Source organism: Pyrus communis, chromosome 1, assembly GCF_963583255.1.
Source record: "Pyrus communis chromosome 1, drPyrComm1.1, whole genome shotgun sequence".
NCBI classification, from domain to species: Eukaryota; Viridiplantae; Streptophyta; class Magnoliopsida; order Rosales; family Rosaceae; genus Pyrus; species Pyrus communis.
The window spans coordinates 26,633,172-26,705,260 of record NC_084803.1 but is presented as its reverse complement, the minus strand read 5'-3'; the positions used below and the strand labels follow the sequence as shown (position 1 = coordinate 26,705,260).

Sequence of the window (72,089 nt, the reverse complement as noted above, 5' to 3'; positions counted from 1 at the left end):
TGGTTTGGCTATCTCAGTAATGTCAAATCGAGGATCAAGACCCTTCCCAATGCCATCTAATACTGAAAAGAGAGAAAATAAAGAAGTCCATTTAGGAGGATATACACATATAAATATACGTGTCTTGGCCACTGAAACATTTACATTCATCCCAATTCGAATCCTAAGCGCGTGCACGAACTTCACCAATGCCAAATTTTTCATATCCAAACTTGCGCGAGTCAACCTTACAACTGTGGCAGTATCTGGCAGAATTCCATCAAACCTCATGTCACGGAACAAATCCAACACTTTATCAAGAAACTCGAATTACGCAAAACTGAGGACCATCACATTCCAGGAAGCCACGTCTCTCACGGGAATTCTGTCGAACCGAAGGCAGGCATCAATGAGTTGTTGGTACTTGACGTACATTTCAAGCATTGATGTTTGCACATAGAGGTTGGACCAGAATGACGACTTGAGGATATTGGAGTGAATGATTTGGGAGGATATGAGGCTGCAGAGATTGGCAGACGCTTTGGTAAGCAAGGGGAAGTTGAAGTTGTCAACTTCCAAACCATTTTGTTTCATTTGGTGAAAGAGGATGAGGGCTTTTTGGGAACGATCTTGCTTCACACATTCTCTTATGGCGGAGTTCCACTCAAACACACCACCAATATTCTTTGATGGTTTTGAAAGGAGGACCATTAAATCATTGCCCTTGCCCCTTCGCCCCTTGGTCGTCTGAATCGTGACCCTTTGACACCCAGAACTTTGTACTACGACCTATTGGTATTCCTCTTCGTTTGTAAGTGAGAGGTTTTAGGTTCGATTCTCAACAAAGACAAATTTAAACAATTGTTGCTAAACCTTTATGAGACTTAGCTCACTCATTCCTCTGTGTAGATAATATTGTTTGTTCAAAAACAAAAATACCAAACTAAACACATATACAAAAATCCCACATTCCAAAGGCAAACATTGCTAATTCAAGTTGAACTAAATCACATTGTTCAAGCATTCTGGTTTAGTTCGTTCAAGTTCAAGTAATAATGCAATCAGTGTAAGTATTCCGCATACTTGACTGAACAAGATGGACAATTGTTACTTCTTGTTTATTACCATGCTTTATAAATGAAAATACTATTATTTCACTTTCATCTAAAAAATTTCAACACTTTAGAGTTTAGACTTTAGACTATGACCCCTTGGTGTAATAACCCAAAATCCTCCTCTGGTTGATTACACACTTTTTAATTTATTTTAGCCCAACTTGAACATTGTGTTATTCTATTGTGCTCAACTCAGTTCATTAACACTCCCTACAGTAGGACAATGACTTACATTCCATGGGTTTATCACTACAATTAACACATTTCATCCCAAATATCCAAGTGGACACTAAAATCAAGGCGTGATGACCGACATCTGGAAGATGACGCAGCCATAATTACCAAATAAATTTTTAGTTTTTTTTTTTTTTTTTTAAAAAGGGTGAAAACAAAACTAAATGGTTATTAAGCAGCCTGTAAGTTGTAGTTCAAGAATGAAGAAGTATTTTCTAGAATTTTGTATTCAAAGTGAAGCTTCACTCAAACTATAGGGACTAAAATCATAATTTGGATGGTAAAAAAGCGAAGGTATTATTAGCACTCCAATAAAGTTATAACGAAAAGTTAAAGAAATGAAAGAGTGTTGGACAAAAGTGGTATTTTCTTTCATAAATCTATGGAGGGCAAGGCTCGTTGGCAGCAGAATGAGAGAATATTTGTGATCTCAGGTAAAATACCAAAAGTATATTCCAGCAAAGAATAATCATGCCAATTGGCTTTGGATGGGATTCTGAATCACAAAAGAAAAACCCTACACTTATAATAAATAAAAACAAGAAAGAAGCAAAGCAACCCAATTGTGGCGGATGGATCACAATGACAAAGATCCTTGTCAACAGCTCTGTCATCTTGTGAATACAATTAGCAACAAAAAAAAAAAAAAATTAAACACTACTAGCATGACTTATCTAGCTCAAGTACACTGTTACTGCTAATTTGGGTTAATTTTGGGAGTTTAAGTTTCTAATATTTTTCACTCTCAAAATATATAGGAAATACAAATACATGAATTAAATATAAATACACACCATTTACTCTTCATACACTGAACAAAAAGTAGAATAGCTAATGAACCTATGTATAAGATTCAATGAACCCAATTGTTCAATGAACCTAATTAACACACACCCCAAGTCGTGAAAGATGCCTCAACCCACTTTTGTAAGAGAATATTCAACTCACGCCAACACTCTCCCTCAAGTTGGTGCATAAATGTAGTTGATGCCAAGTCATGGAGTGAGTTGTAGAACGCTTGACTTGCAACTACTTTTATTAGAATGTATGCCAGTTGATCCTCGGACTTCATGAATGGAAATTGGATAATATTCGCATCTAACTTCTCCTTGATGAAATGTCTATCCACTTCAACATGTTTGGTCCGATCATGTTGAATTGGATAGAAATTTCAATGGTAGTTTGGTTATCACAAAACAAATTTGATGCAAACGCTGGTGGATACCCAAGTTCCAATAGTAACCTCCGAAGCCACAATAATTCACATACACTCTTTTCCATACTCTTGTATTTCGCTTCCGCACTAGACAACAAAACCACTTTTTGCTTATTGCTATGCCAAGTTACTAAATTTCCTCCCACGAAAGTGAAATATCTCGAAGTATACCATCGATAGTAATGTTCCCTACCCAATCCACATCAGTATAACCATCCACCTAAAAATGACCATTCTTTGAAAACATGATACCTCTACCTTATGCAGATTTCAGGTAGTGAAGGATTCATTCAACCACACCCATGTGAGCTTTACTCGGAGAATGCACAAACTGGCTTACAATACTTACAGCATAGGCAATGTCAGGTCTAGTGTGAGATAAGTAGATTAACCGCCCAACCAACCTCTGATGACGATCCTTATTAGTTAGGATTTGGTCAAGGTGCATGGCAAGATGATGGTTTTGAGCTATAGGAGTGTTAGCTGGTTTACAATCAAGCATTCTGGTTTCTACCAACAAATTCAGAATATATTTCCTTTGAGATAGAAACATGCCATGTTTCGATCGAGCCACTTCTATGGCCAAAAAATACTTAAGTCCACCAAGATCCTTCATCTTGAATTTGGTGGCCAAGTAATCTTTTAATCTTGAGATTTGCTCCTTGTCATCCCTTGTAACAGTCATATCGTCCACATAAATGATGAGTGTTGTTAACTTACCCATTCCACCTTTTAGGAAGGGTGTATGATTGGAATTGCTCTACCTGAGCCTATACTTTTTCATGGTCGTTCGAAACATCCCAAACCATGCCTGAGGTGATTGTTTCAATCCATACAACGCCTTGTTCAATTTACACACCACTCCTGGTTAACCGATATATACCCCAATGGAATATCCATGTATACTTCTCCCTTGAAATTGCCATGTAAGAAAGCATTCTTCACATCAAATTGTTGTAATAGCCAATTTAAATTGGCTGCCAAAAAAAGCAACACTCTTACCATATTAATCTTTGCTACAGGACAATGACAGAGCCACATGGAGACTAGGAGGGGCACGAGCCCATCCTGAAATGTTTCTTAGTTACATAACCTATATGTTGGTTTTATAACTAAAGAATATGCAGCTCGTTGGTTATTGGGGTTTTAGTGTTCCTACACGCCAGGGGTTCAAAACTTGCTGGTTAATCTCCTTTATGTGTTTAATAAGAACTACCCTCTTTATCAACAATTTTTGGTCGGTTGGTTGATACAAAACAAGGTTAATTTATGTTGAAGAAAAATCTCATAATAATAGTACTGAGTCATGATTTTAATTTTTGTTTGAAATTAATGTTAATTTTACGGTAAATTACAAAAAACTACCTCAACTATGCGTTGATCCACAATCTCATACCTCATGTTTTAAACATTGCAATGTCATACCTCAACTTATAAATTTGTTGCAATGTCAGACATCTGTTAACTTTTCTGTCAAATTGACTGTTAAATGATGACGTGACAAGAATAAGGCCCACTCATTCACCAACTTGAATAAAAATTAATTAAATAAAAAATTTTATTTAACAATTAAAATTATTAAAAAAAATAAAAATTAAATTAAAAAAAAACCTCATTGGCCCCTTTCACCCCCTTCATCTATCTCCAAAATCCCATCTCCCTCCTATTCCCAGAATCTCATCTCCCTCATCCCCTCCCACTGCCACCAACTTTACTCATCTTCTTGCTCCAATTCATCCCACCGCAACCATCTTCCGCCGTACCTGCATTTTGTTTGCAACCAATCAAGAACCTGCATCTCCTCTACAATGGGGACCCGATATGGGAAATAATGTAGAAGTTCCTGATATGCTTAATGTGGGCGATGACGGGCTCCTGGAGTGGGTTGGGTGCCAGTGGAGTGGGTAGAAGACTTGGTGAAGGCTGTGGTGGCGGAAGGTTTTGGAGAAACGGAGAAGGGTTTTGGAGTAAAAGTAGAGACAAGTGGTGGTTTTGCTGGGGGTGAGGGGGAAGCGTTGGGGGTGGTGACTGTGGCAAGTTGTGGGAACACAAGTGAATCGACGGGGGGATGGATGAAATCTTAACGAATTGAGCCAAGAACAGATCTGGTGATGCGAAATATATACACAAATTAAAACCCTCTTTTGACAATTGTAGTATATATATAAGTAGGGATCGTTCTAAACCGGGGATTAGGAGGGATTGCTAAATCACTTGAAAACTGACTCAAAAACGTAAAACAAAGGTTAAAACACTAAACTAGACTCAAAGAATGCAAAACTAAACACTAAAACACTAAAACAAACCAAAAGACTCAAAACAGCAACAAAACACTCAAAACTGCCTTAAAAACACAATCTCGGCAGTTTTGAACACCTAACACAAATTTGGACGAATTTGGGTTATAACTTGAATCAAATCAGAAACTAAAAGGAAATTGGCTAAAATATGCGGCTAGGGTTTTATTTGAAAGGGGAATGTGTTTAAGTGCAGAAAATAGGAAATAAGGACCCCCTTTGCACGGCAAGGGAAAAGGAAAGGTTAAGAGGTGCGGCTTAATGCTTTAGGAAAGGTGAAGTGTCCTAAAACTGAAGGGAAAAGGGGTCCCTTGCACGGCAAGGGATGGGGAGAAAGGGAAAGGTGCGGCATCCTAAGGGGTCTAGGGCCTTTGTTTTGTGTCCTAAAGTGCATACGAGGCCTTCAAAGTGGTTGGAAAATAAGGACTTTTAAGATTAGGAAAGGTTACCAAAATGGGAAACCTTGGCTTAACTTTCCTACTTCAAGTAGGAATCCTTGTTGGAGTAGGAATCCTTCTTCAATTAGGAATTCATATTTCTTCAAATCTTCAACTCATTCATTCCTCTTTTGCTCCAAAAGACTCCAATTTGCATCTTCTTGCACACTTTGGCTTTATAATCTGAAAACACACAAAAGTGACTTTAAACACTAAAATAACTAAGGAAACACAACATAAATGCACGAGAACAAGCCAATTAAGTCGCATAAATATGCTCCTATCAAATTCCCCCACACTTAGCTTTTGCTAGTCCTCGAGCGAAACAAAACAACTAAAGAAAACAAGACGAAACAAAACAAACAAAACATAACCTAAACCTTCCAACGTTTGCCTCAGGGATTTCCAATGAAACATGACATGTCAAAGATCATTACTCACATAGCTTTTAGTCTTCCTTCCCCTCGAGCACATACTTAATCATAGTCACCATTCACTAGCTCGCATTTAATCAATTAAAACAACATTTTGAATGTAGTAACATGCCTTAGAGAATTCCCTCAATTCCTCACTAGTTATGCACTCAATTTTCACTCAGATTTTCTGACTACACACCCTACAATAGTTATATGTGAGAAGATTGATGTAAACATGAAAGACTAGTACTCACATATGTTATAACAAAGAAAGCAATTTCTGGAGTAATTAAACATGTTTAGATATGATCTCATGAATGGAATGCTACTACTTAGATGCGAGAACCAGTGACACCATATGCTCATACCAAATTCAAACTCCACAAATTGAAATACACAACACTCAAGATAGAAGTCAAGGGTTGTAACGGGGCTTAGGGTATTGGCTAACAAGAAAAGATAGGGATAAACAAAAGTTCTTTAAGCAATAGCAAGCAAAGTAATGAAATTAAGACTTAGAATTCACTTAGAATGCAGTAATCAACTTTTAGACATACAGGGAAGATTCAAACAACTCTTAGGGCGTAATTCATTGTTTTGGACCCTTACTTCAACAAACAATACTTTGGAACTCTTTTCACTTCTTTTCAACTCTTTTTCACTTTTTTTTTTTTTTCACAACTTTTTTTTCTAGCCGTTCCTATGGCACATAAACTCACATCAATAATCCTTCCCCCACACTTATTTTCTGCAACACATTAATCAAAAGGAATTCATTTTTAGTCATGCTTACTATGCTTCAAGAACAAGGGTATGGATGGTCCTAATCTAGGCTAGGTGAGGATAATATGGGTTAACAAAGAACATGGGCTAACACGGCTCAATGGGGTTAAACTTAAACACATAATGAATTAAGGGCACAGGGCTATTTGGCTTTGATGGTGGTCACTACACAACTTCATCTTGAATATGTGTTATGCAAATCAATAACATGCTTTGAATGAAATGGGCATGAGTTCTAGCATTTGGAACTAAGTGATGAAACGCCTTCTAAGTAGTAACCAAGCAAAGAATAATGAGATCATGCAACGACTTTAGAAAACAATGATGCACAAATTATTACTCTCCAAATAAACGTTTAGGCTTAAGTCTCACAGGGATGTAGCGTTAGTTTGAGTTCATTCCTTCAAGCATGTTACAAAAACTAATTTTCCTTTGTGATTACATGTGAATTCGTAAACTATAACTACAACCAAGCATAAACCAAAGAGTATATCAAACATCCATCCATGTTTGTAACTTTCTTTAACCATCATGCAATTAAAAACCAAATCCTCATCATTGTGTTGGAAGGTAACCTACGACACAAACAAACACACAAAAACAACTCTTTTTGGGTTTTTCAAAACAATTTTTCAAATTTTTATGGGATTTTCGGATTTTTAAGTCAACACACACTAAAACACTCTAAAATAGCTTAAAAACACTTAAAAACAGCAAGGAACAACATTGGAGTTATGGGTGATAAAATCCCACGAATTTGCATCAACAACACTTATTACCCCCCCACACTTAAATCAAACATTGTCCTCAATGTTTCAAGCCTAAAATCACACCAAACAAAAGTAAACACACAAACAGCAACTAAACACACTAAGCATGGCAGAATGTAAATAACAAAGAGAAGAGGCTAGGGACGCAAATCTGGTTATGGAGTGTAAATGCCATCCTCTCCTTGGTGATTGCATGGGTTGCCTCCCACGAAGCGCTTGCTTTAACGTCTTGCAGCCGGACGATGGTATGCTCATTCCCCATTGGAGCCCACGGCATGCAATGAGATCTCCTCCACAACATGCTCAACAAAGTTCTCATAGTAGGGTTTCAACCTATGGCCATTCACCTTGAATTCTTGTCCAGTTTTCAAACTTTGTATTTGGACTGCACCATGCACAAAAACATTAGTGATAACAAATGGACCAACCCACTTAGAACGTAACTTACCGGGGAATAACCGAAGACGGGAATTAAATAACAACACTTTCTGCCCGATTGAGAAGGTTTTGCCTCTAATCATCTTGTCATGGAATGCCTTGGTCTTCTCTTTGTAAATCCGGGCATTCTCATAAGCCTCATGCCTAATCTCTTCAAGCTCGTTCAATTGTAGCTTCCTATGGTTTCCAGCCGTGTCCATATCCATATTGAAGGTCTTGACCGCCCAATGTGCCTTGTGTTCAAGGTCCACGGGTAGATGGCATGGCTTGCCATAGACTAGCCGAAATGGGGACATACCAATGGGCATTTTGTAAGCCGTTCGATATGCCCATAATGCATCCTCCAAACGCAAGCTCCAATCTTTTCTATTTGGCCCAACGGTCTTTTCCAAGATTTGCTTTATTTCTCGATTTGAAACTTCGGCTTGGCCGTTGGTTTGGGGGTGATAAGGTGTGGAAACCTTATGCATCACGTTGTACTTCTTGAGCAACGCCTCAATGGTGCGGTTGCAAAAATGAGACCCACCATCGCTTATGAGCACTCTAGGCATCCCAAATCTAGAGAAAATGTTAGATTTGACAAAATCTGCAACAACTCTAGAATCGTTAGTTCGGGTGGCTTTAGCTTCCACCCACTTTGACACATAATCAACCGCAAGTAAAATGTAAGTAAAACCAAAAGAGATAGGGAAATGACCCATAAAATCAATACCCCAAACATCAAAGATTTCAACAACAAGGATTGGGGTTTGCGGCATTTGGTCTCTTTGGCCTAAACTTCTTGTCCTTTGACAACGATCACATGTTAAGCAAAAAGCCATAGCATTTCTAAACAATGTAGGCCAATAAAAACCACTTTCAAGAACCTTAAACGCTGTGCGTTGTGTGCCAAAGTGTCCACCACATGCATATGTATGGCAATAACTCAAAATGGAATTAAACTCAGATTCATGAACACAACGACGCACAATCTAATCCGGGCAGATTTTCCACAAATAAGGGTCGTCCCAAACATAAAAACGTGCATCCTTTTTTAGTTTATCACGTTGAGCCTTGCTTAAGGTGTTAGGAACTTGCTTAGACACCAAAAAATTGACCAAATTGGCATACCAAGGGGTACTTACCTCAACGGACAGAAGTTGTTCATCCGGAAACGTTTCTGAAATGGGAAGGGCCTCTTCTTCACGCACCATTCGACTTAGGTGGTCAGCCACCACGTTTTCACATCCCTTCTTGTCCCTAATTTTAATGTCGAATTCTTGAAGTAGGAGCATCCAACGAATGGGCCTTGGTTTGGCCTCCTTTTTGGTGAGAAGATACTTCAAGGCTGCATGGTCAGTGAAAACAATTACTTTAGTACCAATTAGATATGATCTAAACTTATCTAATGCAAATACAACCGCCAAAAGTTCTTTTTCAGTTGTAGAATAATTCAATTGAGCATAATTTAAGGTGCGTGAAGCATAATAAATAACATGTGGCTGTTTGTTTTTCCTTTGGCCCAAAACAGCTCCAAGGGCATAATCCGATGCATCACACATCAATTCAAAGGGAACGGACCAATCTGGTAGAGTGATGATTGGTGCTGTGGTGAGGAGGTCCTTGAGATGGCTGAATGCTTTCTCACACGCCTCGTTGAACTCGAAAGATACTTCCTTTTGTAGGAGACGACATAGGGGTTGTGCAATCTTGGAAAAGTCCTTGATAAATCGTCGATAGAATCCTACATGACCAAGAAAAGAACGAACCTCTCTCACCGAAGTAAGAGAGGGTAAGTAGCGTACAAGATCTATTTTAGACTTATCAACTTCAATTCCTTTTTCATAAATTATATGACCCAAAACAATACCTTGTTTAACCATAAAGTGGCATTTCTCCCAATTTAACACAAGGTTTGTTTCAACACAACGTTTCAAGATTAAAGTGAGATTAGCCAAACAATTATCAAAGGAATCACCAAACACACTAAAGTCATCCATGAATATCTCAATAATCCTCTCAACATAATCAGAAAATATGCTAACCATACACCTTTGAAACGTGGCAGGAGCATTGCACAAACCGAATGGCATGCGTCGATATGCAAACGTTCCAAAGGGACAAGTAAAAGTGGTCTTTTCTTGATCATCCGGGGCAATAACAATTTGATTATAACCAGAATATCCGTCAAGAAAACAATAAAAGGAATGACCCGCTAACCTCTCAAGCATTTGATCTAGGAACGGCAATGGGAAGTGGTCTTTCCTTGTGGTGGCGTTTATCTTCCTATAATCAATGCATACGCGCCAACCGGTTTGGATTCGGGTGGGCACAAGCTCATTCTCCACAACCGTCACTCCAGATTTCTTGGGAACACATTGGATAGGTGAAACCCAACGGCTATCGGAGATGGGGTAAATCACTCCACAAGCAAGGAGTTTGATTATCTCCTTTTTCACCACTTCCATCATCGGAGGGTTGAGACGGCGTTGAGCCTCTCTAGTTGGTTTGGCCCCTTCCTTAAGAAATATGTGATGCATACATGTTGTGGGACTAATACCTTTGATATCGGCCAAGGTCCAACCTAGGGCAGATTTGAACTCCTTCAAAACACGCACTAGTTTCTCTTCTTCTTGTGCCGTGAGTGATGAAGAAATAATGGCAGGTAAGGTCTCCTTTTCCCCCAAGAAAATGTACTTCAAATGGCTAGGTAGTGGTTTGAGATCAAGGATAGGTGCCTGAATTATGGATGGAAGCAACTTGTTAGTCGAAATAGGAATTGAATCAAAGTTAGAAGACTTACCATCGTGCTTAGGCAATGACTCAAGGGCAGCAACCAACTCAATGAATTCCTCACTAGGAGGCATAGCATGGGATAGAGCATGTGTGCCGTGGGTTAGCAAAAGTTCCCCTCCCTTGGTTTTGAGTTCCATGCTTCTTGTAATGACATTTTCAAGTGCATTGGCGTTCAACTCTTCAAGGTATCCCTGTGCCAAAGAGTCAACTATATCAATGGAGAAACATGAATGATCCTCACTAGGATACTTAATAGAATCAGAGAGATTAAAATTAACAACTTCCCCATCAAATTCCATGGACAAAGTTCCATTAAACACATCAATCTTCGTCTGAGCCGTCTTCATAAATGGTCGTCCAAGGAGGATTGGCAACGAAGGGGTATGGTCAGATTCATCCATCTCGAGCACATAGAAATCCGCCGAAAAGATTAAATCATTGACCTGTACTAACACATCTTCCAAAACTCCCTTTGGATAGGCATTAGATCTATCGGCCAATTGTATGATCACACCATCATTTTTCAATACTCCTAGGTTCATAGATGCATAAATTGAATACGGCATGACATTTATAGAGGCACCTAGGTCTAGCATGGCAGATTCAAAACGAGGGTTACCTATGACACAAGGAATGGTAAAACTACCCGGATCTTTGCATTTGGGGGGTAGTTTGCATTGCAAGATGACAGAGACATTTTCACCTACCTTTACCACCTCTTTGGTTGAAATCCTCTTCCTAGTGGTGCAAAGCTCCTTTAAAAACTTGGTGTATCTCGGGACTTGCTTGATTGCATCCAAGAGGGGTATGTTAACTTGAACTTTCCTAAATGTCTCAAGGATGTCCTTCTCGGCTTCCTCTTTCTTTGTTTGCATGAACCTACTAGGAAAAGGCACATTCGAAGGAAAAACATTAGTAGGAACCGAATTTGACACATTCTTACCCTTTTTGGACAAATTGGACAGTTTGGGATCACTAGAAACTTGCGGCAAAGGTGTTTCCACCTTTGCCGTGGGTTGGCTTGCTTCCTCCTCTTCAATTTTCAGTTTTTCATCCTCTTTGGGACCTGATGGTGATGGTGTATGACCTGCCCCAACTTCTTTTCCACTTCTCAAGAGTATGGTCTTTGCACTTTCGAAGCCTCCCTTTGGGTTTGGAATGGTAGAACTAGGAAGTTGGCCTTGGTCACGAAACTTCCCTACAAAATCTGCAATCTGCCCAATTTGTTTCTCCAATTGATCCACCCTCTTGTCTTGGTTTTGCATGGCTTTGGCTTGATTCTCTTGCCCCTGAGACAAATTAGTTAGTAACTTAAGAAGTGTATCATTGTCTAGCGATGTACCTGAAGCATTTGGGGCAGATTGTTGTGGAGCATGTGTGTATGCGTATGGCTTAGTGAAGAAACCCGGGGGTTGTTGTCTAAAGCCTCCTTGTTGTGGTGGTTGTTGGGGCTCCCTCTACTTGAAGTTTGGGTGGTCTCTCCAACCTGGATTATATGTGTTAGAATATGGATCGTTCCTTGGTTGGTTTTGGCCTTGAAATCCAATTGCATTTGCGCTTTCCCATCCACCATTTTCAATTAGTTGTGGGCACTTCTCAGAAGCATGTCCTTGGATAGAACACACTCCACATACAATTGGTCTTTGCATCCTCATTCCTTCGGCCATCTGAGACACAATGGAAGTAAGATTAGCTAATTGTGAATGAATGTTGGGTGTGGAACTTACCTCATGAACTTGCTGCCGTGGGGGTCCTCTTTGGCCTACTCCTTCGTATTATTGAGCGTTCAACGCTCGATTAGCAATTAAGATCTGGGCAGTCATGGGTGTCTTGTCCACCAATGCTCCACCCGCCGAGGCATCGAGCATTTGACATTCAATTGGTAGGAGCCCCTCGTAGAAGTATTGTAGAAGTAACTCCTTCTTCATCTGATGTTGTGGACAAGAAGCAACAAGTGATTTAAAACGTTCATAATATGTAGGAAAAGACTCACCTTCATCTTGTTGAATTCCACTTATCCTTTTACGTAGAAGGATGATTCGAGAAGTTGGGAAAAACTTCTCCAGAAATGCCCTCTTCATACTCTCCCATGATGTGACGGTTCCGGGAGCCAATTCATACAACCAATCTTTGGCTTTGTCCATTAAAGAGAATGGAAAAGCCTTCATCTTCAAAATACTTCCATCGACGTTGACATGAGTCATGCTTGAACACACCACTTCGAATTCTTTCAGATGCTTGTTCGGATCCTCCATGGACAACCCATGGTATTTTGGAATGTGGTGGAGCAAACTCGACTTCAACTCGAACTCTTCGGTCTTACCTTAGGCAGGCGTGGGATATTGGATACACAAAGGTGCGGCATTATCCAATCCCGAAGCAGAAAGCCCGTTGAGTATCCAATTGTCCACGGCCATGCCTTGTGTTTCTTCAAAAATCTGATTCGTAGCCTCTTCTTCCTCTTCTAGGACTTGTTCTTCAAGGTCAGGTTCCGGGCTTGGTGGATTTGATTCGTGTTAATTCCTCTTTCGTCTCAAAGTCCTCTCGAAATCGTCGTCAAAGTCCAAGATATGCTCACGAATCGGTTGAGAACTCCGAGTCATAAACTAGTACCTAAAACAAGAAAAACAAAACAAGGTCAGAAACTTTAACAAAATAAAATAAACAGAAAGTAAACAATCCAAGGGATTAGCAAAGTTGCTAATCCCCGGCAACGGCGCCAAAAATTTGATGCGAAATATATAAGCACACAAATTAAAACCCTCTTTTGACAATTGTAGTATATGTATAAGTAGGGATCGTTCTAAACCGGGGATTAGGAGGGATTGCTAAATCACTTGAAAACTGACTCAAAAACGTAAAACAAAGGTTAAAACACTAAACTAGACTCAAAGAATGCAAAACTAAACACTAAAACACTAAAACAAACCAAAAGACTCAAAACAGCAACAAAACACTCAAAACTGCCTTAAAAACACAATCTCGGCAGTTTTGAACACCTAACACTAATTTGGACGAATTTGGCTTATAACTTGAATCAAAACACTTAGAAACACAAACTAAGACACTTTCTAACTAAATTGAAACACTAAAGTAAAGGGGGATTTAGTTTTGACGAAATTAAAACAAAGAAAACAGATTGTAAAAACGAATTTGATGAAAATATGGATGGAATGCTAGCTAGAAGGTTCTTCTCCACACATGTCACACTTGCATACAAGATGATTTTCAGTTGGTCTTTCGATGAATCATGAAACTCAACACCCCGGGTTAATTAGGTTCGCTTAAATTAACTTTCAAGTTCTCTTTAAGTTAATGAATTGGATGGGAAAGCGCATACAACAATTCAAAACATTCTCCAAAAGTCCTTTACGTGAAAAGCACAATAAAGATACAATCAAAGATCATTAAGCAACATGAAAACTATAAGTGTTGACGAGGCATTCGTTACTATGATGAGCATGAAACTAGTGCCAAGAATTCATTTAACGCGATCGTTTATAAGCGACCTCCACTACTTGTGAATATAAGTTTGTAACTATTAGGTGAACCTCCTTTATATTCTAGCATCATATTCATGCATGAAAACTAAGCGTGCACTCTCAATAAACATACACGAATAAGTTATCAATCAAGCAGTTAAACAAATTGAATCCACAACTCATGAAATTCCAACTGAAGGTAATCAATTTATATTGCAAGCATATACATGGTTTTGAATCACCCCCCTAGCTAACTAGGGGTTTAGCCTCTCATGTTCACAGAAAGAGAAACAAAATTGAAATTAAACATAGAGAACAAAAGATTGATTACACCTAGAACGCCCAACGATTCCACTTTGAATTTCTGCACGTTCAAGCTCCTCTTTCTTCTTCTCCTTGCTGCGGCACAGAGGTCTTAGGGTGATTTTGGATGTGATTTTGGTTTAGGAAGGGATTTAGGATGGTAAAGGGTTACGGCAGAGAGGTGGAAGGTGGTTGCAATGGTGTGTAAGTGTATGGAGGTGTAGAATGGTGGCTGGAATGGATGGAAGGTTACGGATTGAAGGTGGAAGAATGATGGTGGCTGCGGCAATGTATGGAATGATGAAAGAATGATCCTAGGGTGCGGCTTAAGTCCAAGTATTAAAAGGGTTTTTCAGAAATTAAAACCCTAACTTATTTTGGTTAACTAAAATTAAGTCAAAGGCTTCTAGAATTAGGAAATCAAATCAGAAACTAAAAGGAAATTGGCTAAAATATGCGGCTAGGGTTTTATTTGAAAGGGGAATGTGTTTAAGTGCAGAAAATAGGAAATACCCCTTTGCACGGCAAGGGAAAAGGAAAGGCTAAGAGGTGCGGCTTAATGCTTTAGGAAAGGTGAAGTGTCCTAAAACTGAAGGGAAAAGGGGTCCCTTGCACGGCAAGGGATGGGGAGAAAGGGAAAGGTGCGGCAAAGGTCCCTAAGGGGTCCAGGGCCTTTGTTTTGTGTCCTAAAGTGCATACGAGGCCTTCAAAGTGGCTGGAAAATAAGGACTTTTAAGATTATGAAAGGTTACCAAAATGGGAAACCTTGGCTTAACTTTCCTACTTCAAGTAGGAATCCTTGTTGGAGTAGGAATCCTTCTTCAATTAGGAATTCATATTTCTTCAAGTCTTCAACTCATTCATTCCTCTTTTGCTCCAAAATACTCCAATTTGCATCTTCTTGCACACTTTGGCTTTATAATTTGAAAACACACAAAAGTGACTTTAAACACTAAAATAACTAAGGAAACACAACATAAATGCACGAGAACAAGCCAATTAAGTCGCATAAATATGCTCCTATCATCATTAGTGAGTTCTAATGACTAGTTTAAGTACAATAATGACATTAGGGATTACTTGTAGGAGAATGTTGTTCTTTTATAGTTGAGGAGAGTCTCCAGCTTTTGTCTGCGGTCGATGTGGGACTCTGTGAGCTTTATTCTGACGTTGACATGTGTCGTGCTATGATTGGCCTCCTGTATGGAGGGAAACTCTTATGCTTCAGCAGGGGTACCTCAGCATGAACCCCTTAGTGGGTCCTTGAAGGTATGACGTTGACCGGTGCTTGATAGTTTCGAGATTGGTCAAGTATAGTACAAACAGTGCTCCCCTGAGTTCCCGAGTGAGGAAAGCTTCTTCGTTGGGGACTGAAAAAATCCAAGTCACTGAGTAATCACGAAACTTCTAAGTATCGGAGTATAGTAGCATATAGTGGGAGTCCCCCAAGTCTCCAGGCGAGGAGAGTTGCCGAAAGAGGTGCCTTACTTTTTGTCAATTTGTCAAAATAACGAAGCTTTCTTTGTGATATCACATATCTTCATATATGTCTCAACCTGAAAATATTTCAAACTAGTTTGAACTTCACAAAGGCCCAACATTTTTATATTTTAGAAGCCCAATTACTTCTTGCTTCATGTTGAGAAGTAGGGAAAGAATAAAATAAAAATAAGGCCCAAGTTTAGAAAGCCCAAAGCACTTTTCCCTTGCTTCAGTCCAAATTATTATGATTTCTAAAGAAAAAATTGTGAGGCCCAAGGGAGGGGTGGCTCGCTACCTCATTAAATATCTCTTTTTTATTTTTTTTTATTTTTTTTTATTTTTTTTACTAATGGGTGGGTGAGTTTATTGATTGTAGGTTTTTGGTTGTAGTTTTTTGTTTGGGCACAGAGTTTGTGTAGTTGAAGCTATTTCTAGGAGACTATAAATTAATTTTACTTCATACTATCTTGATCAAGGGTATGTGAAGCTTTTTTGTTAAAGCTTTATAGGTGAAACTTTGTGGGTGAAGCCTTTAGATTGAAGCCTTTTGGTTGAAGTTTTCTAGGTGAAGCCTTTAGGTTGAAGTTTTCTAGGTGAAGTTTTTAGGTTGAAGCTTTATGGGTGAAGCTTTTTAGGTTGCAAGTGAAGCTTTTTGGTTGAAGCTTTATTGGTGAAGCTTTGTAGGTGAAGCTGATATGTTGAAGCTTTATAGGTGAAGTTTTTTTGTTGAAGCTTTGTAGGTGAAGCTTATATGTTAAAACTTTGTAGGTGAAGCTTTTATGTTGAAACTTAGCTTTATCGGTGAAGCTTTTTGGTTAAAGCTTAGTAGGTGAAGCTTTTAGGTTGAAGTTTTGTAGGTGAAACTTATATGTTGAACCTCTGTAGGTGAAGCTTTTAGGTTGAAGTTTTGTAGGTGAAACTTATATGTTGAACCTCTGTAGGTGAAGCTTTTAGGTTGAAGCTTTTGTTGGGCACCATAAATTGATTTTGCTTCACACTATCTTGATCAAGAGTGTGTGAAGCTTTTACTTGCTGTGTTTGCATCTTATTTGTTGAAGCTTTTGTTGCACACCATAAATTGATTTTGCTTCACACTATCTTGATCAAGAGTGTGTGAAGCTTTTACATGTTGTAGTTGCATTCTATGTGTTGAAGTTTTGTGGGCCTTCTCCACATGTCATAATTAATAATAATTGCTTAATTAATAATTAATTAAATAATTATTAATTATTTTGATAATTATGAATTAGTTAATTTCGGATTTTTTTTAGGGGACAAGAAAATGTGGGAGAGACCACATATATAGATTTTGTGCAAGAGTGTGTGAGGCAAACCACATATTGTAGTAGATGAAGGTTCGGATGAACCATATAAATTGATTTTGCTTCGCACAGTCTTGATCAAGAGTGTGCGAAGCTTTCTATGAGTTGTATTGTTTGCATTGTTACAAAAGGGAAATGTCTGGAGCAAATGCAAGAGGCTTGAAGAGCTTGAACTTTGTATACCATGCACTGAAGCCCTTGTTGGCTTGTAAGAAGACTTTGTTGGTGACTATAACCCTTGTTGGGCATAGTGCTCCCCCAGTTGGGTTAAGTTAAGCTTGTTTATCCCCCTTTTGAGTTGTAAGGCTTGAGGGTTTTATTATTTGTGAATGCTAAGAGTTCACATGTACAAGTTGTACCACTCCTCACCTAGTTGGTGGAAAGAATGATGAGTTGCTGAGCAAAACTATTTATTAATAGTACTAGTTGTACTCTTCATCGCCTGATTGGTGATACGAAGGTGAGTTCCCTCATTACGTAGTAAATGATCAGAGTGGCAAGTTGTTGAATGATATTAGAGTACGGGTTGTACCTTTCATCACCTGGTTGGTGATACAAAGGTGAGTTCCTTCATTACCTGGTTGGTGAGAATAAGGGTGGTACCGAGGCACATTATAGAAAGTGCCAAATGATAAAAGGTATGTTGACACCCCCTTCAAAGTTCAGTTGGCTTATGTATGAATGTGTTGAAATGTATGATGTTTATGTTGATTATATAAGTGATGCTTATGAAAGTTTTGCTATGCATAAAGGAATCCATGCTTTGGATATGTGAACTATGTTGGTTGTAACACTTAGTTTCACTTACTTTGTGTCAAAGTATGCATGTTGAAGCTCTAAGTTAGAGTATAAAGGTAGGTCAGCATAGACCAAGTGTTCCAGTGATAGGAATGTAAAAGACTCGGGCGAAGTTATCTGATTCCCTCTTCATTAAATATTTACCAAATGGCTTGTGTTACAAAAGATCTCAAACGGTTGAGGGTCAAAACATTTGTAATGTGTATGCCTTTTTATAATAGTATTTCCTTCAGGACCTAGTACCCCCACTTTGAAAGAATGAGGCTTTACCCCATGGTTATAATAGTTGAAGGTACGTTCACCCTTAGTTGTCTTGATATGAATCTTTATCCCTCTTGTTGTAATGAGCTTGCTGAGAGTAAAGATATTTCCTCTTACCAAGAAAAGAATACGTTTGGTGACTTAGCGAGTAGCTAAGTGAGGCAGGAGAGGTGCAATGGGTGTCTAAATAGCCAAAACCTCTTTACTTGGTAGAACTTGACTTCCACTCCGCACGTGTTGATAGGGGTTAACCATATGAGGGTTCCGTTGGTATGTCCTTGCCTCGGCAAAGGCATGATTGTAAGCTTGCATCATCACCTCAGAGTAAGTTTTCCAAGTGTTAACATTAATCATGTACTTGAAGAAACATTCACGTATACCTATTGTGAAGACCCTGAGTGCTGTTTTATCATCTGCCTCACCGCAATAAGAGTACTCGTGGCTGAAGCGACATGCTTATTCAATCAATGACTCGTCTGATTTCTGATGAATGGTGTATAACTCATCAACGAAGTGTAAGCGATCAGCTTGGAAGATGTGTTGAGCCACGAAAAGTCTTCTTAGCTCAGCGACTCCACAATATTAGTTTGAAGACGACAATACCAATTGAGAGCTCCACCAGAGAGAGTTGAGGGAAATATGAGACACCATTCCTCATCATTGTGTCTTTGGTATGCCATGGTAAATTCGAAGACGTGGATATGCTCAATTGGATCTTCCCTCCCAGCATATGATTGTAAGCCAAGCTTTTGTTTAGTTTTTCCTTGTAGAAGGGTGCAAATTATCCTTCTTGTTAGAGAGTCTGGCCTTGGTTATTCCAATTAAGTATTTTGGTCTAACGCTCAACCTTCAGCATGTTCACTTCTTCGACGAGCTGCAAGATAAGGGGGTCCTGAGTGGAGTTAGGCACCATTAGAACTTTTTTTCGTTAGTTTCTCTCATTCTTTGGAAGTATAGAAGTTTGGTCAAAGGCATGCGGCCTTTCCCTGGATTCACCGTACTCGTTTCCGGGACGTGTTTGTTGAAAGTCCCTCGAGTCTCCTACACCTTCTTGTCCTTCAAAGGCTTGTCGTTCCTTTCTTGGATTGGGAGCTGGCCTACGTTATGGTAGGGGACTGAGTCCTTTGATGACCTTTAGGTATTTGATCATTGATCTTATGTGGATGGGGTTTTCTCGACGCTGCCTCAAGAAGTCTCGACAATCGCAATAAACAGCTTGATATTTCCACTCCTTCTGCAATAAGGCGTCTCCCTCCACTTCTCCTGCTTCTGGTCAAAACAACAAGTTGAGGAGAAGTCTCATGTTGATCAACACATTGATGAGTAGCTCGCTCCTCATTAGGAATATCCATGTTGAAGACCGGTGATCCCCCATGTTGGGGGTACCTAGGTGATGGTTGACGTCTATAGACGCAATGGGCTTGTGTGACTGAGTATGCCTAGCCGCATGGAGCATTTTGAAGATCTTATCATACTGCTCCTAGAGCATTTCATTCTTCGTTGCTATCTTGTTATTATGAGCCTCCAGCTCTTCGACTTTAGCTTAGAGAGAAAACTTATTTCGTTCATTCTTTCGCTGCCTCACACTAAGCATAATGAGAGTGTCGTTTTGTGTGTTGTGGCTTCCTTCGCTCCCTATGTTGGAGAGGGATGCCTAATTGAATGAGAGTGTATGAATAATGGAAGCCAACTTGACAAAGCTGGAGAGAGTAGGAATAAGTGTCTCTTCCCACAGACGACGCCAAATGTTGATGCACAAAATCAATGAAGACTTTGGAACAACATAAAGTGTCAAGTTTGTGACCTTCGCTCGATTGCTCTGGTCACCTAGCGAGGATAATATGTAAAGAGATAGAGATAGAGAAACAAACGCAAGATGTATGTGGTTCACCCTAAGTTTGGCTACGTCCACTAAGTAAAGGAGTTCTCATTAATAGTGAAGGGTTCACACAAATACATAGGTTCAAGCATAATCATCATTAGTGAGTTCTAATAACTAGTTTAAGTACAATAATGACATTAGGGATTAATTGTAAGAGAATGGTCTTCTTTTACAGTTGAGGAAAGTTTCCAGTTTTTGTCCACGGTCGATTTGGGACTCTGTGAGTTTTATTCTGACGTTGACATGTGTCATGCTGTAATTGGCCTCCTGGTTGGATGAAAACTCTTGTGCTTCGGCAAGGGTGCCTCAGCATGAACCCCTCAATAGGTCCTTGAAGGTATGACGTTGATCTGTACTTTGTAGTTTCATGATTGGTCAAGTATGGTACAAACAACATTGGTGATATTACATCGTACTGAGTTGGTGTCACATGCTAGATCAGAGGGGTCATAATTCATATGGTCCGTAACACTGGAGTCTATGATCGAGTATTATCACTGTTCACATGTAAAGCATAACCACAGTTACCTGAAGACTTTAAAGATAGGTTAGTTGAACTAAAGACAACAAGAGGATCATCTTGAGAAATTAAAGATAATTCAAACATCGAAGTTGCGAGATTGGCAACTGCATCCCAAACTTCCTTCACTATTGGTAGTCACAGAAGATACCCAATTAAATTGGGTTCCATAGAATTAATCAGCCAACCTTTCATGATGGCATTCTCTGTGCACCATATGGTGAAAACCGGATTATCGATAAGAGGTTGAGGATTATTTTCAAAACAAGTATCCCAACTTATCTTCGCCAGCAACAAACACCTCAACAATTTGAGACCAAACTCCATAATTGGCACCGTTAAGCTCGATGCCAATTGTTGCCGTAGATGAATCGTGATGGACGATTTGTGTGACAACTTGTCAGGTTCATGGTAGGAGCTTAAGATCTCTGCTCTGACACCATGCTAATTTGGGCTAATTTTGGAGTTTAATTTTTTGATAGTATTCAACCTCAAATGTGTAAAATCTATAGAAAATACAAATACACCTTAGTTCCTCCTCACACTGAACAAAAAGTACAAGAGTTAATAAACCTATGTATAAGATTCAATGAACCCAATTGTTCAATAAACCTGATTAACATACCAAAGTCGCTTTAACAACTTTTTGTGAAAGATGGCTCAAGCCACTTTTGTAACAGAATATTCAACTCACGCCAACAATTACTACTAGCACGGATACACTGGTACACTAGTGTCATGTGCCTATGAAATGAAGAGGTGTGTCCGCATAGATGTACTTTTGCCATGTAAATTGTTCATGACACTATTGTAACAAATATTGTCCAAGTGGTATCACCGGTGCAGTAGATGATTGCCATGTGTGCAGACAGTCCATTATCCATGGCGTCACCCTTTCAAAAGGTAACTTCTTACCAATTTCTCTTCAATCAAATTAAAATGCCCAACTGAAAATGTATGAGAAGAAAAAGAGTACAGAGGCTATTTTGTTCCTGAAGGGAAAGGCAAGCATAGCAAAGTTGTTCTAAGCTTTACAAAAGCAACTGATATCTAAAGTGCAAAACTTGTTAAATAATCTACCAGCTATTATTTATATCCCAATTTGGCCACCTTTAAAGTGCAAAACTAGTTAAATATATAGTTACATATCAGCTCGAAAATTCGAAAATCTGTCTGATACAACATTATACAACAATTATGCACATCCCATCAGCCCAAATTTTGATGGGAGACCACAGAATGCCATGTCAGGCTCTTAGCTATAAGATAGTTACAAAACAAATTACAATGTTATGACTGCAAGCTGCCTTATACAGTCATCGTCCTGAAAAATGACGACACATCTTCAATATAACTACATTCGGGAATGTAATTTTAGGACTGCTTGAAACAAAGTCGCAATAGCCAACCTAACCGAATAGAGTTACAAATCTAACTCTTATTAAACTTTGGTTGAATAAGACCCAGTGCTCAGCTTCTAAAAAAACCATCACAAACCTGTGAAATGGACGTTCAGGATCATATTTATTGCTATAAGAACCGTGATATAGTCTGCATTCCCCAGATCGACCCTAATTCTCTTCAAGGATCAGAAAGTTGACTTGTAAAACCATGAGCTGGATTTCCCTCCACTTGAAAAATGCAACATAATATGTTTATAAGAAAAAGCGGAGTGCAAGTGTATTTGTAGTTGCAAACAGCAATCACAAATGGTATTCTATTCTATTCTTGTACATTAATCGAGCGACTACAAAAAATTTCAAACAGTTAACAGGCAGCTGTACTCACCCATTTAGTTTCTCTAAGACCCAACTATATCATATGGATCATATCTTTTTCCTGTTAATGATGTGGTAAGATCCGTTAACAATTTCAGAGACAAGGTTGGTGGGTTTGACCAAGTAATCATCCTGGACAAGCTTTGATTTAAGTTCTCCCTGTTAAAGTCATTCAACGTGTTGCCAACATTCCCATCCATTACAAAACACGAAGACATAAAACTACTTATTTACTTGAGCAGAAAAGGCATTTTGGAGCCATGACCCTTTAAGGACGCTCAACACTCAGCTCTCTTTTCATTTGAAACCTTGTTTCTCTATCTCAACTCTCATGGATGAAGAACTAACATAATAGATTGTATAAATAGAATAAGCTTCACTCACCAAATGTTTAAGCAGTTCCTGTTATTAATCTCTCCCGCTCATCGAACTTTTTCACCTTTATGAGGCCAATGAGAACCTGAAGACCAAAAAATGCACAAAAGACATATGCTACAATGGCAGGAACCTGAGAATAAATAGGTAGCATCAGAATTGAGCTTTGAAGAAAATCAGACAACAGGGATTCAAACACAATGCCATAGGTACCAAAAGTAATTTGATAGCTTACTCGAATGGAATTAATATACAAGATTGTTGCGAGATTTATTAGGCTTCCAGCAGCAACTGCCTGCAAATTAGTCAAACAAAAGATCAAGCCAAGCAGACATCATGCCATTATAAGATTTAGCAGACGAGAGACGTTCAACTAGTTGACCTGTAAATAGTACATATCAGTAAAGTAGGATTTTCATATAAGCTTTAGCAGACGAGAGATACAGAACCATGCATGTACACTTAGTTCAGAACTGAAGATGACTCAGAAAAGTAATCAAAACCTCTACTCTACTTCCCAAACTGTCAATTTGTGTCTTCTGCTATTTTATTCTTTTGTTCGGTAAGAACTTTTTTGAATGCCATTCAATAATGCTACAGTTAAAACTGATTTATTTGATATCTAGATATGGTACCCCGTTGTTGGCGAGGAAGCGTTAATGTCAGTGTCACACACTTATGAGAATGTGCATATAAATCATTAAAATAGACCCCTTCCATGCTTGCGGATGTGAGTAGGACAGAACCAAACCTCAGTATGGCTTTAACATAATTTGTATTATAACTAATGGAACCTCATAAAGAAAAGAAAATTCAAATCAGAACTTTCTTGTCAGATTATTATATACTGAAACAAATTCCAACAAAGATAAGTATCACGTGTGTATGCCATTAGGTCATGAGTAAGTTCAACTCACATTTCCAACAGTCTTCTGGACAGTTGCAACCCGCTGGAATGCCCTCTCAGATTCCAAAGCCCGAACTCTAAGCTTCAGATCACCTTGCTCCTATAAATAAATAAGTGGCATCCACAACTGAGAAAATTATAGCAAGCTATTCAAAGTATTCACAAATAAAAAACAGTTGGTACCAATCTTTGTATAATTTCAGCAAGCTTTTCAACTCTGTCAGCCTGTCTAAATAAGTTATAGAACGCACGAGACTGCCTGTCCCATCTATTTCTGAGGTCCTGGAACATTTATAAGTTTAGTGTAAGAATGGGGTTTGTACTAGAAAGATTGTACAATATGAAATTTAATATGGATGCTAAGAGTTTGCCTTTATAATGACTTCAACTCCAGCTTCACGAAATTTTAGCAATTCCAGTGCATAGCTACAGGGCAGAGTGTCCATGACTCGTCAAAAACAAGGGGAAGTAACAGTTACCAAATCTTAGAAGGTATTTATTTTACAACTTTGGGATGGTTTTAAAGCTAAATTACACTCACGGTTTGGCTATCTCAGTAATGTCAAATCGAGGATCAAGACCCTTCCCAATGCCATCTAATACTGAAAAGAGAGAAAATAAAGAAGTCCATTTAGGAGGATACCGATATACACGTATAAATATATGTCTCTTTGTTTAACTACAAATAAACACATTACATAAGCAATGTAAAATGCAAACATATTTCCAACAAAAACATGTCCACCATGTTTCTATTACGTTACCTGAAAATGCTCTAACAACAAATGTGAATGTCGCAGGAAATCTGAAGGGTTGATCTGCTGCAATGGCTAATAAATCTTCCCCTGTTAAAAGAATGCAAGGTACGGAGTATCAAACATCAATGCGCAGTGGAAAAATGCAAAAATAGCCTATGGGTTGCATCAATTTAGTATTGACAACAATCCGGGAAATCCAGCCACTGGACAGAAACCAGTTAACCCTTGATTACAGTTGGAGCCCAGACTCAAATTTTACATCGTTTAAAAATGGAAATTTTAGCATAATCAAACTTGGTGCATAAACATGTTTAATTTAAGATACCCTTAATCAGACATCAAATTTAAATAGCTCAGGTGGCTGAGCTTACACCAAAGACTTAAAAACAATTTCATGTGTAAGGTAGCCACAAGGAAAACCCAAAATATTATTTGGCCATTATCGAATAAATGATAATAAGAAACATGTTTAACCAGATTAGAAAATACATGAGATATGAATAGTGGACCTGGTGTCGATGATTTACTTGTTCAAGTGTAAACCAAATAAAGCATGAGGGTAACACCACATACTAACTTATACATCCCTATGGACTGAGAATTTAAATTTTGACTTGATCCTGTCTAAGCTTGACATGGCATAAATTGGTCCCAGTATAAATGCAGCCAAGAGAAAGCTCACCAGTTCTTATTCTCTAAATTAAACAAGAAGCTGGAGACTGTAAAGGAGTACAAATCATTTCTATCCCACAAAAATGGCTTTCAATTTACTCATTTAGCAGCAAAATTTGTGCAGGACTTGACTTAAGCTCTAATGCCTGACATAGGTCTGGCAAACTGAAAAAGGTCAGCCTCCAACTCTTCCATTAAATACTGAGTTGTAAGAATCTAAAACTATGTAAGGTAAGAACCTTAACATAGAGAGAGGATTTGAACAAGGTGAATTACCAATAGCAGCCAGCCTTTCTTTCTTTTTCATTATCCTTTCCTCCTTGCTCAATGGCTTTTTAAACCCAAGCTCTGCTGTCGCCAATTCTTTCTCCTTTCTCTGTGCAGCAAGTCGCTCTTCAAAACTGCAAAATTTAAGCATTAGAAAAGAACCCAAGGCAGAATAAAATTTTTGGAACTACTAATCAAAGTTAACATGATATGTTTAACATAAGACCTTGCTTACAAAACCAAGAAGAGCAGGCTGTCAGTCATTCTAAATTACACCCCAGCCCGTAATACAATTGACAACTATACGAATAGCTCCATTCCAACCATAAATAGTTTCCATCATTCCAACTAGAACAAAAAACTCCATTGGAACCATAGCTGATACAGTGCCTTATCTAGCACCTTGCAAGTTACATATTACTAGTAGAAGTGTATATAATTCTGATTTGCCACAGAGGCATTATTCCCCAAGTAGCTCGGAAATTCCTCAATACCAGGGAATTTAAATTTTGTACAAAAAAAGAAAGAAAGACCGAACAAATTAATTAAGAAACGAACAATGGAAAATTCTGGAAAATTCTATTTAAATTTTCAGTTTTCTTCTCTATCAGAAGATTCAGAAGCACCTGTTAAGAAAAAATAGTGCTGTTCGTCTGACAGCTGTCATATCTCCAGTAGGCACAAGAACACCCATCTGAATCATTGCCTGAAGGACCTGCACCGGTATAATTAATTTCCATCATTTAAAGATCACAACCAGGCATTATCACAACCAGGCATTTGAGCCATGGTATAATTAATGTAAGCTAACTGTAATTCCAATTGCCTGATCAACATATTAAAATGAACTGTACTTAGAAAACTAAAAAGAAAGGAAAAAAAAAGATGAAAAAACCTTATCTGGATCCTTTTCATAAACTCCATAAAATGTTTCCAGCAAACCTTCTCTAATGTTTGGGCTGATACTGCAAAGTATAAATATGAAGACACATTTAAAAATACAGAAAAACTTGGAGAGCAGTGATTGGTAGATTGTAGCTTAGCAAACAGAGTCAAGGAAATACCTCCCCATCATTCCAAAATCATAAAAAATCAACCTTCCACCATTGACATCATCCACAGCAATATTTCCGGGATGCTGCATTAAGAGGAAAATTGTGGATACAAATTGGCAGGGGATATTAAATGCCAGGAATCCAGAAATATGTAATAAAAAAACACAAGGACTACAGCTTTCTTATGTGCAACAGGAATATTGATCCCTATAACCTTGGGAAGGGGGGCATCGAAAAGCTCACGATGGGCCATCTTATAGCTATTTGATTACAGCACATATATAAGCAGAAGTCCCAATCTGATAGTAATGAGGGATTGCTTATGAATCTGAGCAGGACATGTTTCTTTTTTCAATTATGGTTTCCGAAATTGCCTTTTGGACTACAGACGCAGCCATGTTTAGTATTTTACTCCAGGACGTGTAAAAGAACTAAACAAGGAGGCCATATTGTCAAATGTGATGACTATGAATGAGGGGTAGGTATTTTCTCATGTACACCCACAGTTCTGAGATTTTCCCAATTTTCTAAGTTTTGACACCCAAATCATGCTTTAGAACCACAAATTGAATTAAACAACAAAAACTCACAGGATCAGCATGAAAAAATCCATGAGACAGAATTTGTTCCAAGTACGATTCAACAGCATACCGGCCCAGCCTGAGGAAGTCGAATTGATAGTAGAAGCATCAGGAGTGACAAGAAGAGGTCAAAAGTTAACAAGTATTTACCCAGGCTAAGAGACAGAAACTGTACTGACCTTTGCCGATCAAGGCCCAATTGATCTATAGCTTGTATCTTGTTAATCTTGATCCCCGGGACATACTCCATTGTCAGAACCTAATAATAATATAACGGAAGTTGGATTTAATGAACAATAACATCTAGGAGATCAAAAGTCATTAGTTGTGAAAGCTCAAAACCTGTGGTGTAGTGTATTCCCATATTATCATTGGGACTTTGACATAATCCATGTTTTTGAAGTTACTTGCAAATAGTTCAGCATTAGCAGCTTCCTTGGTATAATCAATCTCCTGGAAAACTTTATAATAATTAGCTATGATTTACAGAATAGTAAAAAAAAAAAAAAAATTGTATAAAAGAAGGCAGTTTTTAAGATTAAAATGTTTTGAAAATAAGTTATCAACAATTTACAAAGCACAGACTGCTGCACGTGAAAGATGAGCATAAACTATCTGTTATTATTATTTTTTTGAGAAGAAACTATAACATTTTATTAAAATAGAAAAGTGGAATTACACAGAAGTGGATAAGAAATCCACCAAGAACAAAACAAGAAAATCTCTCAAGAGGATCTGATTACAAGTAGCAAAACCTCAACCAAAATCACTTTACAGCAACTAACATATCCCACAGTATGTAAGAAAGAGAGTAATTCTTAAAATCATTCGAAACTGAAGCCCAGAGGGCTGCCCAATATCTGACTCTTCCCCATAGATCTGCGACCCCCACACCAGTATAATCCTCAAAAATTCTTTTGTTACGCTCCAACCAAATGTTCCAAAAAAATATCTGTTATTATTATTATTATTATCTTTACCATTTAATAGAAAACAAAAATCTATGTTTAAAAAGTCTAAGAATACTGTCAAGCTGTGAACAATAAAATTGCTTTCTTTTCAAGAAAAAAAAGTCAGCATTCAATTGCCTTTCTTTGTCTTTGTTGGACTGAACCATCTATATTATTGACCTCTTTTCCTGCATATGTATCACCTAAGTTCCCTCACATGACTTCATCATTATTACTCCATGACTTCCTACATCGTTACTCATCCATGTCAATATCCTTTGACTCGACATGGATGACATCTTATTCCTTGAAGCATGGTTCAACTTATTACGTAGTAAGAAAACATAAGCCACTGTGGAGAATGAGACCTTTACCTACACTAAACAAAAAAAGCACGAGTTATGTGCCTTTTGGCTCACTATTTGGTGCCAAAACGGTTAAAACAATGAAGGGGGATCTCAATACCTCATATAAGACATTTGCACACTCATCATAGATAGCAACCCAATCCCTCTTCGCACCATCTGACTTCGGGTCAATTTTTTGAAGATATTCTGCAATTACCTGAAAAGAAAATGACAATATGACGATGCTCATCAGAATTTCCACTGCCCTCACAAGACCAAGAGGAACCTTTCACATGTATTTCAATTTTCATCTATAACAAAGTAATAATACACAAGAAACAACCAAACTGAATAGAAAGAATATTATGAGATCTAATGACACAGTTAGCATATTAAGTGAATTAACATTCAGTACCACTTTTGAAGATCCCACTTAAATTCAATCTCAGTGACAATATCGCTTTTCTTGAGTCCCTTTTGAATGATTTGACCAAAAGCGGAGAACATCGAGCGGAAATTCACAACTTTGGCAGGCCAAGGGAAGCAAGAAAAAAGAAAAGAAAAGAAGAAACACCAAAAAAGAATTCAACCATGATCAGACAAAACCATGATATCCTAAACTAGCCCAAACATTATCCATGACCTCAGCTCAAGTGGCATGGATTCATAGGGTGAGGGTAAATGGACGTTCAAATCATAGTTGCCAGATACGGATACGGTTTGAGTTCGTGATTCGGTTCAGGTACGGAATTCAATGGTAACCTAAAGTATCATTCGTTAGAGAGTACACATAGATAGTACGATATTTAGTTCGATTCGTTCTTAATTCGTTAAAAATATTTATAATATACATTTTACAATAATACCAAAGATCCCAAAATTGATAGTATTAATCAAGAACTGTAAGCCAATTTGAATACTAATCAAGAACTGTAAGTCAATATGAGAAACTGACCCTCAGGTTCTTAAGATCAATATTGAAAAGATCCTTAAGTCCAGGCCTCTGTACTTTAACAACAACTTCCTGTCCTTTCAACCTTGCACGGTGAACCTGACCTGCATAAAGGAAGATACCATATTCTCACATTTCATCTCTTATCAAACTGTACTATAACCCAAAAAAAACACAATTATGCTAGATTCATTTTCTGATTTCTCATTCTTTTTGCACAAATTTTGCTATCAGAAACTTGACAAATGCAATCAGGAGTACCAAGACTAGCAGCAGCTATTGGTTCATAATCAAACCGATCAAAGATATCTCCCACAGGAGCACCAAGCTCTTCTTCAACAATAGAAATAGCTGTATCTGAAGGGAAAGGAGGAACTTGATCCTGAAATTAGATTAAGAAAAGATAAGCAACTGCAAGTGATTGAGAAACGGATACGACAGACAAAATTGGCTCTACTTTCAGTAGCTGATTGTATAAAACAGTATACAGTATGAATGTGCAATCTTGTTGACCTTAAATTAAAGAATTTCCAACCTGAAGTTCTGACAATTGATCAACATATTCTTGAGCAAGAATGTCCACCCTTGTGGAGAACTGCTGGCCAATTTTAATGAATGTTGGACCTAATCTCAAAATATTCTCCTTAAGCCACTTGGCAAGTGCCTTACGCCTCAAGGTTTTCTTCTCCTCTGTCATTCCCCCTGCACATATCCTTTTAAATTAGATACAAGCACTAAAAAATACACAGTCCGCCTGCCTTACGAAGAGAATTCTAGATTCTAAATAAAATTCAAAATATTCCGCGAAGAATTAATTCCTTTGAACCATTTATTTATGAGAAAGGCCAATAAATATTAGGCAGTGTGCATACAATGCCCGAACTGCTCAAGCTCATCCACCATTTTTCTCTCACTTAGTATTGTATGGTTGATTCAAGGCACTGCCATGGGGGCAGCATTGCATTTTATATTCTTTTGCTTAAGAGTTTTCCTATGGAAATTCCCAGATGACATGGATGCTACTGTGGCACCGCCACCCTCAGTTTTTATAAATGTCTTTTACATACTTTCACAAAATTATATCTACGAGAGTTGGGGTGGACACCATCAATCTGCCTTTGTAAAAAAGGAAGGTACATCCCAAAATTCAGAGAAAGAGGAAATCACAGATTACCAAATGTAAACTATATCCCGCAACCTCTCCTGTTTCCTCACTGCTGAAAATAAGATATAAAATATGTACCTCATATTTTTGTTCATACATATAACCAACAACAGAGCCATCACACTCACTTCGAAGTAACGCTATCAAAATTAGCTTCCAATAACAACTTGTCGCAAAGCTTAAGAAAGAGAGCAATTTCAACCTCCCATTTTGCACATAAACATGACTATTACTAGTACCATTGAATAACATTTTTAGCCCCCCTACTTTAATTATAATGCTACAAGGATTTACTGGAGCTATAATCCAGATCATAAACTTGTACCTTGTACAGTACTCTAGCTTCAAAATCAAGTGAGATGATGATGGAAGCCAAGCATTTGTTCTTAACTATTGAAAAGGGATATAGAATGTCTGGTACCAGGTACCAATATACTGTATATTGGGACCTGGTACCAAAACCAAACAATCTCTATCTGTTTTCAAAATTCAAGGAGAAAGGATTGGCTTCCACCACTTTATTAGATTGGTACATTACAAGGCACGTCATGATTAAGTTTTTAAAATTGTGCTGAGTATCTTTAAACCTGACAACAGAGGAAGAAGTTCTGAAGAAGAATGCTTGTTCCTAATAGATTGTAAAATTAGAAGGAATTTCCATGGGAAGTGGGAATCAAGCTCTACACTATTATTACATGGGCTTTGCATGGGCTTCCTAATATTTCTTCCATTTTTTGGTTTACTCACATGGAAAGCCAAAATGAAAAACTCATGTACTTGACTTTGGAAATTTCATTATATAGGAAGTGACTAACCTTGATAAGTAAATTTTTGATTGTCTAACCAAGCCTTTATAATGAATTTTAGAACAAATCCCCATATTTCCAAGGTCCTCTGGATTGTCGAGTAAGTTTTAAATCTACTCCAACGGCCACCAGGTGCAACAGAGACCTGCAAAAACCAAAAAGTACTGTATTACTTTGGCACATGTGTGCACATATTCAAACTCAAAATACAAATGAAGCAACCAACAAATTTATAAAAAGAAGCGATTTCAATATTATACAGCCAACTCAAAGAAACACAGCTATATAGAGTAGATTCTGGCTCCACATACAAGACAATGTTAGCAATAAAGTACTAGATGAATCTATTTGTCACTAATGCGTGAATTAGAACACTAAAAGAGATAAATGATCCCCCTTTAAGATTTGCATGAACCATTTTTATTTTCTTTCTACATTCACTTGTTAAACATCTTTCATCCTATCCTCGTCCCATAAAACTAGGCCAGCTTCAGAGTTACCTAAACCATAAAAGCTATTAAACCATAAAAACTAAGGCTTGAAATAACCGCAAAACAGTAGCTATAGAAAATGGTAATATTGGTAAACCTAGTGAACACACACACATACATCATGTAAAAAATACAATCTCCAACATTAATAAAAAGAAAATATATCTCTGTCATTGGCCCCACTACCACAATAGGTTGCTCTGTTTTATTTTTCTCCAACAATCTGCACATTATACTTGCTGCATCTCTTAATACTACAACCAATCCACACATCTGTATTTCATGTATACTTTTTCTGGTGTTGTAGTAGATGAGGAAAAAAACAACTTTTTTTGACCACTTAGCGTAGCCTACCAACCACATCAATAACATGATCCATTAGACTGCTAATAGTACTTTCTTCACCATGACAAAACCACCTCAATTTTCCTGAGGTAACAGCATGTCCAAAACCTCTCTGTGAATTAGAATTCTAGTCCTCAAGTCGAAATGAAGATCAAAAAAATTTCTGTTTGTGCATGCAAACCAATTAAGATTTCAACGAAAATTCCAGAAAACCTACCTCTACCATCTACATTCCAAATCAATGTCTTGTGACAAACTGCACCTATATGCATACTTGAATTCAAAAGTTGAGGTTTCACCATAAAACCAATTGGCAATATAGAGAGTAGCCCAACTTACTTATACGCCCATGCAAGGTCCCTCCTCTCATCAAAGTGGGATTCATTCTCAACAATACCAACTTGTTACTTGTTATAGTGTGAGCATCCAACCCTAAACCAATTGGAAATGAGTGGAGAGGTCCGCCCAAGATTATTTAAACTATTACATAAGACTTTAATTCCTCAATTTGGAATTCATACTCTCAACATAATTTAGCATAAACACACACCACTCCTTTAAAGACAATTGAATAACAAATCAACATCACGCAATCATACCTCGACTTTTGGTAGCCCGCTTTGCTTAAACCACGCATCTTCCTTTCCAATTTCCTCAATATTCTTCCTCCTTCCTTCCTCCTTCGTCTCCAACACTTGAACTGCTTCCACCACTTCCGCTGCCACTCCATTGCCATTCACGAACTTCACCAAGCTCCCGTTACTCGCCCCATTAGCACTGCCATTGGAGTAGCTGTTGACCGAGCCATTGGACCCGTAATTGCTACCACTAGTACTAGCAGCAGCGCCATTACCACCCAACTCGACACCATTGACTTTGTTGATCGTCTTTTCAACTACAAGGCCATCCTCTTTAGTCGCTCTGATTCGGGATCGAACACCGCCTCTAGGGTATCCAATAAGAGAGAATCTAGAGAGAGAAACTCCAGAGGTAGAAAGGCGGCGTTTAGGAGTGGTTTGTGGTGAGAGAAAGGTCAGTTCCGGTAGAGGTAGAGAACAAGCAGCCATTGGGGTGAAAGAATCGAGAATTTGATCAAAACCCTAATCCCCAATTTTCATGCCCGCAAGAGAGAGAGGGAGAGAGAATGAAGCAGCAGAAGAAGAAGACAGACAGACGGACAGACACAGACAGAGAGTCTGTTTTGGAGTGAGGAAGGAGATGAAAGTGAGAGAAACGAACGAAGAAGAAAAGGGAGGGAAAGGGTGGAGGTGGGGAGGACACGTGGCAAGTACTCGGATGAGTGTTTTCAAGAAGGAGGCTTCTCATTGGTTGAAAGGCTCTCGCGGGACCGAGAGATTATTGTCATGGACGGTTTGTGGCTGACGTATCTGTCCGAGAAATTTGTGACTGCAAAGGTAAACAACAATATTGGATTTGATGGAGTTTGCGCGGACGTGGGTTTAGCTAGTTTCATAGTACTGCTTTACTTTTGCATTCAAGTTCAATTTCTTTTTTTCATAATTTAGATCGTTGTAGTGTTTTACTTTGCATTCAAGTTCAAATTCTTTTCTCTGTAGTTTAGATGAATATATGGTTACTTTGGTCTTGGCAGTGCATGTAGCATGACAATTTATTTGAAGATGCTATTATGCTAAAGATTTCGTTCTGCAGTTCAAGTTCAAGGTTATTTTTTTTCCGTCGAATTTCAACCCACAAGGCAAAGGCTTTACCATCGTCGCGTTGGATGAGTTACGACATTTCTGAAGGAAAATAGATTAAACCACGCTCATCTAACGATAATTAATGCGATGACAGTCTTCTCTGTTACTTAAGAAGCAAAAGAACTTTCAAATATATTTGCCAAAATGAGTCCATGGACTTGGTGCAGCCTCATGTAACTGTTCATCCAGCATTTCTCTTCCGGAAAACCCTAAAGACACCGATTCACATTAGTTGCAAATCAATCAAGTTCACAGTTGGTTCTCGGCAATTAAATAAGTCTTACACGTCTAGAAATGAGATACATTTATTTTAAATTAGCACACGAGTTAGGCTACTAATACAAATCTCTCGCTTATTAATCGTCCAAAACTAAATCCTTACTCCTAATCATACAAATATGAGACTCCGATATCAAGAAGGAAACTGCCTGATTTATATTCTGGGCATAGAAAGCAAGTGCAGAAGAGCGTTTTGCAACAACATATCATGCATCATCACTGATTTGGTTACTTGATGAAGCAATCACCTGTGACGGAACTTGGGCCGCACTGTGATTACACCTGGCCTCAACTCCTCAAAACGATACCTGCAATATAACATTTCATCGTTTACACAACAAACTAAACAGTACCAATGCCAGCTTATTAGACCTGAAAAGATCAAGAAACTAAAGAAAACTAGGTATCAATTCTGTGAATTTATAAGCACTTGCACAAAGGAAAGATGCATCACCCATTCTCATTAAGGAAACTTCTCACAGCTGTTGGAAGTGCAGCCTGTCCTCGGCTATGATTACCTCTCCCTACACGTATAAACACAGAAATCAGGGTTGCATCCTGTAACTATCCTTCCCCCACCCCACCCCCCACAAGACACACACGCACCGAGAAGGAAAAAAAAAACAATGTAGTGCCACATTTTTTCATTTAGTCCTCTAACAAGCATTGTATTGATTCCAGAAAGACTGTTTTCCCATCTTGCCAAGTAATGACCAAGTTCCAGCAAACATATCATTCATGAGTAGATGAATTTAGGGCAAGCAATGTTCAGTCCTCTTTGGGATTGTTTTGGTAGGAAGCGGTTTTGTTGGTTATACTTCTGTTAAAAGCACATAAATTTTGAATAAAACACAACCCAATCCAGCATCGTCACAGAGTGCTTCCTGACGAAAGAACTGAAAATGATTCTCTAACTTATGTTTTCTGTAACTTATATTTCTAGTCAAACATTACTTAAAGTGGTTTTGGTTATTCACTAGCTTTTTCACCCTGCACAAGGGACTTTCACACACACAGTGTTTGGATAAGGAAATTTGCAGGTACCAAAGGGATTTAGAATAATTAGTTCGAAATGAACTACAAACATTAGATAGAGGGATTTGAAATGACTTTAAAATCGCACTTATTCTCTACAGTCCTTAACCCAAAATTCAAATAACCTGAAACATTTATCTTGGCCCTTCAAATCAACCTGAAACCGTTGAAAAGCTGATGCCTAGTTATATTCCAACCATCTTTTCTGTCAGCCCCTATTTTTGCCCTTTAAGTTTAAAACCTATCATTGTACATCCATGATTTTCCAAATCCCTACCCCCCAACATACAGCATATGTTTATAAAGATTGTCCTAAATGATATTAAGTTTAACTGGTTTGCTTCAATTTAATGATAATATTTTTCCTAGCAGAAAAAAATAAGGCAAACAAATAAGTATGTCCCAAATTATCCTATGTCAACATAAAGTAGAGATTCTAGAATTTTGATGCATGAAGATAAAATTAAATTCCGACATTATTTACTTATGTCATCTGAAATTATAAATTCAATGAATGAAACATTATACCTGTGATGATCTCTAAGGATGCCGATCTTTGTGTTGATGATGCCTTCTGTTGATCCAATTTCTTTCTGTCAGTACAACTAAACGACTCATGTGATGAAGAACGTATAATCATCTTTTCCATCTTAACTCTGTTTGGTGACACAGAGCGATTAGATAGCTCCTTTGTTTCAATTTGCTGCAGGTGTTCGTGCAAGGCTTGAATTGCTTCAGATGCATGAAGGCCATGTAAATCCAATTTCCATAAATCATTTTTGCTATTCTTGATCCTTAAAATTTCTTTGGCTGCCTTCTTATTGAGGCTTTCAGCAGCCAACCGTTCCTCTCGAGCCTTCTTTGAGTGTTGTTGGGCGGAAAAATGGTCACCTCTTGCAAAGGCATGAGTGGCTGCCTTAGAGTGCTGTGATGCTGACCTGTTTATTTAAGATAAGAAAAATTTCAATGCTAGGACATAGTATGCAAAAACATAGGTTTTTCAAGAAGCACGACATATCCTGCAGAACCAATGCTATGACATAGTTTAAAAAAGCTGACGAAAACAGCAAGATAAAGTACAAAATTCTGTTGTGAAACCTAAGAAATGTTCATATGAGAAGTGGCAACAAGCACAAGCGGTATACCTTTACTTTGGGTGGATGACTAAACAACGAGAATGGCAACACAAAAAGAAGGCAGCATAAGAACAAAAAATTATGCCAAACACGGAGAGAAAAACACAGTTGCCACTGCTTAATAGTCATATCCTGCAAGTTCATGAACAGAAAGCATACCTCATCATCCTTAATGCATCTTTTCGATGCTTCAAGTAAACATCATCCTCTTCCCACTCAGGTTCGATGGGTACAGACTCCAAACTCCCCAGAACCAGCTTCCGATTTGCTGCATCAATAGCAAGCTTTTGCACACCGCAATCATCACCAGTTAACAATTCTATCTTATTCTCTTTGAGACAGTTTTGAATCGTAGAGTTACGGTTAGAAATGCCAGAAGGAGATTGAGGAACAGATTCTCTATCACTTAAAGAGACATTTGAGCTGGAGTTGTTTTTTTGAAATGCTAGTTTGGTTATTCTCTCCACAGCTGCCGGAGGAAACCATTGTTTCAATAAAATTGAGGCCTTATCCATATCATTATCCATTGCAACCATAATATCCTCAATCAAGAAATCGTCAGCCCAAGGGTAAAGATCCATGATCTTCTTCATGGAAGATGTATTGTCTTCCACGGAAGTGTACTGTTTCCCACTGGAATCGCCATCTACTAAAGGTCTTTTCCCAACCCTATTCTCTGCCGAAGTTGAACAATCTACAGATGGGAGGAGTAGAGTTGAAAAAGGCCTGCCCGGAAGGTCATTATTCCTCGGTACGTTTACACGAGGATGTAGAGAAGTTAGAGTGTTCGGTATAGTTAGGAAAGGATCCTTGTAAACTTGAGGCTCGAGGCCTTGTTTCTGGCGCTGCTTGAGGTCAAAGGCAGCCCAACCACCAGACTCATCGCGAGCCCTTGACATCCGCCTACATGAACATATATATAGAATTTAAGACTACAGGTTACTTTGCTACCAACACCAGTCCGTAACTTGCACCCAACATACAAAGAAACTGGAGAGTATTATATCGAAAAACTAGCATGAAAGTGATTATGCAGCTCGAAATTTAACAACTCCAATTCATGTTCATCTCGCTACACAATCAAAATTCTGAATACTTGTATGAAAAAGCCGCGAATGGTTGTCTTATATATATATATATATATATATAATACGAAAGGTTTCCAAAAGTTATATATAGAAAATAAGAATTTCATGCGCAAAAGAAAGCTAAAAAAATTGAACAGAGAGATGAAACCCATGGATTGGAATGAACAGAGCATCTAAAAAGTACCTTCCTTTATATATAAATACGAAATCCGAGAATTGAGGCGATAATCGATCCGACGACTGATACTTGGAAGGGATTGCAGGAAATACAACGACTTTCTTGGCGGATTCCCGCGGTCCAATTTCGTATCACGTATACATAAATCCACCTGAGATTTGCAGAAATACAATCCCACAAGGACAGAGAGAGATTCTTCAAGCTGAAAAAGCTTTCTAATTCTTCTTCTCTCAAAGCTATCAGAGAGAGAGAGAGAGCAGAAAGCGGCCGAAGAACTACGAAAGGCACAAAGAAAGTTTCTTTTTTTGTTTACCAGGAATGCCAGCAACTGTGGTATATGCTTCAGATGATGGGAGGAGGTCATAAAAAAGAGAACATATTGCTGTAAAAATTGAACTTGAAAGCCTTTTGGTTAAAGAGTACTGTTTGGTTGATACTTCACGTACATTTTGTACCTTTTTACCTAATATTTAGTCATGATTTTATATTAAAAATTGATTTTTTTTTTTTTTTTTTTTAAAAAAGGACTCTTTCAGAAACCAAAAAGACTCAGAGGTATTTTAACCTCTTCTAACCACAATCGTGCTATTCATCATAATCAAGAATCAAACCCAAGACGTATCATGTAAAATACGAGTCTAAAGTTCATCTCCAACCATTGAGCCACCCCGTGATGATTTATATTAAAAATTGTTGAGTTTAATGTGTTTTTATGCGAGTTTTGTTAAGAAAAAAACTAGCAATCAGCACACACATTCTACGTGTTCAACTAAATTTGTTTTTTATTTTACTCTTACTTAATGAGTAAGGAATGAGGATTTTCTCTAGACCCTCTTTGTGAGGATCTCGAGATTTTTCTAATCACATCCATTCATCATATATCATGCGATCATAAATTATTGTAAATTTTTTTATTTAAAATTAAATATAAACAATATCTGACAAAAACTGATCGCATGATGTATGATAAACGGATGTGATGTGAAAATTCTCAGGATCCTCACAAACTCATCCGTGTCTCTTCTCCATATTCGCAAGTTCTTCAATATGGAATCTAGAATTGCAGCACGCTGGAATCGAAAACAACATAACACAAAGAAGATAAAGGGAAAAAACTGCCTACGCCTCCATATTCAATTGAAAGATTGATTTATAAGGGAATTGCAATCTCAACCGACCCTCATCTTGAAGCCCAATAGAGAGAAGCAATTGGGTATTCGTTATGAATAACAACCCACGATTCTCACACGAAAATTCACACCCATCGAACACTTCAACCTCACATAGACGATAAAATAATAAAATAATAAAATAATAAAAATAAATAAATAAATAACCCAAAAATTAGGGACCGAACACTGAGTAAATGTGCTGAAATTGAAATCCTACACAATATTCTCTCTTTTGTTGAAAACAACGCCACGACTGCAGCAGCCCAGGACCTCATTTTTTTTCTTTTGTTTTTGTTTTGAAAGTTTGGCTTTTTAACCAAAATGATCCATGAATTTACATAACACATCACTTTGATTTCTGAGATCGAAAATCAATAGAAGTGGTCCCTAAGATTGTTCACCATCTATTATTTTGGTCATTCTGTTACAAACTTCGTTAAGTGGTCCCGAAGCTCAAACCAGAAACTGAGCTTTTTGGCCGGAAGTTTGGGCAATTTTCAAAGCTTCGTAACTCAATCGTTTCTTAACCAAATTAGGCCCATAATATATCAAAATGAAAATAGAAAAGTTTAAATGAAAATAGGAAAGTGTTGAACAAGATTATACCTATTTGGAAGCCCAACAATTGCCAGAGATGGCCAGAAAATAGCCTGAAAGGTGACTGATCCGCAGGAAAACTACAAAACTCGCCGGAAACTGGGTAAACTTTAAACGTTCATAACTTCTTCAATACTCAACAAAATCGAGTGATTCAAAAACAAAAAACATACTTCTTGATGAGACAAAGAGAATGGTACCTTTTTCGACGGCTAACTCGCCGTGGTTTGGCCGAAAAACGGCTCGAAAATGGCTAACTTGATGAGACCAAGATAGGCACTTTCAAACCGTTTTTCAGCCAAACCACAACGAGTTAGCCATCGAGAAAGATACCATTCTCCTTGTCTTGTCAAGAAGTATGATTTTCAGTTTTGAATCACTTGATTTTGTTGATTATTGAAGATGCTATGAATGGTTAAAATTTACCTAGTTTTTGGCAAGTTTTCCAACTTTTCCACAGACCAATCACCTTTCAGGATGTTTTCCGGCCAAACCACGGCGTGTTAGCCATCGAAAAGGTGCCATTCTCTTTGTCTCGTCGAGAAGTATGATTTTCATTTTTGAATCACTCAATTTTCATTGAGTATTGAAGAAGTTATGAACGTTTAAAGTTTACCCAGTTTCCGACGAGTTTTCCAATTTTTCTATGGACCAGTCACCTTTCAGGCTATTTTCCAGCCATCTCCGGCAACCATTGGGCTTCCAAATAGGTATAATCTTGTTCAACACTTTCCTGTCTTCATTTTGATATATTATAAGTCGAATTTGGTTAAGACACGATTGAGTTATGAAGCTTTGAACATTGCCCAAACTTCCAGCCAAAAATCTCAGTTTCCGATATGAGCTCCAGAACCACTTAACAGAGTTTTTAATGGAAGGACCAAAATAATAGATGATGGACAATCTCAGGGACCATTTCTATTGATTTTCAATCTCAGGGACTAAAGCGATGTGTTATACAAATCTTAGGGACTATTTTGGCTAAAAAGCCTAAAAGCTTATAGCCCAAAATTACGATAGCCCAACGCCTCTCCCATTTGCTCATGCCATCACACACTAGCGCCGCCAGTTTTCCTTTGAGCTTCAAACCTCATCTGCGTATGAGATCTGCGAGGTGCAGGGGTTCAAATAGGGAGGGGAGAATGGGTCGCGAGTTTGGATTCTGATGGCTGAAATTCTTCTTCCTCCTCCTCTAAGATTTTTGGAACTTTGTCCCTTATGGTGCTGCAAGTTTTTTGATGCGACCGGAGGGGTGGACCGTCACTCTTGAGCTTAACTTCCAGCAAAGAGAGGGGCGACTGCCCCTCCTTGCTCTTATATAGCTTCGCACTGGGGAAAACCAAGAATGGGGTTACAGTGGTATGAGAGTTGATGAGAGAGAGACGGGTTGCATGTACCAACTTTATAATAAACAAAACTCAACATTTGTGGACCAAAACATCACAAAGCTCCTCCAATGATTGAAAAATACAACTCAGCATCCATCGTAACCGACGAAAACCATACCACGTCCTCAACTCATCACCACCATCAGCCACCACCACATCTCTCTTCCCATCTCTCTCATTCCCATGAAAAATTTACCCAGCCACAAAATCTGATCTCTTTGTCTTGTGTTGAACCATACGCCCCATCCCCACCTAACACTACCCAGAATCTGTGACGTCGGCAATGAAAAAGGTAAGGGTAAATTTGTGAGGCTTATGTGAAAAACTATAAAATTTTGTTTAAAGGGTTGTAATAGTAATTTCATAGTGTTTTGGTTGAGTAATGCATAGATTAGATGAAAAATAATTCTACTCGGATGTCAGATTTCTATAGAATTTTGCAGAACTTAATTCGGAGCAACATGAAAAACGTTACTTTGGTTTTACCACTCACAGTGGAGATTGGAATTCTCTACAGAATTCCTCAAGTTCTTCCTCCGAACTTATATCAAACGGCATACAACGTATTGTAATGACCTATAAGTTTAGGGCACACACAGTCATGATCAAGTTAACTATTAAACTATCTAACGAATACAAGTCCCTTTCAACCAACTAAAAACTAAAGTCACTCGCAAAGCACTACATGACAACTTAATATTTGTCCTCCTTCACTATTAGCTTGTAATGGAAAAAGGACAGGGGCATACTGTATGGTGTAAGAAGGAAAACTTAACGAATTTGAATGACTCATACACATTATGGCGGTTATGGATCTGGATTGCCATACATGAAGAAGTTTGAACGGCATATTACTCCGGATTACTATGAAGCTATTCAAAGTAAGGTAGATCGGAGTATGCATGCCTTTGTAGTTCAATCATGAACTAAACAACTTCTAACTTGGAACACAAACTGATTAGTGATGCATCCATCATCCTATTCCGAGGCATCGTTGAGATTGACCATGCTTATTCTGCAAGCAAAATGAACCTCGATCTGGTATGGAATCAACCAAGTTTCCTATATTCTTGGAGTTTCAACAATTTAGGGATCCATGCTTATTATGCATCGTTGAGATTGACCATGCTTATTCTGCAAGAAAATGAACCTCGATCCGGTATGGAATCAACCAAGTTTCCTATATTCTTGGAGTTTCAACAATTTAGGGATTGGCGTGTGTGGATGCAAATTTTTGTCTTCTTCTTCTTGGACGAAATTGCACCTACAAAACAATTAACACCTTAGGTCAATGCCGATAGCCTCACGCGCCCATGATGAATGGGGGATGGGGCTTTGGCCGAAGAACCTCTAATGCCAAAGTTAGAATTTGAGGGAAAAGTGTTTAGAGAATTTTGGAGAATTTTGCAAGAAATTGGAATTAGGTTTTTGGAGAAATAAGGTGGTATTTATAGGGGTGTGACCGGGCCCTTTTGGAGAAAAGGGATTCGGCCACTTATGATGTTTTTTGGCTCTAATTGCAAGATATTATGTCAAAATAATATCTTGCAATCAATTAGGAAATTAATTAGAAAATTAATCAATTAATTAGGAAATTAATCAATAAATTTAGGTAATCAATCCTAATTTGAAAGAATTATTGAGGGTTACCTTGTGAGGAGGATTTGATGAGGATTGATGAAATAGGTTTTGAATAAATACCTATTTAATCACATTTGACCTTGATTGAGCCATTATTGCCCACTGTTTACGCGTGGGAGTCCTTGTGTACCTCAAGGGTAATTTTGTCTTTTTCACCCAAGAATCTATGTGTCGCCTCCATATTTTTCTTGATTATTTTTGGCTCCACAAATGCCCCCACACCTGTTAGGTTGTTCACAGGAAAGGGCAACATGTGTAAAGATCTTCTTACTTTAGGAAACATAGGTTTGTTTCCTGTTTTGACATAGATTCCCTCTTTAATTGGAAATTAGATCCTTCTAGGAAAGGGGAATAAATCACTTCCAAAGTCTATTTAAGTCCACCTTAAGTAGATGATTAAATCAACTTCAGGAGTAATTTATTCTACCCTACAAGAGAGAAAAAGCTAAAGGATATTTGTTCCCCCTCCCCTAACAATCTTCTATACTTGCCCGTGCAAATGACCGTCTTTCGTTGCTTTCTTTGTCTTCTCTGCGCCACACAAAGATAAGAAAAAAATTAATTTTTCGTGTCTTTTTCTTCGATAGTGTTGTCACGGGGCAACCGTCGGGGTGGTACGGCATGTTGGCTGGCAGGAGCCAAGAGCTGGCTCGGCATGGGCTGAATAGGTGTTGTGGCAGGGATCACTGCTTAGGTTGCTCGCCTGGGCTAAAGCCAAGGGCAGCTGTGCGGCTGGGACCGCGGATTGAGGCGCTGGGGTGCAGTGCTAGGTGAGCCACATGGCTCATGTCTTTTGCGATTTTGGACCTAACGCTGGCCAAGCCGGCGATTGAGATCAATGAAGAGGTCGCAGGCCTCATGGGCTGCTGGAATGTTGGGCTCGCAGGCCTTCTGCCTGCTGGTCTGAGAGAAAAAAATAAAATAAAAAAAGGAAAAGTGATCATGGGTTGAGCTCCCCTACCAAGTATCATGAATGGCGTTGGCTGCTTAGTCATTTTTGCCAAGAGAAATGTAAGTTATTCTCGAGAGAAGAGATGAAGACGATCAAGGCGGATGCATTAGCTCATTTGATCGTTGTTGTGGACAAATGAAGGTGGGAAAAAAAAATCTTCCTCACCTGCTCAAGAAAAGTTGAAGACTTACTCCGCTGCTCGTGAGGGTCTGCCTACTGCTAATAAGCTTGTGATGACTTGACTTCTTCCAAGGGAAAAAAGATAAGGCTGCTAGATCTGAGCTAGTGACGTCTGCAGTGCCAAAGGTGGCTAGTACGTTTGTTGATAGGATTGCTCAGTGTAGAAGTTATGGCATGCCCTCAATGCCAAAATTTATGCCAAAACGTCTATCAGGGGCTAAGTCTGGTTCACCTTTGGAGAAACTTGCTACTATGAAAAGTGATAACATGAACTCTGCTGCTAAAGTGGCACCAAGGCCTACTCCTTCTACTGCTGAGACTAATTCGCCTGCTGGGAAGAAAAAGAATGCTCACGTGGGCAGCTGTGAGAAATCCACTAAGCCTGCTTCTGGGGAGGTTGCTAAGATCTTTGCACTTTTGAAACCAAATCTGCTTGTAGACATGGACGCTTGTGTTAAGTTTGTCGATGACGTTAGAAAGGTTGTTTGCCCAAGTTCCTTTGCGAATCATATGGTTGAGTATAGGAAAACTGTTTTACTTGCAATGATGCAGAAGACGACTATTTTGTTAGCTGAGTCTATGCTCTTTGACCAAGAGGATACCAAGGCTACCAAGGAGGTGGCAAAGGTTGTGGCAGCCAAAGCTTATTCTTCTGCCAAGAAGATTAAGAGGTTGGAATATGAGCTCGTCGATTTGAAGGGGTATAATATCTCTGCCCCCATTTTCTGTAGCTTGAGACCGTTTTCCAAGAGATTGTTAACTTGAAGACTAGGCTTGACGCGATCCAAGTTAAGTATGAAAATGCAGAGAATAAGATCAAATGTTACATACCTCAGACTCAGATCTTGAATGTGCCGTTTCTGAGCTTCGTTATGCTGCTTATGCAAATGATGAAGAGTTGATTGCTGCTTATAACCAAGTGATCCACTTCAAGAAGGTCGTTGATAGGCTTGAACCCCAAGTATTGGAACTCCAAAGTGCGCTGAAGATCAACGAAAGTTTGAAGAAAGAAGTGGATGAACTACAGCGCCTCCATGTTGGTCTGTTCGAGGAGAACGGGTAGTTAAAAGGTGAGAAGGCTAGGCTCGAGGCTTTGCTTGTTCAGATTCAGGCCGATTTCTACAAGCTGGGTTATGTAGATCATCTCTTTGGTAGGTCATCTGACTTCAAGTTTGCTGGGAGAAACTTCGAAACCTTCTCTATTTCTCCAGAAGACTTAATTGCCTTTACTTTTGAGGCCTCCATTGGTGAAGTAGTCGAAGAGGTTGATGTCCAAGCTGGAATAGCCGGGGGTGAAGCGCTGGATGATGCCGCTTCTGGGAGCGTTGCGGCTACTGAAGGTGTGGTGTCTAAGTAGTCGTGGGATGTCCAAGCTGTTGAAGGTAGTCTTCTAGGTAGCCTTTAGGATTTTCTTTGTTTTCCTTATTGCTCTTGTTTTTCTTGAACTTCTTCAACCTTTTCTAGTCGTTTATCAATTTTGCTAGAAAATTTAATAAACTTTCTTTCTTCGCTTTTCTTCATTTTCGCTTCTTTTGTTTACGCCAAACCTTTAACTTTTAGACCAGCGGCAGGCGTGCTGCTTTTCTATAAGCAAACAGGCCCGCGTAGCCTATGTAGCTATATATATTGTTGTAGAACTTTTGCAAGGGTGTTAACCATAGGGTTAGCAGCCAAACGCCTCATTTACAGAAACAGACGAGTCCACGTGACCACTTGGTTTTTAACCTTGGATTTCTTCAATCCTTTGAGCTGTGTGGCATGCATCACAACATATTGAAGATTTTTGGATCATGAAATTCGCTGACCTTTCGTATCAAAAGTACGTGGTTGTATGAAATTTCGTAAGTAAAGGTTCAAGTGAACTCCTTGTTCCTTATGTAACCAATTTCGTGGGTTGCGTAGCAAGTATCACAACACTTTAGGAATTAGTGTAGATCTAATTGATCATTCCGCGCTTGGCAGAGGTGAAGCTTATTGATTGCGTAACATGTCAGTAGTGGATAAAGCTTCGTATATGCACGCTAGCTTGTTTAACCTTTCACAAGAATGTGCGTTTGTATAAGTCTACTGCGGCTTTACTGCTCAAAGGGCAAGCCGTAAGTAGTCTTCCAAAAATCGTAGGCTACCTTAGTGCACTCGGTAGTAGTGATAGGAGCATATTCATGCGACTTAAATGGCTTGTTCTCGTGCATTTACGTTATGTTTCTCTAGTTATTTTAGTCCTTTATGCTTCTTTTGTGTGTTTTCAGGTTCTAAGGGCTTAGGGAGCAAGAAAGTGCATTTTGAGGCTATTTGGAGCATTTTTGGGCATGGATTGGATAGCTTATCCATGGAGCCAAGAGGATAGACGAATTTGAAGGCCTTGTATGCTCTTTGGGACATAAAACAAAGGGCCTAGCCCAATCAAACAAACCTTTGAGCCATGCAAAACCTCTAGCCCAATCAAACAATGCATCACAAACCCAAAACCATCAAGAAACCATCCTTTGCCGTGCCTTCCACATCAATTCTAGCTTGTCTTCATCATTGCAGCCACTTTGCCCTTTTATTTATGCATTAAACCTATTTCCTTTCCCTAAAATTGCAGCCACAATCCACACCTTTCCAAACCTAGCTGCACCCTACATACATTAATTAGTCATTCTTTTCATATTGCACTCACATGCATTCACATGCATTTCAAGAACCAAAACAACATTGTGCCGTGCCTTCCCTTGCCATTTTCAGCCATCACACTTCATCATTACACCACCATTCACACCCCTTTAATCCACATGCAGCCACATATTCATTCACTTAATCATTAAGCCACACACACACCCAAAACACATCCATGCCGTGGCCTACCTTCCATTTCCAGCTTTCACATGCCTTCAAATGCATTTCCAGCACATCATTTGCTTTACATCTCCACAAACACATGCATTTACACCACCAAAAATCCCCTTGCCGTGGCTTTGACTCCCATTTCCAGCTTTGCTTCATCATTAGTCCCCCTACATTCCACCTAACCCACATGCAACTCTTCATCATTGCAATACAAATCAGCCACTCACATGCATTCACAAGCCTTTGCCGTGTACCTCTTATACATTTCACCTAACACACATGCATTTCCAACCTAGCAACACCCCTTTAATCATTCTCCTAGCTATCATTCACATGCTCTCCTATCCATTCCTCCTATAAAAACCCTTGCATTCTCATTCATTTTCATTCATTCACTCCCCATTCAATTCACATCTCATTTTTCATACACAACACACCACAAACACATCCCATTCTTCCATTGCCGTGAGTCCCACTTCCATTTCCTGCATCTTTTCTTCCATCTCCAACCACTCCCCACTCCATTCCACATACACCTAAAGCCCTAAACATCTCCTTAGACCTTGTGCCACAACGAAGAGGAAGAGAAGAGTGCCTAAACGTTCATACAATTCAAGTTTGAGTTGTTGGAATGTTTAGGTGTTTCTTTGATTTCAAAGTTATGAGGAACTAAACCCCCTTTAGCTAGGGGGTGATTCGAAACTATGTTTATGTTTGCAATATGAATTGATTAACTTTCGTTGGAATTTCATAAGTTGTGGATTCAATTTGTTTAACCGTTTGATTGATAACTTATTTATGAATGTTTATTAAGAATGCGCGCTTAATTTTCATGCATGAATATGACGCTAGAATATAAGTGAATTTCACCTAATCGTTACGAACTTATATTCACAAGTAGTGGAGGTTGCTTATAAACAATCGCGTTAAATGAATTCTTGGCACGAGTTTCATGCTCATCATAGTAACGAATGCCTCGTCAACACTTATAGTTTTCATAATGCTTAATGATCTTTGATTGTATCTTTATTGTGCTTTTCACGTAAAGGACTTTTGGAGAATGTGGTGAATTGCGTTGCGCTAACCCATCCAATTCATTAACTTAAGGAAAACTTGACGGTTAATTTAAGCGGACCTAATTAACCCGGGGTGTTGAGTTTCATAATTTATCGAAAGACCAACTGAGAATCAATCTTGTATGCAAGTGTAACATGCGTGGAGAAGAACCCCTTGGCTATTCCATCATCCATATTTTCATCACATTCATATTTACGTTTTGCCTTTAATTACAATTTGTCCATTTAATTTAATCTCGTCCAAACACAATCCCCCCCATCTTTTGTTAAGTCTTAATCATTCGTATTTGTTTTATTTTTGTGTTTTCAAGTATTTGAAGTCTTGTGTACTTGTTTTGAGTTCTTGTTAAGTAAGTTAAGTGTTTTAAAAATTAGTTTTATTTATTTGAATCAAGTGTTTAGCACCCCTAGTTAATCCCCGGTTAGAACGATCCCTACTTACATCATTACTACAATTGTCACAAATAGGGTTTAGTTTGTGTGCATATAATTCACGTATCAAGTAGCTTTAGGGTTCCAAGGTAGCCATCCATAAAGCATACTGCATAATATGCCTCTTCCATTTTTGAGGGCCGGTTCCCCGTGAATTACGTTTGTCAAAAACCTTTGCACTGGCGATGTTTGCGTCTTTACCATCGCACGTCTGAATTGGGTGGAATAATGCATCATGAGGATGACTATGTGCATCTGAAGGTATAACTTGAGCTTCTGGGTTGCAACCAATGTCGCCAAAGTTAGCTTTTGAATTTCTAGTAGCTGGTTTCCGCATAGAGGATAACTTTTGAAATGTGGAATACAGGTAGTTGGGCCCCTAACTTTTCTCGTATGAAGATATAGCTTATTGCTGCTCCAGATGCGGCTGCTCGTCCAATCAGACCTGAATCTCCTTTAAAGTAATTGGGGACTTCATATTCAAGATCGCTCGGATTTGCCTTGAATGTGCATCGGTGATGCTCATCCCAAAGTGCATGCTTCTCTGCAGAGCAAAAAAATCTGCCAGAGTTAAATATTCTTTCATGATCAATTCTCCAAACAGGGGGTGGTCTGCTGAGAGTCCTTTTGAGAAGGCTGCACTAGTTATTGGGTTGTTGTATCCGACTATCTTTGCCCTCTCTGCTTTGAACTTCTTCATATAGTCGTGAAGCGATTCCTTTGGGTTCTTCTTAACATTGAACAAGTGGTTGGACTTCTTCTTGATCGAGCGATAGGATGAATATTCTTTGGTGAAAACCAAAGAAAGTTCGTCGAAACTCTAAATGGATTGTGGCTGTAATACCCTGAAATTTTAAAATATATGATTATGTGGAATTTTTTTTGGGAAGTAAAATGACGAAAATGTCCCTCGTTGACGAAACGTAAGTTTATGAGGACATATTTTATCCTCATATGTGTTATCGTATTTCTTGGCATATTTGGATAGAGCTCAACCCTACGAGCTCATAGGCGAAAACCATTTGCGAGTCCAGATTATAACGGTATAGTTACGGACATTTGAAGTCGTGTTACTAAACTAAAGTTATCAAATAAATTAAACTCCAACTAGGTGGGAAGGCGAACGAAGGAAGGGCTTGGTTTTTGTCCCAATCAGTTAATGGGAAAGGGGACAAAAAAATCATAAATAAAAGGGGGGGAGGGAAAAACCCCCATCCCGTCGACCCGTGCACCCACAACAACCCAGTTTTGATCCGGTGAAATTCCGAGGGATTCTCAGCCGTTTTTCAGATGATTCTCACCCCACTTTCACCTACAATCTCTTCCATAACCTCTCCTTTATCATTTCAACCTTAGATTGAAGGGTTTAGGGCCCAAATTCGTGAAGGAAGACGGACGGCATCATGGGGGTTTGACTGATTCCTCCGATCCAATGAGTTTCACTACCCACCACACCACCACCCTTAATCAACTCCCTTTGGATCCAGGAACAAGACCCAACTGGTTGTTGGGGCATTGGAACACCGAGGAGGTCGAATCGAAGAACACCCATCTTAGGGTTTGCGGCAGGTTCGAGTCGATTTGGAGCTTTTCCAAGTCAAATTGGACTTGGCCGCAGGTATAAAGTTTGTTTTACTCTTTGAGATCTTTATTTCTATAATTTTTGAGAATTTTTAAGAATAGTTGAAATTTTCCAGCAAGTCGAGGCAGCCGACCACCACCCAGGGCGACGAGTGCGACGTTTATGGCCAGAGGGTCGTCAATGCTATTTTTAGGCTAAATTAGATGTCTTGAATTCAGTTTTGATATTCCTGTGACGTAGGTTGATCATTTGAACCTAAATTCATTACGATACATTACTTGGTCAATTTAGGAATCGACAATCCGATCATTGGATTGTCACCAAACTTTGAGACATTATAATACGTAATATTTGAGGACCTTGGGAACTTACGGATCGGGAATCTGATATACGGATCTTCCCAAATTGGATTTGTAAATTCAAAAAATAAAACGTCGACCGCCACTTGAATTCTTGATTGGTAGAGATCCAACCGTTGGATCATGATGAAAATATAGTATATTGTTCTGGAAGCATAATGTGAACTACAAATGGCTTGATCCCTTAGTAGGGTACGTAGGCAGTCTAACGAGAAGGTTAGATGCAGCCATAATAAAATACCTGAGATTAATCTTTTAGTGAAATTTGCTAAGAAAATGAATTTGGGGCCTATCTTAGTAATTAGCTTCTGAATTAGAAATTTTGGGTCGTTACAGTGGGAGCAGGATGTGGAACCAATCTTGCGTCTCACCTTGTAAAGTGGTGGTGAATATCTTGCACATGAGAACGTCGTTGTTCCGATAGAAAATCGTTATAGTGGAGCTTTCGGCTGCCCCCAGTATTGACCTACTGGTCTAGGCTACTCTTCCATGTGTTCAGCTCATCTATGTCACGACTGTGATGCATATGGTATGTTCCTAGTAGGCAAGCGAGTTCTTCGCAGGCTGCCGGATTGAGTGACTGCTTCTCTCCGTCCGTCGTGCTGCCTATTCCGATGTAAGGTAAATGATGCTCCTTGCGAGCCTAGTCGTGAATGAACACTTTGCTTGGAAGGTTGCTCATGTAGATTATCGAAGTGTGGTCCTAACCATGAGTGTATGATTTTTTGTGGGCCTAATCGAAAGTGCACGCTCGTCCACAGGCTAGGACAGGAGTATACGCTATCTCGAGGGCCCAGTCGGGAGTATACACTAACAAAACGCTCGGTTCGTGGCTGGTCGAGTAGCTGCTTATCAGGACGCTACTGGAGAGGTTCTTTGTATCTCATCTGAGGCACGATGCATCTCGGTGAGCTACAAGAGCTGATTCACCAAGGTTGTCTATTATGCGGTGACGCTTGTTAACTCTATCACTTGTCAAGACAAGTATTGTTCTCCATTTAGGTTGGAAGAGCTTGGACGTAGTGTATCTCTTTAGGTAGTGGAAGTATGATAGACTCCGAGCGCGAAATTTGAGTTGGCAAATTGGGACACCACAAGAGTGGGTTGGATTGGGTGTGAGGCTAGGGCTCGGCTCGGTAACTCGTTAGGCTCGTGTTAGGCTTGGATGGCTTGGGCTGGCTTGCCTTGGGCTTGGGCCTGTATGGGCTTGAATGGCATGGCTTGGACCAAAGCTTTGGCGTCGTGGGCTTTGCTAAGGGTGGCTGCTACGGTTGCTTCCGTGGTGGTGGTACCATTCCACTTGTTGTCCCATTTAGCCTTGTGGATCGTCGTGGTCCTATTTATTGAACGTTGGAATTTCCATTCGTCGAGATTTCCGAATCTCTTGTCATTATACTTCTTTTTTACGTTTTATCTAAGAATTTTTATAAATAAAAATTCCAAGAGTAAAAAGATACAAAAAATCTACAAATGAACAAGAAAACGAAAAACCTTGAATCTAAGAGTCTTCTATGAGCGTGTAACTCTAGGGGTGGGCACGGGTGGGGTCGGGCCCAAATTTGAAAGGACCAGATAGGACCCGCTTAAAAAGGAAATGGGACGGGCCGGGTGAGGCATTGCAAATTTGATCACTGGAACCGGACCTAACCCGGCCCGTTTCCAGGACGGGTTCATGGGTCTTCTTTTTTTTTCCGGTTCTGGTCGCCTCCTAGACTCGCTCATCCTCTGTATCTTCTACTTGGTCTCCGACTGTCTGACATCAAGACCCTCATCCGCTGGTCGTTTCTAAGCGATTCAACTTGCTCGTCGAGCTTGGAAACTGTATCTTCATCCAACTGTCAAAATAATATCTTGCAATCAATTAGGAAATTAATTAGAAAATTAATCAATTAATTTAGGTAATCAATCCTAATTTGAAAGAATTATTGAGGGTTACCTTGGGGGGAGGATTTGATAAGGATTGATGAAATAGGTTTTGAATAAATATCTATTTAATCACCTTTGACCTTGATTGACCCATTATTGTCCGTTGCTTACATGTGGGAGTCCCGGTGTGCCTTAAGGGTAATTTTGTCTTTTTAACCCAAGAGTCCACATGTCGCCTCCATATTTTTCTTTATTATTTTTGGCTCCACAACGTGTGCTGCAAGTAATCCAACACTTGAGAGGATGCAATATCTACTCTTAGATATCCTATAGAATTCTCAAAAGCTTTATAAAAAAATGAATGAGGAAAACAACTTGAAGGCCTATCCAATGGGTGAACAACCTTGATCCAAACCAGAAATTGTCTAAGGAAATGAATTTAAAAAGGGTGCAAGGTTCAAAAAAACTTAGACAACTAAATCCTTTTAGATAGTTGACAGTATTAATTACGTTCATAATTCATCATTACAAACAAGTTACAATTGTTGCCGATGAGGTTTCATGTCTTCAAAATGTCACATAATAGGCTCATTATCAATAAAAAGAATTACATCTCCCTCAATGTAAACAACCATGCTATCACTCAACCGTATGCATTGATCTTCCATTTTGTTACGCAGTGGTGTTTTTCCTCATTGAAGTGATCATTCAATTTTTTTAGTTGCATATCAAGGACTTGAAAATAGAGGTTTACATGATAGTAGTGGAAGTTTGTGAGTCTTGGAGCTTTACGCTTTGATTTTCCGAGTACAAAATGCAAAATCCTCCATGTAAAGAACAATAATATCATTTTCCTCACAAAACTTTTGTACACCATGAAACAAATCCTCAAAGTCATCATCTCTCAAGTATTGTAGTCTTTGCTTGCATACTTCCACTAATATCATCACATTCACAATATCTTGATCGTTCTTTTATAATACTCGTGATAACTCATTTGTAATTACCAATTTAAGTCTCATAAAAAAAAAAGGTGAAACACAATTAAAGGTTTGTATTTCTTTGAATAACCTCATTGGTTCACCTAGATTATCTTGATTGCAATCACCTTTAATCCATTCAAGCACATCCACTACGGGTTGAAATATAACAATAAACTAATTATATTGCCATATAATGTGAGTTCCAATGTGTATCACAAGGATGTATGAGACTATTCTCTTGATTTAACTTTTCCATATTTTAAGAGCACCATATCAAGAGCTTTGTTAATTTGTTCATGTTGTTTCTCTCTAAATGCATCATGACATTTATATGATGATCCAACAATATTAACCAAACTACTAGCATTCATGAAGAATGGCAACATCCTCATATGCTTTGTTACGGCTACAAGAGCTAGTTAAAGTTGGTGTGCAAAATAATGAAACATAAAATGTTTGAGGATGTTTGTTCAAAATCTTTTTTTTTCCCCTCAAAAGACCACTTAGCTCACATCTCGTAATACTAGCTCCATCATGACCTTGTCCTTGTAACTTGGACATACTCAAATTTGTGGTAATAAACAATCTCTCAATTGCCTCTTCAAATTTGCTACTATTTGTAGAGGAGACATGTTGAACACCCAAAAACCTTTGAATCACTTCTCCTCTTTAATGCAGTATCACCACCATTTGCACTTGAGACATCTCGTGATTCATCAACCAAAAGAGAAAAAAGTACAGCTTCCATATCTTTAGTTTCAACGACACAAGCATGGACAAGATCTCTTGGAATATCGAAAGAAATATACTTGAGATTTTTTGGAGTGTTGTCAAACATAACATTCCTAACTTTCTCATCATGATCGGCAAAAAATTGCATAAGCTCCACATAACTACCCCTATTGTTTGATTTCAATGATTAATCATGACCACGAACAAAAAGATCCTTTCACAACAACCATCTAGTTCAATCAAGTGTGACACTCAAAAAATGTGATAAATAATGCGAACTTCATTGGTTTGCTTGATCACAAAGGTTTCAATATGTTGCTTTTATGTCATCAAATCTCAAATTTGTTGTGAAGTTTTACTATGAAGACTTCCAACACATTCCTCATTTGAAGGAGGATCTAAGCATTGTTTCTTATAGGATCATTCCATTACGTAATTGTAAAATGAGAAAGAAAAATGGGTCTTCTATGACTAATAACTATTAATTAATCAAACAACAATTCAATTAATCAATAATCAATTCAATTAACCAATAATCAATTATCATATATATTAAACAATAATTCAATTAATCAATAATCATATATATATATATATATATATATATATATATATATTAAACAACAATTAATCAATCAATAACCATATTAAACTATAGCAATTAACCAAAATTTTATGTTGAATTATCAATTAGGGATTTAAATTTGAAAAATTAGAGATTTACCTCAAAATGATGGTGGTTGATGGTAGGCCTAGTGGCTAATGATGGCATAGAGTTGTGGAGGGCGATGACGTGTGGTTGGGGCAGCGGTGGGCTGCAATGGGTGTGGTTGACTGCTGCTTTCAAGTTCTAATGGTAGTGTCTCCTTAATGTTTTTGTCTACTATAGTCTGTCTATCTAGATATATTCCTTCGTGTACATGTGTGTGATTTTTTTTTTCCAAGTCCAAAACGACATCATTTTGGCATGGGTGTTTAAAAATAATAGAAACGCAGCATTGCCACTACAGAGCAGCAATAGCTAGCAGGCAAGTTGACACCAGTCAACTTTCTTTTCTTCATTTTTTTTGCTAGGCACGTGTAACACACGCGTGAGAATAATATTGTTTACTATCGTACTAGGTTGTAATGCTATGTTTTTGCCTTGTATTTGAAGTAAATTATTGAAATTAGATAATTATTTTATTTTCATAGAACAAATTTTCAAAGCATAAAAAAAAAATTGCAAATTACTTGCCTTTTCTAAAGGCATGGAGTTGCATAAAGGCAAGTACAATTGAGAATAAATAGTGAGGACAACTTACATGCCCTTAGAGCAAGTCCAGCAGTCCCAAAGTTCCCTTTGCAATTGGGTTAAACTGTCTTTGGACCAAAAAATCTGGCTTCAGTGGTCCTAAAAAGGGAGACCAATTGGACCAAGGGCTTGTGCCCATTGGACTGCCCTTGTAATTGGCACCTAAGCTTGCACACGCTGGCAATTGGAATCGACCCAGTGGGGCCCCCTCATGTGCGCAGCCTAATGCCAAATGGCTCGTTTTGAGCTTTTGGATTTCCAACAGTCAGTTGATCTGGACCGTGGGAAATGCAATGGTAAAACACATTGTAACTTTTTTGCAGCTACCATGTGGTGAAATCTGAGGCATCCAACATAAATACTTTTTTTAAAATCAACAATGATGATTATTTTAATAGTAAAAAATAAAAAAAATTCCAAAAACAATTTTAAAAATACTCAAAAAAATTTCTTCTATAAATACCAACCACCTCCTTCATTCTCCACACATAACTCAATATTTATTTTAATATCTTTGGTGTGTTGTAATGCTATGCTTTTTCCTTGTATTTGAAATAAACTATTGAAATTAGACAATCTTTTATTTCCTTGGAGCAAACTTACAAGGCATACAAAATTAAAAATATATATTTGTGTATAGTGCCCTTACCCTTGCCCTTCACAAATGGATGGACTTGTACATAAGCAATTACTGTTGAGCGTGAATACTAAAGGCAATTTCATTGCCCTTGCCCTTGCCCCATCGCTTTCTTCCACTCCTTCACCTGCATCAACAACCTACATAGGCTCACCGGTGTTTGGCTCGCTTGGCTCCAAAACCTCACCATCTCCTACGTCCAAGTCAATGCCTTCGAACTCACGCCAATTTAATAAGCGTCATTCCAAAACACTTGATTTGACTCTTACCCACTTCGATTTTTCTAGCAATAAGCTTCAAGGGAAGATTATCCAATTTCCTATCACTCCTCAAAAAGCCTCGAAAGCTTAAATCTTTCTTCCAATTCCATCAATGGCTAAATAGCCTCTTCATTCGAGGACCTAATTTCACTAAATAATGTATCTTTGTCCTCGAATTCTTTATCCGACAGCAATCAATCTCATATTTAGTTCATGTCGATCTCAGCTTGAATCAATCTGAATGGAACAATCCTAAGGTTCCTTATAGAAATAAAGAGCTTGAAGGACTTGAATCTTGCAATCGAGTTCTATGGCGTTCTGCCGTTCAATGAGTTGTTTATAGGTGGATTGCAATTGTTCAAGATTAGTAGGAACAGAAACCTTTGCTATAGCCATTATGTCCTGTCAACTGTATTGAAGTTGTGGAATTTGCGCTATCACAGACATGGATTGACCGTGTCAGTTCCACCAGCGATAGATGATGATTCGTCCAGGTATGACAATAGCGATTCGGACTACAACGACAGTGATGGTGGAAAAGGGAAAAGAACGAGATGAAAGATGAATTTTATAATTTTGATTTTAAAAGAATTAATTGTTTTGTATACTCCATGTGACATTATATTGTTGTGGGTTTTATATACGTGTCACACTAACACACTAACATAATTACTGATAGACTTCTAACGGAATGATCACATTGATGTGCTGCAGTTAATCTGACCCCAAAATCGATCGATTTTGAAACTCAATGACCAAACTGAGGAGTTGCGTCAATTTCAGGGATCATTTGCAATAAAAACTCATCTTTTAAAGCTACAATTTTAGGGTTTTTCTATATAGCTTGTTAAATCTTTAGAATTTAAGAATTTGTTTAGTCATGTTATATTTAAGGAAGCTTTAATGAAAATGACTTAGACTAAGTTTATGTTAACTAAAAACCATTCTACAACTTTATTTAGTGAAAAAGACTTAAATTTTAATGAAAATGACTTAAATTCTAATGAAAAAGACAAAAACTTAATATAATAAAAAATAAAATAGGAAAAGTAATAAAAACCTGACACATGCGCGCGTCATTTGCACACGCTATTTCTAAAACTGAAGGATACTACACTATTTCTGAAACTAAACGTTACTACACTATTTTTAAAACTAAACGATACTATACTATTTTTGAAACTAAACACTATTTCTAAAAACTAAACACAATTTCTAAAAAGTAAACACTAACTTTTTTTTTTAAATTACACCCAAGAACTACACTATTTTGGAACAGAACACGATACTACATTATTTCTGAAACTAAACATAGGCATTATTTCTAAAATTGAATACAAGTTGCCATGCACTGACTATTTCTTAAACTGAATATGTTATCTCCCTAAGAAGTTTAACGACCATTCTTCTCCCTCCTTTTCTTGCATTTTCTTAACACTTTCTCATCTTTCAAACATCTTTCTTCTTCTAATTTTCTTCGATTCTCATCAAATTTTCTTTGTATCTCTTCAATTTCTTAGCTCTTAAGTTTAGATCCTTGTTAAGGAAAACAAAAAGCACGATTAAGTTGGGCCCGGCACTTCTTAACCACATCAACATTCCCCCTGCTTGCTTTATAAAAGCTCCAGTTTCCAACCTTGAATTCCGGTTTCCAGCTTGCTTTATTTTTCTAATTATTTAATCTTATTAGTTTTTACCTATTTATGTTCTTTTATTATTTTTTTTCTTCCACACATTAACACAAAAATGGATACCACGAGTGCCACATCATCAATATAAATGGTAATGTAATGGCCAATCAGACTGAAGGTTAAATTGACGCAATTCTAAAATTATACGTTGTAAATTGCTAGAAATAAAATGTCGTAGCCCACTTTAAAAACCACTCCCAAACCTTGATGTGTCAAAGGTAGTATTATTTCCATTGGAGAAACATCATATGGATGAAATATGATGTTTCTCTACCACATGCACTAACAACAATAAGTTGTCTCAGGAGTCGAAGTCTTGGTTGAGATGGGAAGCCTGGGTTCCAATGGCATCGTTCAACTCACAGATTCATGTTCTAACGTTTGAAAGTCCAGCTATTATTTTTTATTTAATAATTATTATCTCACGTGTCATTTATTTATTGGTGAGTACTATCAGCTGTCAATGACACGTGGTTGTATTGTATCATCTAATAAATTTTGTACTGTTGGAGATCGTTAAGAGTGATTTTTGTACAATGACATATTTTATACAACAACAATATATTTTATAGTACAACAATATGCCGATCTGGTTAAAGAGTTTTTTTTTTTTTTTTTTTTTTTTATAAAGTTCAACGGTATAGTTTATATTAATAGGAGGTTGCTAAGTCACACAATGGACAATCTAATTTGGTATCAAATTCGTTATATACAAGATTCGAACCTAAGACTTTTCACTTACAAGTGATATCACCAGACGGTTAAAAATTATTGTTAGGTTGATACTTTTACGTATTGTACCTCTTTTACCTAATATTTAGTCATGATTTTGTATTAACTTGTTGAATTTAATGTGTTTTGTGCGAGTTTTGTTAAAAATGATTTGAGAACTAAACATGAATCTCATGGTTAATTTGGGAAAACCCGAAGATTATCGAGTTGTGCGCATGACTTTGTTGGACCGGTTCAATTATTGGAACTTGGGCCTTCAAAGCATTCCAAACCGTGTGAAAGGGTTAGCTCAATTAAGAAGGTTGGTGTAAGTTTGTCATTAATTGGCTAGTCCAATTGGTTTAGGCGACAAGGAATTGTAGTTTTTTGGTCCTTTCTTTCTATATTTTCGAATTCTAACGTTGTATATTTTAATTTTATCATGAATTAATTCATTTTGTTAGGACTAGAGTGGCTCTTATCATGAACATATAATTGGTTTAGGCGACAAGGAATTGTAGTTTTCTGGTCCTTTCTTTCTCTATTTTCGAATTCTAACGTTGTATATTTTAATTTTATCATGAATTAATTCCTTTTGTTAGGACTAGGGTGGCTCTTATCATGAACATATAATTGGTTTAGGCGACAAGTAATTGTAGTTTTCCAGTCCTTTCTTTCTATATTTTCGAATTCTAACGTTGTATATTTTAATTTTATCATGAATTAATTCCTTTTGCTAGGACTAGGATGGCTCTTATCATGAACATATAATTCTCGTTATTTATATTAATCTTAGTTATTGTTTATGTTGAGTAATTGTTATTGTGCTTTGTTGTTATTAAATTACTGGCTATTATTTATGTGAAGAACTAAATTGCGACTTACAAGTTGAGTTTAGTAGATTGCTTTTCATAACAATTACCATGAATTTCATAGCCGAGTAGACATACTGGTATGATTTCTGAAGTTTCGTATAATTATCTGTTGAGTTTAAAGGGTTTTGATTATCTATAACTATGACTAGACATAGCATGGGTAGATAGTTAAAAACACAAGTAGTATATTCTGACAAGAAATATTGACGAATCAAGGGATAATTTCTAGCAACATGGGAATAATTTGAGGTTAATATGAATAACAGGATTAGATGGGATTGAGAATGAGAAACATGATGTCCTAGTGTTTTCATACATTAATTTTTTATAATTCATTCACTTTTACTTTGTGTTAGTTCAAAGTTAAATCGTAATAGTAAATTTAGGTTAATCCGATCCTTATTAGAATAACACGCTACTTATCACCACTAGCGGAGCCACATTGGGGTCATTGAGCTCACATGACCCCAATAACTCAATGTTTTCCCTCTTGTTTTTTTGTCTTGACCCCTATCAGTTTGGGAAATAAATGGTTTGTAGGTTAGCATTTTGTTTCTCAACGGTCTCCTCTCTGCTGCTACAGTTTCAATTTTCTTCTTTCTATCCTCTATCTTCTTCTTTTGTGGTGCATCTTCTTCGTAATTCAGATTTTTTTTGTCTCTTACAATGTGCTTAACTCAAATTCTTATTAATTGACCAAAAAAACTCATGTTCTAATTTTCACTTACGTCCTTGACTACATATTTCCTGGATGTATTGACTTCTTGATTCATGGCTTATTGCCATGTGTGGTGCTTGATGTTTTCTTTTACTTTTTGTTAACGCTTTACATAAAAACAAAAAATACGATATTACTACGTGAACAAACTATAAACAAAAGTATGCTTAATTTAACACTTACTTATCATGATCCCATTGTTATATAATTCTGGCTCCGCCACTGCTTATCTCTATATTACTTGGATGATGTTGTACACTTCCAATTATCACAACTATTAGTGGCAAACTACCGCATCCAAAATCTCCTAATAAATTAAAACAACTGCATCACAATACTGCTGTATTGTCCATGTACAGACTCCAGAACTGTTACAATAACTAATACTTGGTTCAAATGTGTGTAAACATTCCAAATTAAGCTTCAAGAAGCCAACTAAATGCAACAGACAAAGATATGAAATTAGACATATATAAATATTGCAGTATCTACCATCCTATCCCGTTATGAAGATGATGATGAGCTGCCAAATCTCTGTTCGCACTGCCATCTCCACTCTCATGAATCCTACTGAAATTGTAAGCGCCATGACTACTCGCCAAATTGTAATTTGAAGTCATCACTTGCTGCTGCTGCTGTCGTCCCCCAACTGAATAGAAACCTTCATTCGAAAGATCCATCTTGTTACTTAAAATAATGTTGGTTTGACCATTAGAACCATGAGGGTGGTCTTCTTCTCTGGCCATGGAGTTCTTATCTCCCTCGGTCTCCCTGTACTTGTTGAGATACATTTTCAAGGGTCCAACATAATTCTCGAATCCCAGAGTTGTCATGGCCCAAAGTAGGTCATCCCCGTTGATAGTCTTTCTCTTTTCTCTCTGGCACTTGTCCGATGCTTCGCCCGTGATGAAGCTTATGAACTCCGATACACATTCTTGGACCGTCTCCTTAGCTTCCTTTGAAATCTTAGCATTTGCAGGCAGGGACTTCTTCATGATACGGCTCACGTTCGCAATGGGGAGGAACCTGTCTTGCTCTTTGGAACTGCTGTCTGAGACGTTCCCAGACAGCGGGCTTCCAACCGGGCTACACGTTTGATTTCTTTTTCCACTCATTGTGTTTAGGTTTTTTCCCTCTCTTCCTCTTCCTTGCGTTGAAGTGTTTATGTTGTGGAATCTATGAGGAAGAATTGGGGGTTTTTAAGCTAACAGAAGTGGGGGGAAAAGAACCTAGAAGAATATTTTATTTTTGAAAAGAAAAACGAGTGGAAAGGCGGTTTGATGTGGACAAAAAAGAAAAACAAACACTGGTTGATTAGAACAAACGCAAAGGATGGTGTGTGAAGGTATGGAATCTTTGGATGAGAGAAGAAGAAAAAATAATATGTGGTGTTAAATAATAACAAGCTACTCAATACTATCGTCTGGTGGTATTTATCTTCACTTGTAAGTGAGGGATTCGAATCTTGTAGATGATGAATTCGATACCAAATTAGGTTTGTCATTGTATGGCTTAGCCGAAATCCTTTCTCCTGTAGTATAAAATATATCGTTATACAAAAAAAAAAATAATAACAATAACAAAAGAACATCAATAATAAATTGACAGTGTGACCTTTTCTGTTACGGAAGTTCCATGGAACCAAACATGAAAAATTGAGTTGGGCCATGAAAAAACAAGCAATCACCTTTCCAAATATTGGTTTTTTATTATCTATTTTTTAATCTCTTTTGTTCCATAGTGTCAATTTCCTTTGTGGCTTTTGAATATAATTTAAAATCGATAAACCGAATGGGAACGAAAAATATAATTTCAGCCTGCACGGCAAAGGGGAGACCTTAAAATTGTTGAATACGTCCACCGGCAACGGATACCGTGTGTAATAAGTTATATCTTGTGACTATTAATCAAAGCTAAAGTCCAATTTTGTAAACTCGAGAATTTTATTTATATTTTCAACTTTATTTTTTTTCTTTTTTGAAAATTTAAAGTAGTTACTCAACGAGTTTTTAGTTTTCAAAAATTTAAATACTATACAATTATCAAATGACTCTAAGAGAGTGAAATATATAAGTTGCTTAATTTATAAGTGCAAATGACATTCCTATATTACCCTATATGAGTAATACTACACTTACTATCTATGTGTATTATCTCTTTGATGGAGGTAGGCTCTTTCTGATAGAAGTAAAGCCCGTCAACGAATGTGAGTCTCATCTCTATTACAAATATGATACAAATAATAGTACAAATAAATAGAAAAAATAGTATTTTGACCCTACATAGGCTGCGACACCCCCAATTGCCTAGGATTTATTGGCACCAAACAACTCGTGCCACATCGATGCGTGACAATTTTCGGGACCTACATACATGCATTGTTGTCGACCAAAGAATCAACCACTTCGTTGTCCGACAGTTGGCCTTGTCTCTACACTATAGCACCTAGGTAAATTTAGGTGGCATATATGCTAAATAAAGTTTAGGGTACCATTGATAGTAGCCAGAAACCACACCATGTTCCTGTCTTCAACAATCCTTCTTTGTAGATACTTTGTTGATTTATCTTTAGATTTCATAAAAAACTTGGACTGCAATTTTATATCCAATGAATCACTCGGTATCTTTGTACGGCTTAAAAAGGCATAGCAAATAGTAGAGTGGAGCACATTAACACATATATATATATAAGGCCTTTAAAGAAAGATATCTCCATTTTAAAAAAAAAAATAAGGATTAGTTGTAAGGACTATATCAGATCGAACTTCAACGATCCGAATCGTTTATTTTTCAAGTTAGACCTCATTAATCATCCTTGTACAATATTAGTTAAATCGGAAATATTTGAGACATCTAGTTGAGTTCAAAGAAATTGACGAACATTTTGTTCTATAAGAAACAATGAAATTACATCGTGATAATTAAATAGGCAAATGGTTTCGGATTAAATTAATTTTTTGTAAAGATGATCTATGAATTAAGATTTACAAAATAGACAGCTCGAATCGTTGAAATTCGACGTTAAACAGGCCCAAAGACCTGTATATATATTTATACACATATATATTGCTCAGCTATGAGCTATTCCTACTTGTCTTTCCAAGACTCTCTCTACCGATCACATCTCTAGACCGTAAAGATTATCATCTGCCTGCCATTCTCAATCTTTCTTTAGTTGAATATGGTTTCCCCCTTAATTATTAGTTAAAATAGCCTATATGTACGCATACGTAAGCCCTTTGCGGGCGTATGAGGTTTTTTTTTTTTTTATCCCAATTTGGGTGACTTAAAATCGCAAACAAGGACTTACTCATTTTAAAATAAGTGCTCAAGTTTAAGGTCATAGTTAGATGATTTATATTGCAAAAAGTTTGTAGGTCAAATAATGATACACGGGAGATCTTGTATCCGATTATTAACTCTGTAATATCGCTTGTATTAAATGGTTAATTACGGATACTAATATGGCCTAATTCATGAATTGTGGTTATAGTTAGATGATTAATCGTGCAACAAGTTTATAGCTCAAGTAACAAGACGCTCAAAGTTTTATTTGATCAATAATTTGTAATATCGCTTGTATTAAATGGTTAAGTATGGATAACAATATGCCTTAATTCATATCTGCAATGTGCCTTAATTTAATAAAATGATTTGCTTTGTACTTGCTTAATTATTTTAATGCGTCAGACGTTGTCCCTGATATGTAGTCTCCACCGTAGCTTTGAAAACAGTATAACTATCATCTTACAAAAAGGAAAATAAATGTATAATAAAACACACTAAACATCTTTTGATATGTTTTTTATTTGGTCAAAAGCCATCTTTTGATCAGGCTTGTGACAAATGGCTTTTTTATCAACTGCCTCGACCTGCCCCTCTCTACAGAGAATTCTGGACCTGTCCATGCCCTGCTGAATCGCTGACTTGCAGTAGGCGGTCTCTAGAAGGATTTGTATTTTTTTAAAATAAATTTATTATATAACATATTAACATATAAATATACATATATTCACACTTTGAAAAACCATATTTGTATAGAGAAATTAGAAGAAAAAAAATGTAAATTAAAAAAATACATAAATAAATATTTATTATAAAGAACAGTGGAATTAGTTTTAAATCAAAATGGACCTAACTTAAAAGAAAAGCCCATTTTTCAATTAAACCACCTTGATTCCTTGTCCACAGCTTTCTCCAAGGCCAAGGCTTTCACGACCATCATTTGGTTAGTGGAAAAGTGGCTCTAGCATTTATACCTTTTTTTCCTCCTTTTTCTTTCGACTCTCTCTCTCTCTCTCTTTTCTCTTTTCTTCTCTGCAACAGATCCTCTTTTCTCTGCAGCAAAACGCATCATCTTCTCAATCTACTTTAGGCGTCGTGAATTCTAGTTTTGTTCTTTAGTTTTTTTTTTTTTTTAATTTCAATGGGTTTATCGACTGATGTTGGGTGCAGGAGTGCTGGTTTGAAGATTTGGGTTGTCGGTGGTGGATCATGCGGATGTGAGGCAAGATTTGCAGCGAGATTGGGAGTTGCTTCCACTGCCACCTAGGTCACCGCCTAGCACCGCCTAGACCGCCTTGAGTGCCTAGCGAGCGCCTAGGCGGCTGCCTAAATTCTCCCCTCCTCACCTGAACGCCTTAGCCTAAATCGGGTCGGGACTCCACCGTCGAGCGCCTAGGTGCCGCCTAGGCCGATTTTTAGAACAATGCTTAAACTACATATGATGTGGTGGGGGTTAGAAAATATTACGAAGATCACATTTTTTTATCACATTTTTAAATTATATGATGTGATAATTATTGTAATTATGTCACATCAATTAACATATTGAGCTCTATTTAATATGCTTATTATAATATTCTACTTAATAAATTAGTCTCTTCACGCGCGAGAAAAATTTGTCTAGAACTTAACTTGTCATTGGACATGTTGTTTGATTCTAAACGATATCTTATTCATCTCACATTGAGGTATATATACATGATTTACAAACACTATCTCACTACTACAGAATAAGTACAACTAATTAGGACTATTACATAAAAGTCAACATTCTCTGTGTTTTTTTTTTTTTTTTTTTTTTTGGAGAATGGAATATAACTAAACTGGGAAAATATGCCAAAATATTATAGAAGGCCTACCCCGAGGCAAGTAGTCAACACAAACTACTAGGAAAGAGTAGTGTAAGAAGGTACAGAGAATCATGACGCCTCATCTAATGCTAAAAGCGTCCCTCCTTACACCACCTACTCATCTAGGGGGGACAGAAAATGCCATCATTACAAAAAACATGTACCAGGGAAGATGGCGGTCTGTCGACCTAAATTACATCACATACTTCCCTACAACACCGCCACGCCAAAAGGTCCACAGCCGAGTTGGCCAATCTTGGAACCCAAGACCAGCGGCAATTTTGAAAAGACTTCCCCATCCTGTAGCAATTTACAAGAATGGGAAAAGCTTCCCAACTGCCTAACTTTGCTCGGTCCCGAAGCTAAGAGATGGATTCGGAGGAGTCAAATTCAATGATTACAGAATTCCAGCCCTTAATAATCCCCAACTTACAACCATACAGGATAGCCAAAGCCTTTGCCATTGCTACACTAGTCGCCTTGACACCATATCTGCATGCCACCAGGAACCTCCCCTCGTTATCCCTCGCCACCACACCTATAAACCCCATACTCCCTATACCATCCAACTTGCATCCACATTTATTATCACAAAACCCTAACATGGAGGACACTAATGGGTGATATTCTCCAAGATAAGAGAGGAGGGCAATGTCCAAATAATTGTAGAAGATGTAGCCTCCTTGAAAGCATTAACCGAGTGTGAGGTGGTTGCCAATACCTGCCTTGGGTATATGTGTTTCTGGTTAAACAGGAAGTTGCACCTGGCTAACCATATCTGCCAGCATGAAAAATCAATATATGTTAACCACATACACTTCTCTTTTTTCGAACCAATGACTGATTTAAATGTTTCCTTCAGCCACATCACCCATGTGGAAATGTCCATCCTGTTAATACTTAAGTTCATATTCCCCCTAAACCAAAGCACTTCCACCCAAGGGCATTGTAGGAAGAGGTGTTCAATTGTTTCCTCTTGCAGATTACAAAGGAGGCAGGTGGGTGATTAAGACAAACGTCTTTTATATAAATTGGCCATTGTTGCCATGGCCCCATGTAGGGACTTCCACAAAAAACACCGTATCTTGGGCAGAACCTTCAAACTCCACAGACACTTCCACAATTCTCTAAGAATAGAGGCCACCGAGTGATTGAAAATGCTTCGAGTTGGCTGGTTTTTAGCTAGCACCCAGTAATATCCAAATTTCACCGTATAGCTTCCTTCTTTCACAGAATGCCACATAAGCCGGTCCGGCAACTCCGGGTCACCGATGGAAGTCTCCAGGATAGCCTCATACACCAGCTTCTCCACAAAAGGTTTCAGGAAAGCAATGTCCCAAGACCCATTATTTTGGTCAATGAGCAAATTTACCTTTAAGTTTTTTGAAACCTGCACCGTGCCTAAGGGAGAAGAAAACCAGAGGGAATGGAGGGGATCCACATGTCAATCCAAACTTTTACATCAATACCGCTTATTATCTTCCAGTGTGCTCTCTCCCGAAGCAGATATCTTCCAACTAATAAGCTTGACCAGGCCCAAGAGGCTCTTCCCCTCCTATTCGCATCAAGAAAAGAGCAATTAGGGAAATAACGGGCTTTAAGCACCTTCACCCACAAAGAATTGGGCTCCATAATCAATCTCCAGCATTATTTCGCCAGCAAGGCCTTGTTGAACTTTTCAAACTCCTCAGACCAAGCCATCATTCCTCTTTCGATCGGCCCAACTTCTTTCTAGACACCCAATGGATCTGATTCTCCCCATCTTTTTGCCTCCACCAAAATTTAGAAATCAAAGCATCTAATTCATTGTAGAATGTCGTGGGAAACTTGAAAAGGTTCATTGGGTATGCCAGAATTGCTTTCGCCACCATTTTAATGAGGACTTCTCGCCCTGCCTGTGAAAGAGAAGATTTATTCCATCCTTGAAGCTTACCCAATAACCTTCCCGTGACATAAGCAAGCCCATTTTTCTTCGAGCATCCTCAGATGGTCGGAACCCCCAAATACAAACCTGGGTCCCCGACCCTTACCATACCAAGGGTGATAGCCAACTGATTTATTAAAATGTCAGGCCCATTAGATCTGAAGAAAACACTCGATTTAGAAATATTAACCTGTTGACCAGAAGCCGAGTAATAATCATCGATCATATGAGTTAAATGTTGGCAATTCTCCTCCTCCGCCTTGAGAAAAATGAGTGTATCATCAGCGAATAATATGTGAGAAATAGGTGGTCCCGTTGGGTTCATCCAAACTCCCTTGATCCGATCTCGATCACTAGCCTATTGATTCGAAGTGAGAGAACTTCATTGACTAAAAAGAAGAAATAAGGGGATAAGGGGTCACCTTGGCGGAGTAATTGAGGTTTTCCTTCTTCGTGCTAGAATATGTTTAGTATAATGGCACAAGTAAGGGTGTCGAATCCACAGGGACTAATTGGACCTATATAATCACTTGTTTTGCAAGAACTTTTTACTAGAGAAATAAAACTAATCAATGTAGGCAGATTTGTTGTTGTAACTTGAAAGCATAAGGAAATGAAGTAAACACAAATAAATGAATCAACAACTAATAAAATGAGATAGTACCAATGGAGATGAAGCTAGGGATTCGATTTTACCATTGCTAACCCAAGGCCATGTTTGTTAAATCAGTTTATACTCAGTCATCTACCTATTTCTTGAGTTTGTTTCACTTAGATATGATCAACCATATGATGTGTGGATTTGATCAAATGTCTCTAATCATGAGCCTAATTGTGATGTGCAACTTTGGTTCCTAATCAAGAATATGTAGTGCACAAGAAACTTTCACAAAACCAAAGGGAACACTGAGCAGGATGTTTGCAAAACATTCCCTTCATTCATTCACATATCCACCAAGATTATGCATGATGTGTGCTTTAATCTTGGCTAAACAACCTGTGGTTAATTCAAATGATGATCAAGCATTAAAATCAACACACTAAGTCACAATTAAATCGGAGAATGAAACAAGAAATAGATAAATTAAATGAGAATTCTGAATTAACTACATGGCAATCTTGCAAGGCTACATCGAATCCCTAGAGAGAGATTAGTTACACTTCATGTTTACAAAAGGTTTGACATAAAAATATATAACATGAGTGAACATAGGATTAAGAAGAAAGAACCCTTGAAGCAAAACTGATGTTGAAATCCCTTAAGAGTTGCCTTCGGTGTTGGTGCTCCAAGTGTGTTGTAAATGAAGGTGGAGCGGCTAAGGTTGAATGGTTTCTGCAAATGGGAGAGTGTATGGAATGGAATGAAACTGAGAAGAGATTGTGTAGGAATGGAATGGGAGCTTGCGGCAAAGGGGAAGATTGGATGTGTTTGTGGTGTCTTGTGTATGAAAATGAGATGTGATTTTTGTGTATGAATGCATGGGTTTTTATAGGGGGAATGGGAGAATATGTGGGTGATTGTTTAAGAGTGAATGTGGTTGTTATGATTGAGAGTGCATGTGGATGAAATAATGATGGAAAAAGAGCTAGGTTGTTGGTGTGTGAATGCATGTGTTGAATTTGTGATGCAATGATGAAAGAGTAAGTGCATGTGTGTGTGAACGGTGGTGCAATGATGAAAGAGTAAGTGCATGTGTGTGTGAATGGTGGTGCAATGATGAAATGATGAAGTAGGAAGGTGGAAATGCATGTGTTGAATTGGTGGTGCAATGATGAAAGAGTAAGTGCATGTGTGTGTGAATGATGAAAGAGTAAGTGCATGTGTGTGTGAATGGTGGTGCAATGATGAAATGATGAAGTAGGAAGGTGGAAATGCATGTGGCTAAGGGTTGTTGATTGGGCTAGAGGTTTTGCATGGCTCAAAGGATTGTTTGATTGGGCTAGGCCCTTTGTTTTATGTCCAAAGTGCATACAAGGCTTTCAAATTCGTCCAACACTTTGGCTCCAAGCATATGCTATCCATTCCAAGCCCAATTTTGCTCCAAAATGCTCCAAAATGCATCTTTTTGCTTCCTTAGCCATATGAACCTAAAAACACACGAAAATGGCTTAAACTACTAAAACAACTATGAATTAACAACATAGATGCACGAAAACAAGCTAAGTAAGTCGCCTAAATATGCTCCTATCACGGAGCCCCCTTGAAGGCATAAATTTGGATCCTGGCTATCCATTCAAGAGGATGGCGAAAGTGACCGATGAAATGCAACACAAAATTAAACTTCTCCAACTACTGTCGAAGCCCATCTTCTCTATTACTACCAAAAGAAAGTCCCATTCCACCCTATCGTAGGCCTTATCCATGTCCAATTTGATTCCCAACTCAAATATGCGTTTCATATTTCTCGTTTTGAGGAAATGGAAAAGCTCATAAGCAATGCCAATATTATCTTGAATTTGCCTACCCGCCACAAATGCATTCTGGGTTGTCGAAATCAACTCCAGAAGAAACAACTTGAGACGGTTAGCCAAGACCTTTGAAATCACCTTGTAAGAGTAGTTGCATAAACTGATTGGACGAAATTGAGAAATAGACTCAGGTTTTTGAACTTTAGGAATCAATACCAAGTGGGTAGCATTGATTCGCTTAGAATTCTAGGACCCATTCATCATTTCTCCAATTATTTCATTCATATTTGCCGCTATAATATCCCAATATGCTATATAAATATCATACGTGCCTAACTTATCTAAGAACCTAGAAAGCACTTGATCTAATACTACCTTCGTAAGCATATCAGCTAACTAATCATCCGTCCTGATTGTTGCTACTCCAATAATTTTATCTTCAACTTTCTCTTTAAGTAAAAAACAATCAACCTCAACATGTTTCATCCTATTGTGTTGTACCGAATTTTGAGCAATATCTCACGCAACTTGATTATCACAAAATAACTTCATCAACTGATTAGGTCCAAAATTCAAATCCTTTAGTAATCGCTGCAACCCTATGATCTCGCAAACTCCCAATGACATTCCTCTAAACTTTGCTCTTGCACTCGAACGAATAACTGCATTCTACTTCTTACTCCTCCATGTAACAAAGTTTTCCTCTACAAAGGTAAATTAACCTGATGTCGAACGCCTGTTATCAATTGAACTTGCCCAATCTGCATTAGTATATCCTTTAACTTTGAGATGTCCATTCTTTGCAAACAAGATACCTTTTCCTTTACTCCCTTTTAAATACCGCAATATCTTCATAGTCGTATTCATATGTTGCTTTCCAAGATTATGCTTAAACTGACTAACCATACTTAAGGCATAGGCAACACAAGCAACACCATGCCTAGTGTGTGCCAGATACACTAACTGTGGGACCCATGATTTTCTAAGACCATGACACATGGACGTTGGATAGCAAGAAGAACATGAATGCCCATATTCATGACCTGTAGTTGGACATCCTTAGTCCTTGAAGATATTACTTGTCTTCCAAGTAAAGAAGTCTTAATTTAAGTCAAATTAGGATATCTTGAGGATTAGGCAATGGAATCATAATTCTAGGAGAATCGGATATCTTATTCTAAATTCTCTCATAGATAGTTTCCCGATTTAATTGGGATTACTTTCCCTACAAGGACTCTCCATATCTCTATAAATAATCTAGCTTAAATATTTATCAAAGGACGACCATCTTTTAATTATCTAAAAGAGGACGATTCTTCATCTTCTCCACAAGACTATCACAGACATATTGTCTCTATGCCTAACAAAGGCTCATCCTGCATACATGCTACAGTCTACGCATAGTCACGTCCATAAAGAACTCATCTCCTTAACGCCTCGCCATAAGCTATTTGCCAAGGATGGTTCACAATGTATTGCACTTCACACCATTCTTTCTTTGAAATACATTAGTGGTTTGATTCTTATTCCTTAAGATGTGTAGACAATTCTACTCAGATGTCAAATTTCTATAGAATTTTGCGGAACTTAATTCAGAGCAATGTGGAAAAAGTTACTTCAGTTTTACCACTCACAGCACATACTGGAATTCTCTACGGAATTCCTCAAGTTCTTCCTCTGAACTCATATCAAATGGCATACAACGTACTATAATGACCTATGAGTTCAGGACACACACACAATCATAATCAAGTTAACCATTCAACTATCTAACCAATGCAAGTCCCCTCCGACCAACTAAAAACTAAAGTCACTCGCAAAGCATTACATGACAACTTAACACTTGTCATCCTCCACTACTAACTTGTAATGGAAAAAAGACAGGGGCATATTGTATGGTGTAAGAAGAAAAACTTAATGAATTTGAATGACTCGTACACCTTATGTCGGTTATGGATCTAAATTGCCACACATGAAGAATTCTAAACAGCATATTACTTTGGATTACTTTGAAGTTATTCGGAGTAAGGTAGATCGGAGTAAACATGTCTTTGTAGTTCGGTTATGAACTAAACAGCTTCCCACTCAGAGCTACACAAATGGATCAGTGATGCCTCCATCATTTTATTCCAAGGCATCGTTGAGATTAACCATGCTTATTCTACAAGAAAATGAACCCCGATTTGGTATGGAATCAGCCAAGTTTCCTATATTCTTGGAGTTCTAACAATTTAGGGATTGGCATGAGCCGCAAGTAATCCAACACCTGAGAGGATGCAATATCTACTTCTAGATGTCCTTGGGGATTCTTAAAAGCTTTATAAAAAAATGAACGAGGAAAACAACTCGAAGGTCTATCCAACGGGTGAACAACCTTGATCCAAACCAGAAATTGTCGGGGGAAGGGAATTTAAAATGGTGCAAGGTTCAAAAAAATTTAGACAACTAAATCCTTTTAGATAGTTGACAGTATTAATTACGTTCATAATTCATCACTACAAACGAGTTACAATTGTTGCCGATGATGTTTCATGTAGGATGAGACATGTTGAACACCCAAAAACCTTTGAATCACTTCTCCTCTGTTGTTCACATAACACAGTATCACCACCATTTGCAGTTGAAACATCTCGACATTCATCAACCAAAAGAGGAAAAAGTACAGCTTATGTATCTTTAGTAATTATATCAGTAGTTTCAACGACATAAGCATGGACAAGATCTCTTTGAATATCGGAAAAAATATACTTGAGATTTTTTGGAGCATTCTCAAACATAACCTTCCTAACTTTGTCATCATGATCGGCAAGAAGTTGCATAAGCTCCATATAACTACCCCTATTGTTTGATTTCAATGATTCATCATGACCACGAACAAAAAGACCCTATCACAACAACCATCTAGTTCAATCAAGTGCGCCACTCAAATAATGTGATAAATAATGCGAGCTTCATCGGTTATCTTGATCACAAAGGTTTCAATATGTTGTTTTTATGTCATCAAATCTCTAATTTGTTGTGAAGATTTACTATGAAGACTTCCAACACCTTCCTCATAATCTCGAAAATTTTCAGGTCCTTTCCTCCAATTTGTAAACCCTTCCTCAGTGAAGACATCATTGTGACATTTGAAAAGATAGCAATAACGGCAAAATGCAACATCTCTTGTTATACTATACTCTAACCACTAAAAATTATCTAGCCAACGGGTGAAAACACATCGATTGTCCTTCCTCATAACTTTTCTTGC

General features: G+C 38.0%; 3 protein-coding genes and 1 long non-coding RNA gene across 5 annotated transcripts in view; all 4 read right to left on the bottom strand.

Moving 5' to 3' along the window:
• Positions 1 to 69, bottom strand: part of LOC137716079 (uncharacterized) — a 486-nt gene extending 417 nt beyond the window's left edge. Inside the window, exon 1 of the long non-coding RNA XR_011065638.1 lies at positions 1 to 69. This exon is cut by the window's left edge and continues 5 nt beyond it. This is a non-coding gene — a long non-coding RNA (uncharacterized lncRNA).
• A 21,567-nt stretch (positions 70 to 21,636) lies between these two features.
• LOC137739604 (protein ACTIVITY OF BC1 COMPLEX KINASE 8, chloroplastic-like) lies at positions 21,637 to 33,252 on the bottom strand. Of its 2 annotated transcripts, XR_011069098.1 has the most exons (22): positions 32,559 to 33,252; positions 31,133 to 31,268; positions 29,688 to 29,854; positions 29,414 to 29,534; positions 29,156 to 29,256; positions 28,319 to 28,417; positions 27,246 to 27,356; positions 27,083 to 27,162; positions 26,913 to 26,982; positions 26,332 to 26,405; positions 26,163 to 26,232; positions 25,894 to 25,982; positions 25,277 to 25,401; positions 24,335 to 24,415; positions 24,112 to 24,172; positions 23,942 to 23,996; positions 23,754 to 23,852; positions 23,581 to 23,670; positions 22,899 to 22,958; positions 22,673 to 22,796; positions 22,008 to 22,141; positions 21,637 to 21,834 (listed from the first exon to the last, which is right to left on the bottom strand). XR_011069098.1 is itself a non-coding variant. In XM_068479234.1 (21 exons), exons 1-20 carry the CDS (start codon positions 33,024 to 33,026, stop codon positions 22,680 to 22,682), a joined length of 2,274 nt encoding a protein of 757 aa, XP_068335335.1. In that variant the 5' UTR covers positions 33,027 to 33,252; the 3' UTR covers positions 21,637 to 22,141; positions 22,673 to 22,679. The 2 variants fall into 2 exon arrangements, 1 of the variants encoding a protein (XP_068335335.1); XM_068479234.1 differs by having other exon boundaries at positions 21,637 to 22,141.
• Positions 33,253 to 33,967: 715 nt separating this feature from the next.
• LOC137741345 (uncharacterized) lies at positions 33,968 to 37,737 on the bottom strand. The gene is made up of 5 exons (XM_068481072.1): positions 37,403 to 37,737; positions 36,290 to 37,033; positions 35,523 to 35,932; positions 34,414 to 34,483; positions 33,968 to 34,267 (listed from the first exon to the last, which is right to left on the bottom strand). The coding sequence occupies exons 2-5, from the start codon at positions 37,027 to 37,029 to the stop codon at positions 34,204 to 34,206; spliced, it is 1,284 nt and encodes a 427-aa protein (XP_068337173.1). The 5' UTR covers positions 37,030 to 37,033; positions 37,403 to 37,737; the 3' UTR covers positions 33,968 to 34,203.
• Positions 37,738 to 59,647: 21,910 nt separating this feature from the next.
• LOC137720021 (nuclear transcription factor Y subunit B-1-like) lies at positions 59,648 to 60,486 on the bottom strand. The gene has a single exon (XM_068459015.1). It carries the CDS (start codon positions 60,484 to 60,486, stop codon positions 59,860 to 59,862), a length of 627 nt encoding a protein of 208 aa, XP_068315116.1. The 3' UTR covers positions 59,648 to 59,859.
• Positions 60,487 to 72,089: the final 11,603 nt, after the last annotated feature.

Excerpts from the sequence above, each read along its gene's own strand:
- LOC137739604 (XM_068479234.1), bottom strand. The coding sequence starts at position 33,026 with ATGGCTGCTTGTTCTCTACCTCTACCGGAACTGACCTTTCTCTCACCA. Across the intron at positions 29,257-29,413 it reads AATAGCTGCTGCTAGTCTTG|GTCAGGTTCACCGTGCAAGG; the intron begins GTACTCCTGATT and ends TCCTTTATGCAG. Across the intron at positions 26,233-26,331 it reads GATTTTGGAATGATGGGGAG|TATCAGCCCAAACATTAGAG; the intron begins GTATTTCCTTGA and ends TATACTTTGCAG.
- LOC137741345 (XM_068481072.1), bottom strand. The coding sequence starts at position 37,029 with ATGTCAAGGGCTCGCGATGAGTCTGGTGGTTGGGCTGCCTTTGACCTC. Across the intron at positions 34,484-35,522 it reads ATCCTTAGAGATCATCACAG|GGAGAGGTAATCATAGCCGA; the intron begins GTATAATGTTTC and ends TTATACGTGTAG. Across the intron at positions 34,268-34,413 it reads AGTTTCCTTAATGAGAATGG|GTATCGTTTTGAGGAGTTGA; the intron begins GTGATGCATCTT and ends GTTATATTGCAG.
- LOC137720021 (XM_068459015.1), bottom strand. The coding sequence starts at position 60,486 with ATGAGTGGAAAAAGAAATCAAACGTGTAGCCCGGTTGGAAGCCCGCTG.